Source organism: Salvelinus sp. IW2-2015, linkage group LG4q.2 (assembly GCF_002910315.2).
Source record: "Salvelinus sp. IW2-2015 linkage group LG4q.2, ASM291031v2, whole genome shotgun sequence".
Taxonomy (NCBI): Eukaryota; Metazoa; Chordata; class Actinopteri; order Salmoniformes; family Salmonidae; genus Salvelinus; species Salvelinus sp. IW2-2015.
The window spans coordinates 7,586,130-7,647,077 of record NC_036843.1 but is presented as its reverse complement, the minus strand read 5'-3'; the positions used below and the strand labels follow the sequence as shown (position 1 = coordinate 7,647,077).

The window sequence follows — 60,948 nt, the reverse complement described above, 5'->3', positions numbered from 1 at the left end:
CGGCCATTAGGTTCCGAGACCATCACACACATCACCAAACCACTCACCCTCACCGTGGTGTCCATCCATCAGGAGAACATCACCAGCTCACAAGATCCTCCTTGGCTTCAATGCCACAACCCCACCATCTCATGGTCATGGATGAAAATCAGACTCTTTACCCGAATGCCGGAGGACCTGCTTCCCCATCCCCTGTGGTTCCATGTCGGTTGAAAGTCCTGTGGTTTCTTCTTCGTGGTCAAGAATGATGGAGGGTTAGGCCCATGAATTGATTACAGAGGACTCAATGAAATTACCAAGTACAGTTACCCTCTCCCGTTGATGCCGGCAGCCATCGAACAGCTCCACGGTGCCCGGTTCTTTACCGAATTGGACCTGCGGAGTGCATACAATCTCATCTGCATCCGGGAGGGGGATGAATGGAAGACAGCTTTTAGCACGATGTCTGGTCACTATGAGTTCTTGGTGATGCAATTTGGCTTAGCCAATGCTTCGTCAGTGGTCAAGGCATTCTTTAACGAGGCGTTCCGGGACATGCTCGGACGCCAGGTGGTCGTGTATATCGACGACATCCTGGTCTACTCGGCTACCTTGGAGGATCACATCGCTCATGTCCGAGTAGTCCTGGGATCAGTTTCAGGAGCTGAGTGAGCAGGTGATGGCTCGGGTGGATATGAGAGGGGATGTGGATAGTATGAATAACTGGGTGAGAACAGTGTTAGTGGGGGCATCTACTGAGGCTGTACCTAAGAGTTCAGGAAGGAGGAGGAAAGCAGTCCCATGATGGACAGAGGAGTGTGGGGCAGTGGTGAGGAGTAGGGACAGGGCATTTAGAATACTGAAAAGGACGTATAACTTCCAACATCTGATTCAGTATAAGCAGGCCCAGGCCCTGGTGAGAACTCAGGCAAAGAGGTCATGTTGGCATCAGTTCTGTGATACTATTGGAAGGGCAACACCTGTGGGAGAAGTGTGGGGGATGATTAAGAGGATGAGCGGGGTCAGAAGGGAGTGCGATTATCCAGTGTTGACGAGGGGGAAGAATTTGGCAGTAACAGATGAGAAGGCAGAGACGATGGCCAAAGCATTTGTCCAAGTGCATAGCTCAGCAAATTTGTCAGAGGAGGGGGAGAGAGAGAATGAGAGAAGAGCATCCCGGAGTGCTGGATAGGAGGGAGGATTTAAATGATGCATTAAATGCACCATTTCATGGTAGAGGTGAAAACGGCAATAGYTAAGGCTGGATTAACTTCACCTGGGAAAGATGAGGTGTGCTATGCTATGTTAGCCCATTTTAGAGATAAAGCACTGGATAAGGTATTGGTGTTGTACAACAGAGTGTGGGAGGAGGGGAAACTACCAGGCAGCTGGAAGGAGGCAGTAGTGGTACCAATCCAGAAGCCAGGGAAAGACCCAACGAGGCCAACAAGCTATCGGCCAATAGCTTTAGCATCACATGTCTGTACGATTATGGAATGCATGATTACGGAGAGTCTAACTTTCTTCCTGGAGAGCAGGGCGCTGGTATTTCCACATCAGTGGGTTCATGAAGGGTAGAGGAACTACGGACCCAGTACTCTGCTTAGAAGCAGAGGTCAGGAAGACTCGGGTGAACAAGGATACTTTTTTGATTATTTGGAGAAGGCGTATGATAGGATGTGAAAGGAGGGGTTGTTAATCAAGCTTGATATTATGGGGGTAGGAGGAAGYACMAACAACTGGATAAAGGATTTCCTGTTTGGAAGGTCTATCCAGGTGAGGGTGGGGAAGTCTCTATCAGGCAGCTACCTGGTGGATTATGGTTCACCTTAGAGGAGCGTGATTAGTCCTCTGTTGTTCTCAATCATGATCAATGATGTTTACTCTCAGGTACAGACGGATATTGGGAGGTCATTATTTGCAGATGATGGGGCCTTGGAAGAGGGGAAGAAATGTGCCTTACATAGTCAGGAAGGTACAGGAGGCAATTGATGAAGTAGAGCGGTGGGCATTAATCTTTACCAGGAGGAAGATGAGGTATGCTTGAGGTTATATGGGAGAAACTTGGAGAAGGTGACACTAGACTGACCTGGGCAGAACACATTGAGAGAGTGGTGGGAAAGTGTTAGAAGGTGCTAAATGTGATGCGCTGTATGACGGGGAAGGAGTGGGGCTGGGCGTTCCTCATTGAGGACCATGTATGTTGCATTAATCTGATCTGTAATAGACTGTGGCAGTATAGCGTATGGTTCGGGAGCCCAGACATCATTGGAAAGGCTAGATGTCATACAGGGGCAAGGACTCAGAATATGTAGTGGGGTGTTTCGGACCTCCCCAGTGGCTGCACTACAGGTGGAGATGGGGGACATGCCATTGAGAATTAGGAGACAGCAGCTGGCAATTAATTATTGGGTCAACCTACAGGGACATGGGGTGACTCATCCTGCAAAAGGGATTTTACAGGCATGCTGGGAACATGAGCGAAGACAGAACACAAGCTTTGGGTGGGTGGGTAATACCCAGACGAAGGAGATGTGACTGTATGGAAGGGAGTTTAGACCAACAATAGCTATTCCTGTAAATCCACCATGGCTACTCCTGACTCCAGTAGTTGATCTAGAAGTGTRGGAGAGACTACAGAGAGATAGGGAGGTGTTGATCCATCTGATCTGTTTAAGAGACATCTGGATACTGTGCATCAGGATTTTGTGGCCATTTACACAGATGGTTCAAAAMATCCAAGGACAGGATGTACTGGGTCAGCATTTGTAGTGCAGGAATGTGGGGTGGCAAAACACCAGTCTCAACTTCAACAGTGAAGAGGCGACTCCAGGATGCTGGCCTTCTAGGCAGAGTTCCTCTGTCCAGTGTCTGTTCCTTTGCCCATCTTAAGGTTTTATTTGCCAGTCTGAGTATGGCTTTTTCTTTGCAACTCTGCCTAGGAGGCCAGCTTCCCGGAGTCACCTCTTCACTTTTGACGTTGAGACTGGTGTTTTGCAGGTACTATTTAATGAAGCTGCCAGTTGAGTACTTGCGAGGCGTCTGTATCTCAAACTAGACACTCTAATGTACTGTCTTGCTCAGTTGTGCACCAGGGCCACCCACTCCCTTTTCTATTCTGTTTAGAGCCCGTTTGCGCTGTTCTGTGAAGGGAGTAGTACACAGAGTTGTACAAGATCTTCCGTTTCTTGGCAATTTCTCGCAAGGAATAGCTTTCATTTCTCAGAWAAAGAATAGACTGATGAGCTTCAGAAGAAAGTTCTTTGTTTCTGGCCATTTTGAGCCTGTACTCAAACCCACAAATGCTGATGCTCCAGACACTCAACTAGTCTAAAGAAGYCCAGTTTTATTGCTTCTTTAATCAGGACAACAGTTTTCAGCTGTGCTAACATAATTGCAAAATGGTTTTCTAATGATCAATTAGCCTTTTAAAATGATAAACTTGGATTAGCTAACACAACGTGCCATTGGAACACAGGAGTGATGGTTGCTGATAATGGGCCTATGTACGTCTATGTATACATTCCATTTTTTTTATTTTTAAATCAGCCGTTTGCAGCTACAATAGTCATTTACAACATTAACAATGTCTACACTTTATTTCTGATACATTTTATGTTATTTTAATGGACCAAAAATGTGCCTTTCTTTCAAAAACAAGGACATTTCTAAGTGACCCCAAACTTTGAACGGTAGTGTATATTCTACAATAATCCTGAAAGTCACCATTTCAATATAAAAATATATAAACCAAAAATGAACATGTTCACTTAGGTATCTTTACTCTCCAGAAAAAGCCATGGTGTGTTTGATTCAATCGGTATGAAACATCTTGGCCGAAGCACTGCATTTGTCTGTGATGGGGTGGATCCCAGCCTGGATTGTTTGATGTATTTTTAATCAGAGAGGTGTGGCACCTGAAATGCTTAAATAAATATCTAGCTGTACAAATACAGTACATATGACAAAAAAAACTGTCAATGCCCCTGCACGGTCTCTCAACAAAAAATCATTTAAAATCCCTACAAGTACATTCATTATTGTGCCATCTTCGTAACAGATTTTTTAGGTGATTCTGTCTCTTGATACTTTTTGGATTAATTTGTGATCCTTAAAAATAACAATAAAAAACTTATTTATTGGCATTCATCAATCAATACCGCTCAGAGCACTTACGYGAAGAGCCAGATGACTTACACTATATATAGAAAAGTATGTGGACACCCCTTCAAATTAGTGGATTCGACTATTTCAGCCACACCCGTTGCTGACAGGTGTATAAAAATCGAGCACACAGCCATGCAATCTCCATAGACAAACATTGGCAGTAGAATGGCCTTAATAAAGAGCTCAGTGACTTTCAACATGGCACCTTCATAGGATGCCACCTTTTCCAACAAGTCAGTTCAACAAATTTCTGCCCTGCTATAGCTGCCCCGGTCAACTGTAAATGCTGTTATTGTGAGGTGGATACGTCTAGCAGTGGTAGGCCACACAAGCTCACAGAACGGGACCGCCGAGTGTTGAAGCGCGTAAAAATCGTCTGTCCTCGGTTGCAACACTCACTACCGAGTTCCAAACTGCCTCTGGAAGCAACGTCAGCACAAGAACTGTTCGTCGGGAGCTTCATGAAATGAGTTTCCGTGGCCAAGTAGCCGCACACATGCCTAAGATCACCATTCACAATGCCAAGCGTCGGCTGGAGTTGTGTAAAGCTCGCCGCCATTGGAAAAACATTATCTGGAGTGACGCTTCACCAACTGGCAGTCCGACAGACGAATCTGGGTTGGGCGGATGCCAGGAGAACGCTACCTGCCTCGATATAGAACATACTGTTCTATAGTTTGGTGGAGGAGGAATAATGGTTCAGGCTGGGCACTTAGTTCCAGTGAAGGGAAGTCTTAACGCTGCAGCATACATTCTAGACGATTCTGTGCTTCCAACTTTGTGGTAACAATTTGGGGAAGGCCCTTTCCTGTTTTAGCATGACAATGCACCTGTGCACAAAGCAAGGTCCATACAGAAATGGTTTGTCAAGATCAGTGTGGAAGAACTTGATTGGCCTGCAGAGCCCTGACCACAAACCCATCAAACACCTTTGGGATGAATTGGAACGCCGACTTGCGAGTCAGGCCTAATCGCCCAACATCAGTACCCAACCTCACTACTGCTCTTGTGGCTGAATGGAAGCAAGTACCCGAAGCAATGTTCCAACATCTAGTGGAAAGCCTTTAAATGTTTGTCATTTAGCAGACACTTTATCCAGAGCGACTGACAGGGGCAGCTAGGGTTAAATGCCTTGCTCAAGGGCACAACGACATACTTTTCATCTAGTTGGCTCAGGGATTCTGCCACCTTCCCAGAAGAGTGGAGGCTGTTATAGCAACAAAGGGGGGACCAACTCCATATTTACCCGTTATTTTGGAATGAGATGTTTGACGGGCAGGTTCCACATACTTTGGTCATGTAGTGTATCTTGAGCAGTTACTCTGCTGCTGCTGATGTTTGCTGCTCTTCTGGATATCTGTCTGTAAACAATTAAAATTCAGGAAATATTACACTTCACTCATCCAGTTAACGCCTATGCTGTTGCCCTAAATCAAATGTAAATTTTCAAAGCCTATGCTGTTGCCCTAAATCAATCACACAGGCACATATAGGTTGTTTCTATTCGTCCTGTTCCCTTCTGGACGCGTTTCTCAGTAGTAGTATCCTCAGATGTCAATGATGGCAAAGATCTCGGGCTTGTCGATGTCATGGATCTGCATGGCTGAGTAAGTGATGGCCTTCACTTCTGTCCCTTTAGGGACAATATACACATAGTTTAGTGACACTTTCAAAAATACAAACTATTGTAATTCAGATAACTCCTGAATCAATGAAAACAGTCTATGCTTACTAATCATGTATGTAGTATAATATTCAGTAACAGAATACATACAGTGGGGCAAAAAAGTATTTAGTCAGCCACCATTGTGCAAGTTCTCCCACTTAAAAAGATGAGAGAGGCCTGTAATTTTCATCATAGGTACACTTCAACTATGACAGACAAAATGAGAATTTTTTTCTCCAGAAAATCACATTGTGGATTTTTTATGAATTTATTTGCAAATTATGGTGGAAAATAAGTATTTGGTCACCTACAAACAAGCAAGATTTCTGGCTCTCACAGACCTGTAACTTCTTCTTTAAGAGGCTCCTCTGTCCTCCACTCGTTACCTGTATTAATGGCACCTGTTTGAACTTGTTATCAGTATAAAAGACACCTGTCCACAACCTCAAACAGTCACACTCCAAACTCCACTATGGCAAGACCAAAAGAGCTGTCAAAGACACCAGAAACAGAATTGTAGACCTGCACCAGGCTGGGAAGACTGATCTGCAATAGGTAAGCAGCTTGGTTTGAAGAAATCAACTGTGGGAGCAATTATTAGGAAATGGAAGCTACAAGACCACTGATAATCTCCCTCGATCTGGGGCTCCATGCAAAATCTCACCCCGTGGGGTCAAAATGATCACAAGAACGGTGAGCAAAAATCCCAGAACCACATGGGGACCTAGTGAATGACCTGCAGAGAGCTGGGACCAAAGTAACAAAGCCTACCATCAGTAACACACTACGTAGCAGGACTCAAATCCTGCAGTGCCAGACGTGTCCCCCTGCTTAACCAGTACATGTCCAGGCCCGTCTGAAGTTTGCTAGAGAGCATTTGGATGATCCAGAAGAAGATTGGGAGAATGTCAGATGAAACAAAATATAACTTTTTTGGTAAAAACTCAACTCGTCGTGTTTGGAGGACAAAGAATGCTGAGTTGCATCCAAGAACACCATAACCTACTGTGAAGCATGGGGGTGGAAACATCATGCTTTGGGCTGTTTTTCTGCAAAGGGACCAGGACGACTGATCCGTGTAAAGGAAAGAATGAATGGCCATGTATCGTGACATTTTGAGTGAAAAACCTCCTTCCATCAGCAAGGGCATTGAAGCTGAACGTGGCTGGGTCTTTCAGCATGACAATGATCCCAAACACACCGCCCGGGCAACGAAGGAGTGGCTTCGCAAGAAGCATTTCAAGGTCCTGGAGTGGCCTAGCCAGTCTCCAGATCTCAACCCCATAGAAAATCTTTGGAGGGAGTTGAAAGTCCGTGTTGCCCAGCAACAGCCCCAAAACATCACTGCTCTAGAGGAGATCTGCATGGAGGAATGGGKCAAAATACCAGCAACAGTGTGTGAAAGCCTTGTGAAGACTTACAGAAAACGTTTGACCTCTGTCATTGCCAACAAAGGGTATATAACAAAGTATTGAGATATACTTTTGTTATTGACCAAATACTTATTTTCCACCATAATTTGCAAATAAATTCATAAAAAATTCTACAATGTGATTTATTTTTCTCATTTTGTCTGTCATAGTTGAAGTGTACCTATGATGAAAATTACAGGCCTCTCTCATCTTTTTAAGTGGGAGAACTTGCACAATTGGTGGCTGACTAAATASTTTTTTGCCCCACTGTATCACAACCACTGTTGGATAAACAATCTTCATCAGGTCATAAACAGTAATGATGCCTTATGGCCAGGAGGGAGTCAGACAGCAGACCTCTTTGTGGTCACTTTMCTCACCTGTGGATGCTTGACCAAGTTGAACTCTTCTCCCCACCTACAATAGCAGAGGAAAACAATGTGAGGCATGGAGGGAAGCTGAGAACGAACCAGAACTCCAGGCATAGGAACTCGGGGAGGAAGTAATGATAACATGCAACCCGTGTCTTTCTCAGGGGTAGAATGTTCCAACTAAAACCAACCCACCAAATCCCCTCAGACTGTTTCATCTAGGAGTAATGTACATGGCTCAAAAGTCAATGATCAATCACATGCGAGTATAAATTAGCACCACCTAGTGAGCAAAAACTAAATCCTGACGTGTAACTTTAGATCAACTTACCCAATGGAGCGGATTTTGAAGTGCATCCTGTCAATGTGCAAAACTTTAACCTCCTAGAAGACATACATTAAGTTAGGCAATACCTTATTATTGTAACTGCTAAATGAAATTGGTAGTTGCCATGTCTTTTTGAAAGCTTATTACATTTGAAGCATGAGCTATTTGAAGCAAACAATAGCGCTTTGGTAATGAACTGTGTTGTAAGGGATACAAGATAAATAAACACTTCTGGTAAATGTAATGATATGTTATCTTCCAGTTGTAATCAGGTTTCAAACCCATTTTTTTTTTTGCAATGCAATTCTGTGCATGCTCCTTTGACATCATACAATTATACATACAGGCACCAAGAAATCTATACATCTATTGATCGGGGTTAGGAGAGAGAGAGCGAGCTCCATGTAGCCTCACTGGAATTAATACGTTGAAGGCCCTTACTCTGGGAATGAAGAAAAGATCTGCACTGAATTTGAATAACCAGTCGTCTAGGAAGTGGAAGAGAAGAGATTCCATGTCATCACCTGGTCAGGAAACAAACAGACATAAGAAAGTATTCAATGCAATGGTAAGTAAAATATTGACCCATATGAAACATATTTACATTACATTTGTCATTTAGCAGACACTATTATCCAGAGTGACTTACATTAGTGAGTGCAAATATTCCCCCCCGTACTGGTCCCCCATAATGTACTCCAGACATGTACTGTCCCTATGAGTATTATGCCTGTTTTCAGTCTGTTATTCCATCTCACCTTCTGACTCCACTTCTACTGTGTCAATGGGCTCCACCGTCTCTGTATCTGTCATATACCCAAACATTGCCATGGCACACTGCTCAAAGGCCTCCTCCAGCGAGTCTCCCCAAGAGTGGAGCCTAGGAACATACATAAGAGTTATGACACAGATGCAAGACAAACCCACTGGGTGTAACAGTTTAACTTTAGTCCGTCCCCTCGCCCCGGGCGCGAACCAGGGACCCTCTGCACACATCAACAACAGTCACCCACGAAGCATCGTTACCCATCGCTCCACAAAAGCCGCGGCCCTTGCAGAGCAAGGGGAACCACTACTTCAAGGTCTCGGAGCAAGTGACGTCACCGATTGAAAGGCTATTAGCGCGCACCACCGCTAACTAGCTAGCCATTTCACATCCGTTACACTGGCACAGACGTCAATTCAACGTCTATTCCACATTGGTTCAATGTAATTGAATTGAAATGACGTGAAAACAACGTTGATTCAACCAGTGTGTGTCAAGTTGGAAGCCACTCCGTACGGTCAAGTCACAGATTGCTGCTCTGCATTAACAGGTAGGCTTTGGGGATTTCACAATAAAGGTGTAACCACCACAGTTAAGGGTAGGAGCAGCAGTTGCTGTGGTTCATGGGTAGTCAGTCCACTTACTGTACATCAGCAGTGTGGTCCAAATCTAGAGAGAAACCAAATTACAAGATGAATAGATGGATAGATCAATTATTCAACTCATTTTACTACAATAAAGTAGAGTGGGCTATAGGTAAACATTCAATCCAATAGGTAAATATTCAATCCAATATGTGAGGGTATTAATCTACTAGGCCTGGCTACAATATAAATGTGTCAATGAAGCAATTTCTGATGGTAGAGCTGTCTCCTCCACTAAAGATACTCTTCCACTGAACATTTCAACAGAAACCCATTCATGTACTACCTGGTGAAATCTCAAATCAGACCAAAGCAAGCTAACTAGCTAAAGATGTAAGTATAGCTTGTTATCAAGCATGTTCATTACAGATTAGCTACACAAGTTCGCAACTCACATTCATACTTCTTGTTGATCGCCGGGTATTTCGACTTGGTAGCTTTCTGTGACTCGGTGAGATCAAGCTCACGATCATCCATTGTGATTTCTTTAGTTGATTTGAACCCTAAACTACTGAAACGTATACTTGCTGTTGCAACATGTATTGTTTCAGGAAGTATTGTCAGTGTAGTGACCAATCAGGTACCAAAGATTGCTCTCCTTCTACTTCTTTGATATAATGGCGTTCGCAACAATTATATGTGTATTCCGCCACCTACTGTGCGGGTGGATAATAAAGATCCCCGAAATGAAATAATGCGGGGTAAAAATATAGTTTTTTGCTGTGTCGTCACTAGTTACCACAGCCACGGAGCCATACCCCCCCCCCCCCTTTTTAAAACAATTTATCTTATTAAGATTTGATTTTAAACCTAACCAATAACATTAACCACGCTTGCTAACCCGAGACTTAAACTAAGACCAAAAAGCGAATTTTGGTTTTCATTAATGTTTACTATATAGCTACTTTGTAGCTGTGCTATCTAGTGGAAACATTTTTGGTAACCCGGAATCCTGTCGGAGCCTTTTCTTTGACAAATACATATACGACATCTTCCGGTTTAGTTGACGGTGATTGGCTATTTAACCTCTATAGCGTTCCCGCCAAGGTAGCCCGGCTGCGTGCTTGTTCTCCGCGAAGCGCTATTTCTGAAAACAAAGCTACTTGTGTAATATTATCAACGCCATGGCTGATAAAGAAGGTAATTTCATGCTAAAGTGAATTAGCTAGCTACCAAGGTAGGCCAGGAAGGACGGGGGCTCCCGGCGTATTAATCGTGAAGATAATGAATTTATAATTGTATACAAAGAAAAGTACCTAGCTAGCTAGTTAGCAACCAAGGTAAATGTATTCAAAAGCAAAGCGTTGTTTAATGTCAGAGACACAACCTGTTTGGGGGAGTGTAATGAGTTAGCTAACTTTCGCTCAATTTGTCAGTACGTTTGCTAACATCGGGAAAACCCTACTCAATGGGCGTAACTATTAACTAGCTAGCTAACACTTTCTCAATGTTAATAGGGTGCCCTCAACCACAACTATATTTCCTTTGAATGGGTTGCTGCTAGTATGAGTTACATTTAAATCTGTCTCGATTGACTTTCATTCTGTTTTACAGCAGCGTTTGATGATGCTGTGGAGGAGAGGGTGATAAATGAGGAGTACAAGATATGGAAGAAGAACACGCCCTTCCTCTATGACCTGGTGATGACCCACGCCCTGGAGTGGCCCAGCCTCACAGCACAGTGGCTGCCTGATGTCACCAGGTAAGGTTCATTTGGTACTTTCAAGACAACTGGGAACTTGAAAAAACGAGGTGAACACATGAGTGATCTTCAGGGAGGAAAGTCAGAGTTCTAGGAATATGCCAGAATTTCTGAGTTGGATGACCATTCGAAACTATTTTTCCCAGTTGTCTTGAATGCCGCAACTATCTGTGCATCTCAATATAGGAATACATAACTAGCTATAGTTCCCATGAATACCAGATACTGGTGCTGATCACAAAAATGCCTTTGCTAGATTACTGAGAGTGCTAAGGTGTCTTTAGGAGGATTGTTTTTGGCCTCCATATGTGTTGCGAAGATATCCTTGTGTAGACCATGTTAAGTTTCTAATGCCCCCTATTACATAAAAAAAGAAACTGTTTACATGTATCTGTTTTGGAACACCTTTTTTCTATATTTTTAGACCTGAGGGGAAGGATTTCAGTGTACACAGGCTGGTTCTTGGCACACACACATCAGATGAACAGAATCACCTGGTCATTGCCAGCGTGCAACTGCCCAATGACGACGCGCAGTTTGATGCTTCTCACTATGATAGTGAGAAAGGCGGTGAGAGAATGTTTTTGATACAATTACAACCTTTCTGTGTAAATGTTTTAAGGCTTTGGTTCATTCAAAATATTTTACTGTTGGTAATATACATTAGTCCTTTTTGCTGTAGCTCACTGATCTGACTCTCGCTCCCTTCAGAGTTTGGAGGCTTTGGCTCAGTCAGTGGTAAGATAGAGATTGAAATCAAGATAAACCATGAGGGAGAGGTGAACAGAGCCCGCCACATGCCCCAGAACCCCTGCATCATCGCCACCAAAACCCCAACCAGTGATGTGCTTGTCTTTGACTACACCAAACATCCCTCCAAACCAGGTGGGTCTGCTTACTGCACATTTAAAGTGTATGGTCAGGAAGTCCCAAGTCCTGTTTTAAAAATGTTTGGTAATAACGTGTTTACCTGTGTACTACAGATCCATCTGGAGAGTGCACCCCAGATCTGCGTTTGAGGGGACACCAGAAGGAGGGTTACGGTCTCTCCTGGAACCCCAACCTGAGTGGCTGTCTTCTCAGCGCTTCTGATGACCATGTGAGTGACTTGTCACTTGACCCAGAGCAAGTGCTTGAACACTCTTCCTCCCTCCATGTCTTTTCTTTTCTCACCTTGTTTCCCATCTCTGCAGACGATCTGTATGTGGGACATCAGTGCAGTTCCTAAGGAGGGGAAGGTTGTGGACGCTAAGACCATCTTCACTGGACACACAGCTGTTGTGGAGGACGTTTCTTGGCATCTACTGCACGAGTCCCTCTTTGGATCTGTAGCTGACGACCAGAAACTCATGATGTAAGGCTCCATGAGTTAACTCCCCTACAACAACAAAAAACGACCTTTGAATGAGCAACAGCATTGTTTGGTCTTGCTCATTGAACAATAACACTGTTGGTTACTGTGTTTACTGTGCAGTTGGGACACGCGATCAAACAATACGTCGAAACCTAGCCATGCTGTGGACGCCCACACTGCAGAGGTCAACTGTCTGTCCTTCAACCCTTACAGCGAGTTCATCCTGGCCTCAGGCTCAGCAGACAAGGTGGGCTGGATCTCTTACTGCTCTCAATTCTTACAAGATTCTTTCATATTGTAGTTATTGAAGCAGTAGTGTGGATTTAACTGTTTCTCCCTTTTTAAGACGGTTGCTCTTTGGGACCTGAGGAACCTGAAACTGAAGCTGCATTCATTTGAGTCTCACAAAGATGAGATCTTCCAGGTATGTTAAGTCATGAAGTAGACAATTATTCCCTATGAAGTCTGTTTTGCACAAGCTGTGTGTTGAACCATCTATGACTAACTTGTGTCAAATATTTCTGCTCCTTTCCTCCCTTCAGGTCCAGTGGTCTCCTCATAATGAAACCATCTTGGCCTCCAGTGGCACAGACAGGCGACTCAACGTGTGGGACCTCAGTAAAATCGGAGAGGAGCAGTCACCAGAGGATGCTGAGGATGGTCCACCTGAACTGCTGTTCATTCACGGTGGTCACACAGCTAAGATCTCCGACTTCTCGTGGAACCCCAACGAGCCCTGGGTCATCTGTTCGGTGTCTGAGGACAACATCATGGAAGTTTGGCAGATGGTAAGACCTTAGGGCAGACGGTGCTCTGTCAAACAGTGGGAGGCTATAGAGAATAGTTTATTCATTTCATGAGGCCTAAGTAACAGGTTTGCAGGGATGGCAGAAGCATTACCATCTTAGTACTACTAGTATTACCATCTTACTATAATATGTAGAATAATTTTTATTTTATTAGTAGGAGTACTAAGAATGTCTTTCCATTTTCCAGGCTGAGAACATCTACAATGACGAGGACCCAGAGGGAGCAGCAGACACTGAGGTCCAGGCATGAGTGAAACTGTTTAGTCACACAACAACCCTCCATTGATCACATCCTCAAATCACTTTTTTTCTTTTCTTTAAAAAACAAAATAGAACACAATGTTTAAATGTCTTTGAAAAAATACATGGTGCGTAAGAGTGGGTTGTTTTGCATTTTTGTAGGGGGAAACAAATGTAGGGGGGAAACAAATGATGCTCATTGTGTTAGTAACATTTATACAGTTTAATTTCATAAGAAATTACATAGATTTTCATTTCATTCCCTTGACAGCTGTATTGTAGGTTTCCCCAATCACCTTTGTATGACTAGTATCCCTGTCTTGCTTTGTATGCCACATCTGCATCGGATTTCTTTTTGCTGTGTATGTGTATTCATAATAAACATTGTTTTTACAGTAGACCTTCCATGCACAGTGCAGTTTACAGTTAAGACATGCTGATCTCACAGCCAAGGCCAACTGTCATAATGGCAATGTTAATGTATTAAGAGCAGTTTAAGTAAACCAATCACTGACATTATTGGCTAAATGCACAATCAAGGACACTTGCAAACAATACAAGTTCGGTCTGGAGGGGTTGTGGATAGTCCAGCTGTTTTGTCAACTGTCCTGTACTTCCATGGAAAAGTTATGATTCCCCTTCAGCAAATGTCTTGCTTACTTCAATACAGCCCATGTAATAAAATCACCTTGAGACTCCCAGGAATGTTAATTGTACATGTCAGCCTATCTATACAGGCAATTGTAAGTAGTACCGTCTAAAAATATTAATTTGATAAACCTTCATTCCTAAGGGTCAAAAGTCCCTTCAATTCTTCCAATTGTCTGTCATGCCTTTTTCTAAAAATGAAGCTTCAGCTTCCTCAGTCTCCTGATGAGAAGAAATTAGAACAGTTACACTATACCTTTACTGGCTCAGGGTATCCTTCCCTGCGTCCTCCGGAGCAGGGCTAGCGGGCACGGCTCATACCAGCCTTCTAGATTCCTCATGCTGCTGCTGCAGGCACAGTGAGGCTTGTTGGCAGTGAGTGAAGTCGTTCACGGCCCAGTGATGGGATGGCGTCGCCCAATCCTTCAGGGTGTTCAGCTGGTTGTGCCGGGTCTCCATAAGCTGGGCTACCTCTGTGAGACTGGACATGGGCCTGGAGCTCCTCCTGGGGGCAGAAAAAAAGAAAAGCGAGTTTCCACTCATGCTAACAGTGATTAACTCAATGACAGGCAGCCGTTAACCGCAATAACAAATCTGTGGTAGCACCCATCAACATAACACATGTCAACACAATGAAACTTCACATTAAAGGGATGACAAAAGAAATCACAGGAAAATGCTGAGAAAATGTCAACACCCATCATACTGTAACCCTTTACTTGGGGTACATAAACTGCATTCTCACAACAGCTTACATGCAATAATGTTGTGGGGTTTCCACTCCACTTTACCTGTGTGACTGTACTGGGCCATCATACTGTTGTGCAGTCAGTGTTAGCTGGCTCTGAATACAGTCTGGCTGTGACAAATAGCTTACTCTTCACCTGTCCCACCTCTATCTGCACCTCTATGCACTCCTCAAAGAGCAGCCTCATACTGTCCATGCTACCCTCCAGCTGGACAAAGGTATGTTCCACCTCAATGATGCGTGCTTGAACCATATATCCGGCACTGTGCATGCTTCTCTCAGAGTGGGTTAGTGCTGCCGACAGGCTGCTCTCCACAGAATGTGCCTCCTACATATGCTCCTCTTCAGAGTGCAAGTCCTCTCTAGACTCAACTTCCCTCCCTCTCTGTAGATCCGTCATTGGTATCTCCATCACCTGTCAAAAGAAGTGGAAGTAGACAAGGATAGGAAGAAGAGGAAAGGGTAAGAGAGAGTTTGTGTTGCACTCACAGATCATCCAGACTGATAAGTCATGGGATCCACAGTGAAATAGCAAGACTTATGATTCATGGGAATCAGAGCTCTTTCAAAGCCAAACTTAATCTATGAAATTGCACAAGAATAGAGTGAGAAAAGCACAAGGATCCAGTCAACATTAAAGATCTGTTTTTGTGATTCCACCATCCTATGAGCTTCTGTCTAGACATACTGTATATTCTTCTCTTATCACTTCTACAGTACGCGTCTGTGCTCCTGATATCCAAGTCGGTCTATTCTTACCTCTATCTGATCTTGATATGATATGGCATAGACAGTGACATTCTCAGACACTGTAATATACATGAAGTGTACAGGCAGCTGCATGTCAGAATTTTACCCATGTGTAATTCCAAATTGGACATGAAAACATCTCCTAAAATCATCTTTAATTCGCTTAGCGTATTTGTCAGATAAAGCTATTCTGAACATCGGTTTTATCTTTAAAGTTATTTGTAAAGTGAACGACAAACAGTGCAGACAAAAACAAAGTAAAAAGGTGTGCAGGTGAGGTTTGAAACCCAAGAGGGCTTATATGAAAAGCGCACTCAAAAAATAACAATATACACTGAGTGTACAAAACGTTAGGAACACTTGCTCTTTCCATGACATAGACTGACCAGGGGAATCCAGGTGAAAGCTATTATCCCTTCTTGATGTCACCTGTTAAAATCCACTTCAATGTGTAGATTAAGGAGAGAATACAGGTTAAATAATGATTTTTAAGCCTTGAGACAATTGAGATATGTATTGTGTATGTGTGCCATTCAGAGGGTGAATGGGCAAGACAAAAGATTTAAGTTCCTTTGAACGGGGTATGGTAGTAGGTGCCAGGCGCACCGGTTTGAGTGTGTCAAGAACGGCAACGCTGCTGGGTTTTTCACACTGAACAATTTCCCGTGTGTATCAAGAATGGTCCACCCAAAGGACATCCAGCCAACTGTACACAACTGTGGGAAGTATTGGAGTCCACATGGGCCAGCATCCCTGTAGAATGCTTTCGTCACCTTGTAGAGTCCATGCCCCAACAAATTGAGGCTGTTATGAGGTCAAAGGGGGGTGCAACTCAATATTTGGAAGTTGATCCTAATGTTTTGTACACTCAGTGTATGCACAAAGGTTATAAAAGTGTCACTGGCACCTTCAACTACAGTGGCAAGAAAAGGAACCCTTTGGAATTACCTGGATTTCTGCATAAATTAGTCATCAAATTTGATCTAAGTCACAAAAATAGACAAACATAGTGTGCTTAAACTAGTAACACACACATTATTGTATTTTTCTTGTCTATATTGAATACATAATTTAAACATTCACAGTGTAACTACAGTTGAGTTGTTTGGAAGAAACACACAACACTGTGTGGAGAAAAAAAGGCACAGCACACCAACATCAAAACCTCATCCCAACTGTAAAGTATGGTGGAGGGAGCATCATGGTTTGGGGCTGCTTTGATGCCTCAGGGCCTGGACAGCTTGCTATTATCGACGGAAAAATGAATTCCCAAGTTTATAAAGACATTTTGCAGGAGAATGTTAGGCTATCTGTTCGCCAATTGAAGCTCAACAGAAGTTGGGTGATGCAACAGGACAACGACCCAAAACACAGAAGTAAATCAACAACAGAATGGCTTCAACAGAAGAAAATACACCTTCTGAAGTGGCCCAGTCAGAGTTCTGACCTCAACCCGATTTGAGATGCTGTAGCATGGCCTCAAGAAAGCAGTTCACACCAGACATCCCAAGAATATTGCTGAACTGAAACAGTTTTGTAAAGAGGAATGGTCCAAAATTCCTCCTGACCGTTGTGCAGGTCTGATCCGCAACTACAGAAAACATTTGGTTGAGGTTATTGCTGCCAAAGGAGGGTCAACCAGTTATTAAATCCAAGGGTTCCCAAACCTTTTCCACCCTGCACTGTGAATGTTTACACGGTGTGTTCAATAAAGACATGAAAACGTATAATTATTTGTGTGTTATTCGTTTTAAATCAGACTGCGTTTGTCTATTGTTGTGAATTAGATGAAGATCAGATCAAAATGTATGACCAATTTATCCAGAAATCCAGGTAATTCCAAAGGGTTCACATACAGTACACTGTACCATGGCACGTCTCTGGCTGGACACATCGGCAGCCTGGACCTCTAGTCTCCACGAGTGTTGTTAACACTCCATGGCTCCCCTTATCCAACAGTCGGTGTAGAAACCAGCTTTTGAGTGTTCAGAGATAAAACACCTAAGTTCTTATGACTGGCATGGAAGTGGCTAGTCTTCAGAGGTGTAAGGATAATTAGGAGTCTGAAACTAGGGTATTTGGTGTTGTGTCGTGTTGTGCAAACACTAGATAGAACAGCAACCTTGCAGAGTAGCAAGGCCCGAGCATGTTCTTGCCGGATGAGAGCTTTACGAGCTGGACGGGGAATCTGTGGCTTTTCGAACACAACATTGTGAGAAAAAGAAAAAAAAACACCTGACCTCTGGCTGTACCCTCTGAATATTTCATGACCGGCGCTCATATTTGATGGGTGAATCTGTCAGTGGGGAAGACAGCTGCAGACGTTTGAATCTTTAAACATAGGAAACTGTCCGACTGGGTTTCCAGCAGATAAAGTGTTGCAGAGACAGAGAACCATGCGAGGACAGATGGGGCAATATGCCCTGGCTTTCGGGAGAAAGAACAGGTGGCAGGGGCGCAGGCATCGCGTGATGCCGCGCTGATAATCTGATGTCTCTAACGGGTACTCGAGCCTCACAGGCAGTGGCAGTGCTGACACAGCGTGTCCTTCAACCAGGAAGGTGCTTCGGGAATGGGGAGTAGCAAAATAGAAGCTTTATTCACAGCTATTACCCCCCCCCCCCCTAAATTAAACATTTATCGAATTGATCAGTGAAAATAATTTCCCCATTAAAAAGTCTCCACACTGCATTACCTTCTATCCAGCAATACTGGAGATTGAGTTAAACTGAGTAGCTGGAGAAGGATATTCTGAGAGTGGTGGCAGTTTGTATCTCTAACACAAACAGGGATACGCAAACAGTCATTTATCTACGGAACATACAGTACCAGTCAAAACTGTGGACACCTACTTATTCGAGGGGTTTTCTATATTTTTTATTATTTTCTACATTGTAGAATAATAGGGAAGACAAACTATGAAATAACACATACAGAATCAAGTAGTAACCAAAAAAAGTGCGAAATTAAAATATATTTGAGATTCTTCAAAGTAGCCATCCTTTGCCTGTCGAGTGTGCCGAATACAAAAGCTGTAGACCTTACAATGAAATGCTTACTTACAGGCTCTAACCAACAGTGTAATTTCTAAGTAATAAAAAAGGTATTAGGTGAACAATAGGTAGGTAAAGAAATAAAAACAACATTTAAAAGACAGTGAAAAATAACATTAGCGAGGCTATAACAGTAGCGAGGCTATATACAGGCACCGGTTAGTCGGGCTGATTGAGGTAGTATGTACATGTAGATATGGTTAAAGTGACTAGGCATATATGATAAACAGAGAGTAGCAGTAGCGTAAAAGAGGGGTTGGCAGGTGGTGGGTGGCGGGACACAATGCAGATAGCCCGGGTAGCCAATGTGCGGGAGCACTGGTTGGTCGGGCCAATTGAGGTAGTATGTACATGAATGTATAGTTACAGTGACTATGCATATATGATAAACAGAGAGTAGCAGCAGCGTAAAAGAGGGTTTGGGGGGGGGGGCACACAATGCAGATAGTCTGGGTAGCCATTTGATTACCAGTTCAGAAGTCACAGGTTCACAGGTAAAAACTGTTGAGAAGCCTTTTTGTCCTAGANAGTCAGGACACCCGTTTAACGTCCCATCCGAAAGACGGCACCCTACACAGAGCAGTGTCCCCAATCACTGCCCTGGGGCATTGGGATCTTTTTGTTTAGACCAGAGGAAAGAGTGCCTCCTACTGGCCCTCCAACACCACTTCCAGCAGCACCTGGTCTCCCATCCAGGGACTGACCAGGACCAACCCTGCTTAGCTTCAGAAGCAAGCCAGCAGTGGTATGCAGGGTGGTATGCTGCTGGCAATTGAGACATTGCCCAGGCAAAACACAGACCAACAAACTCACCCATATGAAACAATTCACATTGTCACTAACTTTCAAGACAACGATCCAGAGAAATGTTTATCCCAGCAGGTAAATAGCCAGACTGTTTCCTCTTAGACCACCTTCTGTGTGGCTCGTATCTAGGCAAGCCTGTGCAGAGCTGTTACAGAATATTTAGGCTTTTTAAGGTCTGTCATTTATGATTAAGTAAGATAATCTTGATCTCATGGCCTCCATGTAGATCAGTATAAAGAATCATGCACCAATGGGACAAAATGCTGTCCAAGTTGTATGATCATTACCACACATTAGATTGAAGAGAAGCCTATTTGTGCTGATTTATCTGGTCCTTGTATATGCTGTTTTGGTGATAATGAGATTAGATAACTTAATGTATGGCACCTATGCTAAATAATTCAATTATGTGATGAAAATAAATCTAACCTTAATCACTCTGATAGCTGTCAAAATAAGAAGTTACACTATATTCATGTGTCAGAAGTATCTGTTATCATGCCAATCTAAAAGTCGTATCTACACACCAACAAGTGATAATGCAATCTTTAATAAACTTTTGTCGGTGGGCAATAATAGAGAAGAAAAGAGAACGATAACACGTTATATGAGGGATATTTTCCCCGCCACTAGGCGGCTGTCCTCAACATCATCGGTAATTCCTTTCATGTCCTCACCTGTGCGCGCACTACAGCCATAGGTAGGACAGCACAAACGCAAGCATTTTGTCATTTGTTGGAAACAATTGGAGCGTCCGTGTGCAAAACCGATTGCTGTAGTTTGTACAAAACAATTATTGTAGCGTCTCAGCAAAATATCACTAGTCTCCTCCTGTGGCACACTTTGCGGATATGGTTTACCTGGATTTTCAGTCCAGGTTCTGAAAATAAACTTGAGAGGAACGCAGTGGAAACGCTTCGAATGGAAAGCAGATAAAGAAGACGTATCTATCAAATCGGGACCTAAAACTTTTTTCAAAAGGTAAAACGAATTCCTTTTGAATTCTTTATGTTTCTCATATTTTATGGTCAAAAAGGTTGTATAACACTGCTGAATTTCGCTTGTGTGTGATAATGAGCAAAGGAATGTAACTTGGTGTTTTATCTCAGTCTTGATTTTTTTTTTAAAGAGTTCTGACAATTATTCAACTTGTAAATTCATAACTTTCATCACAGAATAACTTTCTTATTATATAGTGAGGAAACATAAGATCTCATTGAGGTATCAACCTTTTAGAATGTGTTAGGCTTTTTGAAATGTGCTATGATTGGCGGTTGATGGTACAGTACAGCTAGAGCGCAGACTAGCCTAAAGACCAGACGTTGAATACATTTGAATTCTACGTCAGGCATAATTGAGCGTTTGCATAAGGAAAGTTTACTCTTATGACCTCTACAAGCAAGAATGTTGAATACAATTATATTTTAACTTACTTTACCGGCAAGAATGTTGAATACAATTATATTTTAACTTACTTTACCGGTTGTCTGTGTGGTTGGTCCCTTTACTGGTAGGAATGTGGAATGTGTGAGACAATATATGCACAGGAAAGTATAATTACATCAATTTTTCAAAGCACTGGTAGTGCATTCAAATTTCTAGCACAAGATAAAAATACAGAAATCTGAATGCGCTGTGAATGTTGTCTCACATTCCTACCTGCAAAAGGACCAACCGCACGAACAACCGGTAAAGTAAGGTGGATATTTTGTTTCACATTCCTACCTGCAAAAGGACCAACCGCACGAACAACCAGTAAATCTATTTTTATTCAACATTTTGTCTTGTGGAGGTCGCGAGAGGAAATTTAAAACGATCCAAACGTTAATTTATTTCCGACATTGAATCCAATGCAATTCAATGCTAGGTCTTCAGGCTAAGCACAAAAGAATCCTWGTCACTGAGTCAATACTTWAAAAAAAAAWTWATAATCTTAAACCCTTACTGTGTACCTATGTTTGTCTTCTGTTGTTGCATGCCTTTCTGTGTTTTCTGAAATACATGCTTTTTAATTAAACGTTTCTCATACAACCACCGACTGTTTCCTCATTGCTGTTGCTCTAAAATGGCAACTCAGTACGAATGCGCAAATTGAATCTCAACAAGGAAACAGTCGGTGGGTGTATTTGATTAACATTTTATTATAAAGTTTGGATTCAAGCAAAGAAAGGCATGCAACAACAGAGGACAAACAGGTACACAGTAAGGGTTTTAGAATTTGTTTTAAGTATCGATGCATAGCAACTCAAAGGAGTCTGAGGTTCATTTAAAAAAAACTCCAGTCTTCGCTCAACTCAGTTGAGGTACTTGGCTAAGGTACAGCCAACCATGGGCATTTTTTATTTAACCTTTATTTAACTAGGCAAGTCGGTTAAGAACAAATTCTTATTTACAATGACGGCCTAACCCGGACGACGCTGGGCCAATTGTGCGCCGACCGATGGGACTTCCAGTCACGGCCGGTTGTGATACAGCCTGGAATCGAACCAGGGTCTGTAGTCACGCCTCTAGCACTGAGATGCAGTGCCTTAGATCGCTGTGCCACTCGGGAGCCCAAAATTAATGTCAGAAGTGGGATGCAGGGTCAGAGGTGGTGGAGATTTGTGTAGCTTGGCCTTTGGTGATCCAGGAACAGTTAAACAAACGGGTAGAAAGACATAATCCTAAACAAGTTTTACTAAGGAGGTCTTCACAATGAAAGGCTAAATCAGAGTTTTTCTATTAATTATCTGAGCAGTACTCATGGACACTGACAATCTTATGGCACTGGTGATGTTGGTTGGTACGAGCTCTCCCAGTAAATGGCCACATGGCAGTCTAATTTATTTCCTATATCCTTTATCTTGAGTGAAGATAACCTGACATTCTCAGTTCCCCAGGGTCTCCCTCTGTTGACATACTGTACATTGCCTGTCCATAGACTTTGAACTGGAAGCTTAAAGCATAACATTGTTTTGACTGCAGATCAGTTGGGAAATGTATTGGTGTCTTTCCATGGATAAAGAGTCCTTTTGGAGACAAATTGGCCAGATTGATCAGTCGTGCTAGATGTCGTCACATAATGTCAGTTGCTTGTTCTTTCTCATTAATGTTATTATGGACAACTACAACCTGATAATTAGCAGTAATTACCAGTGTAGTCTGCTAATGAACATTGGCATATAGTCTCTTTCCTGACCATTTCACACAKCCCCCCCCCCCCCATCTAACATCTGCCCCTAATGAGTTCACCCTGACCTCTACTGAACAGTCTGAACTGTAGTAGAGACAAGATACTTTTGTTTAGGAAGGGTTTGTCCTTTACTGATGGTGCTTCCTTCTGACCTGGCCACAAGCCTCTGCACAGCTAGGGCCCTGACTTTCCCCCCAGGTTGGAACTTGACCATGAAAAACTCAGGACACTAGTAAGAGAGGGGTGAGGGCATGACAGACCGAGGGTGCTAAGAGGAAGAATAGATCAGTCTCTAGACTGTAGTCAGTGTTGGGAGTTTGCAGCAGTGGAAAGAGAACATCCCGCTATTATGATGGGCTGTAGACGTTCTAATCACAGTCTGGAATGGGCGACAGTCTCGTGAGTGTAGTGGAATCAGCAGTGACTCATGTCTGCAGTGTAGTGAGGAGCCTTCTGTGAGTAGACTGAGTGGCAGACAATAGGTTTAATCAGTGGGATTGGCTGAGTTACTCATCTGTCATCATTGAACCTTTTATCAATATTAATGATAAATCCAGTGAGTTAACTAATTGGCCCTCAATGTGTGTCTCATGTTCTCAGTCTGACTGTCCTTGACGGTGCATAAGTATAAGCTGGGGGACTGTGTTTCAGTAGTATTTGCCAAATGGGACATACTTTCTTTTAGTTGCCCATTTAAGCCTTCTGAAATGTAAAAAAAAAAAAACATTTACATAGAGAACATTTGCATCTTTCCACTGCTGGATTAGACTGTTCTCCTGTATTTCTGCATGTCCCATCTAGTTTCCACTATATGGTTTCCTAGTCCTCTCAGCATGCTCTCTGTGTGTGCGTGTTATTGTGGTCAGGGCACAGAGGGCTTGTTTTAACTGGCGAGAACAGAGGCTTCAGAGATGCCAGTGGCAGGAGAGGATGTATTTTAAGRCACAGCTGTGTTTTTTCCCAGTAGCCACTGTCACTACTGTCAAAATACTTATTCTCCCCTGGTTTTCTTCCAAAAATACAGAGGTCCAGGCTTAGGCCCACGGCAACACTAATATGAGGTCTAGAAACGGGCAGATTCAAGTGCCCAGTTGTGAGAAAGGAGAACAAGAGGAAGAGAGAGAGGCTGAAGGAGATTTGGAAAGGGGAGTTCCTCAGCAATTATCAATCTCTCAGGAATGCAGCCTCTACTCTTAGACAAGCTGCTGCATGGCTACAGTGTCCCAAAAGCACTCAGACTTGAACAAATTTGTGCTCGGCTCCACATATTCCCCCTTACAGCAACAATGACCCTGAATAAGAGTAGCAGAGGGGTGGGATTAAAAACCTCATGATCGGTAATAGTTATTACTGAAAACACTATGTATACTGAACAAAAATATAAACGCAACATGTAGTGTTCATTTCATGAGCTGAAATAAAAGATCCCTGACATTTTCCATATACACAAAAAAGCTTTTCTCTCAAATTGTGTTCACAAATTTGTTTACATCCCTGTTAGTGAGCATTTCTCATTTGCCAAGATAATCCATCCATCTGACAGGTGTGGCATATCAAGAAGCTGATAAAACAGCTTGATCATATACACAGGTGCACCTTGTGCTGAGGACAATAAAAGGCCACTCTGAAATGTGCAGTTTTGTCACACAACACAATGCCACAGAAGGCTCAAGTTTTACTTGAGCATGCAATTGTCATGCTGACTGCAGGAATGTCCACCAGAGCTGTTGCCAGATAATTGAATGTTTATTTCTCTACCATAAGCCACCAACTTCATTTTAGAGAATTTGGCAGTACGTCCAACTGGCCTCACAACCGCAGATCACGTGTAACCACGCCAGCCGTGGACCTCCACATCTGGCTTCTTCATCAGCGGGATCTTCTAAGACCAGCCACCCAGACAGCTGATGAAACTGTAGGTTTCATCAGCTGAAGAGTTTCTGCAGAAACTGTCACAGGGATGCTTCTCTGCATGCTCGTCATCTTCACTAGGGTCTTGACCTGACTGCAGTTCAGTGTTGTAACTGACTTCAGTGGGCAAATGTTCGATACTGGCACACTGGAGAAGTGTGCTCTTCACAGATAAATCCCAGTTTCAACTGTACCGGGCAGATGGCAGACAGCGTGTATGGCATCGTCTGGGCGTGCGGTTTGCTGATGTGAACATAGTGCCCCATGGTGGCAGTGGGGTTATGGTATGGGCAGGCATAAGCTACAGACAACTAACACAATTGCATTTTATCTATGGCAATTTCAATGTGCAGAGATACTGTGACAAGATCCTGAGGCCTATTGTCTTGCAATTCATTCGCCGCCATCCCCTCATGTTTCAGCATGATAATGTACGGCCCCATGTTGCAAGGATCTGTACACAATTCCTGGAGGCTGAAAATGTCCCAGTTCTTCCATGGCCTGCATACACACCAGACATGTCACCCATTGAGCACGTTTGGGATGCTCTGGATCGACGTGTACGACAGTTCCCACCAATATCCAGCAACTTCGCACAGCCATTGAAGAGTGGGACAACATTCCACAGGCCACAATCAACAGCCTGATCAACTCTATGTGAAGGAGATGTGTCCTGCTGCATTAGGCAAATGGTGGTCACCAGATTTTTAAGTGCTTAAAACTTTTAATTCTGTTACCAGATCGGTAATGGATTTTCCCAAAAAATCGGTAACAGAATTTCTGCAATTGAATTGGCTAAAGAGTTAAATCATAGTAGTCACAAACTACTGTTGGGTTCACAAGTTTGAACACTACAGTAGAGTAAAGAAAAGTAGAGTTCAGTATAGTAAACAGTAGAGCACACAAGAGTTGAGTACACTATAATGTACTGAACTCTACTGTGCTGTACTCTGATGTCTATGTTTCACAAATGTTTCACTGTACTCTGATGTCTATGTTTCACAAAAATTTCACAAAGACGTCTATGATTAGTTCAGATTTGGTCCGGACCAACCAAATTTGGTCTGGTTTGGGGGAAGAGCTCAAATATGCAAAGGAGGATATTGCTTATTTCTACATTTGTGTACCTATTCAGGATACATCCCCATGAAGAGAAGGACATTCATATCCATAACTATGCATTTCTGCGTAGCACAGATAAGGGACCCATGATGACATTTTGTTTCCGCTATTCCGTTACTGGGAGTAAATCTACTTAACTTACTGTAGTTCAATAACACTATTCTTTCTGCAGACACCATTGAATTCGGACCAAAGATTTGAGTTTTTTTGGAAAACGTTGGACTCATAAAAAAAAAAACGGAGGGAAATTTTACAGAAATTCTGTTAACAACCTTTGCATCTGCACAGTTCTTCCAGTCAATGTGTTTTTTGTAAAATGTTCTGTGTAAATTAAGTCTTCCTTGTACATAGTTGTATGGTTTGTTAAACTTTGAAATCAATGGTTTTTGTTTGGCATACATTGTAAGTGAAAAATCTGAGTCTACCGTGGAATTGCCCATATGTAACAAAAATTTAAAGCAAAGTTACTTTTGTCCTCCAAAAAGGACAAAAGGATGGGCACCAAAAAAAGTACTAATAAAATAACAATGACCCTGATTCACTGTCGACGGACCTTATCTCACACTTCATTGGCATGTATTGTTGTGTTGCATTCTTATCACTATCCTGATCCACACATCCTTTAATAGCAACAACAAAACATACGTAAGGGATTTCCTCTCAAGAAAAATGCGTAGCTCTATACAGTATTCTTGAAATCCTGGCATTCAGCCTCTCTCTTTTGAAGGCCATTTGTGTCTTATCGGATGTATTTCAATGTTTCCTCTTTTTCTACTGTTTTGCACAAAAGGTAAATGGGAAGACCAGGAACTGCCCAGAGCCATGTGCACAACATAACAAAATGTTTTAGAAACCTTCACCTGCTGTTATTGCTTCGTGTGACTATCCTTCTTAGGAAATGGAATTCATTGGGTTATTCCAGTGTTCCCCTATAGTGGTGCCTCACCTACAGCAACCGACATACATAATGAATGCATGCACGTCTCTGGTTTAGAATGTGTATGGTGTTCTAATCGACTGCCTCTCTGTAGAATGCCCTTTACTTGAGTGCTGCTACTCTCCTTTGTTTGATAACGGCTACAGAATAAAGGCACACCCTGATTCATGAAAGAACAGTAAAGCCACTTTCACACTAATAAAATATTAACACTCAATTATTATAGCAGCATGTCACATTATTTCACAAAGTGTTACTCTATTCAAAACTGTAGCTTATACTACCCTGGGGAGCCGTTGGGTTGGAGGGGATGCTGTACTGAGTCTGACTAGATCTTAAACTCTGCGCTGCCACTTTAACTCCTGGAGCCCAGACTCCTATATAAAGGTGAATGTGCTCCTGCTTAAACCAAGCTATACTCACGCTTTAAACAAAGGTGTCTGTTTCACTGCCACACCCTTTTTGACTTGTCCCCACGGGCACATGTACCAGCCTGGTCTACTTCTTCACTCTGAGTCACTTTTGCAACAACTCCTGTAGTGTAAACTTATTCCAACCCTCACTTACACAATACTTCAGAAAGTATTCACGCCCCTTGACTTTTACAGTATTTTGTTGTTACAAAGTGGGATAAACATTTAATTGTCATTTTTTTGTCAACGATCTACACAAAATACTCTAATGTGAAAGTGGAAGAAAAATTCTAACATTTGTTAAAAATAAATACAATCATTAAAATAAGCCGCTAATATATCTTGAATAGATAAGTATTCAACTCCATGAGTCAATACATGTTAGAAACACCTTTCGCATCGATTTACAGTTGTGAATCTTTCTGGGTAAGTCTACAAGAGRTTTCCACACCTGGATTGTGCAACATTTGCCTATTTTCAGAATTCTTCAAGTGCTGTCAATTGGTTGTTGATCATCGCTAGACAACCTTCTTTTCACTGTCAATTAGATTAGTGTTGTGGAGTAACTACAATGTTGTTGATCCATCCTCCGCTTTCTCCTATCACAGCCATTAAACTGTAACTGTTTTAAAGTCACCATTAGCCTCATGGTGAAATCCCTGAGTGGTTTCCTTCCTCTCCAGCAACTGAGTTAGGATACCTGTATCTTTGTAATGACTGGGTGTATTGATACACCATCCAAAGTGTAATTAATAACTTCACCATGCTCAAAGGGATATTCAATGTCTGCTTTTTTTTACCAATAGGTGGCCTTCTTTGCGAGACATTGGAAAACCTCCCTGGTCTTTGTGGTTGAATCTGTTTGAAATTCACTGCTCCCTGCTCGACCTTACAATTATCTGTATGTGTGGGGTACAGAGATGAGATGGTCATTAGAAAATCATGTTAAATACTATTATTGCACACAGAGTGAGGCCTGCAACTTATTGTGTGACTTATTACTATTTTACTCCTGAATGTATTTAGGCTTGCCATGACAAAGGGGTGGAATACCTATTGACTCAAGACATTTCAGCTTTTCATTCCCCTTTGACGTTATGGGGTATTGTTTGTCACGGGCCTACACACAATCTTAATTTTAATCAATTTTAAATTCTGGCTGTAACGCAACAAAATGTGGAAAAAGAGTGAATACTTTCTGAAGGCACTGTATAGGTTGTGCTGTTGCATTACACTGGTCTGTATATGTCTGCCATAGCAGGTCTGGTTAACCAAACCAAAGTCGCACAAACTAGTCCGTCTTTGCTGTGTTACATTTGAACCAGGAAATATACACCCTTCAATAGCTGGATTGGGATACTCGTGATGAGCTGCACTGCAGGTTTACATACATAGTGGTGTATGGGTCTGATGGTTGCTTCAGGCAAAGCAGCTTTTCACTGCTTCACTCATCAGGCTTCCTCATAAAACTGGAGACCTACAGATCCCATGGAATTGATGTGGGTCGATGACATACGGTAGTGCAAACTGTCGGGGCCCTCACTGCTCCAGGATTTACAATCACAAGCCGTTCAGTTCTCAAAGAAGGGAGGCAAACACAACATTCTATCCTATACACTGTCTTGTAGTTACTGATGAGCTATTTTGCTGCTGTGTAGGACTGTTCAGTAGACGTTTCTCCTGGCCAATGTGAAAGCACCACATCTATTGTGAGGGAAAAGTAAACAACATGTCAGAGCACAGGCCTGCTCCAGCAGGATTGGGCTGGGCTGGAAAACCACAGGGGAGTCTAATGATTGCTCGTGTGTGTGTGTGGATGCAGGTAAATCAATAGCCACGTATTAATCAATGTTTATACCTTAGTCTCAAGGAACATGTGATTTTTGTCCTTAACCCTCTTTTTGTGCGTATTATTATGTGTGTATCGTTTGCGTCAACACCCAGCCACCATTGAGCTGTGTGGTTTGGAGTACTATAATTACAGTGCCAATGAAGCAACTGTGTAATTTTGGCAGGGGCAACTTTGTGTGACAGAGTTTTGGTGTGTCCTGATTCTTAATTTGTGTGTGTGAGAAAGATGGTCTCTATGGTAACGTCCCGACTAAAGTGTTCACAATAGTCCTAAGTGCTCTGTTGTATACTTAGGCAAACATGTATTTATCTACGGATTGGTCATGACTGCACAGCAACAGCATTGTGATTAGATCCACTGGAACGATATACAATGTTGTCATTAATGATCTCTTATGTGCAAATGTGAATGTGGTTTAGACTTCTTACTTATAAATGCATAAGCTAGTGATGCGCGGGTCAGCTGTTTGTTCACCTGCACCCGCCCGCAATTGCTAAGAACCTGTCCGCAACCGTCCAACCACAGTACCAGTCAAAAGTGTGGACACACCTACTCATTCAAGGGTTTTTCTTTTTATTTTGACTATTTTCTACATTGTAGAATAATAGTGAAGACATCAAAACGATGAAATAACATATGGAATCTGTACTGCACCTGTCGACGACAAGTTGTTCTGCTTCCACGAGCACATCCAATGCTAACATCAGTAATTCTACATTTGATGTTAGCCCAGCTAGCATGGACACTGACAGTTGTGAATCTGATGCAGCCGAAGAGCTACTGCCTCCTTACCTGGAAAAGCGCCGAACAACAGACAGGGACGTTGGACCATCTAAGAGGCGCAAATATGATGAACTACATTGATTTGGGGTTCACTTATATTGGGAGTAGTGCCTTTCCTCAGCCACAGTGTGTTATATGTGCAAAAGTACTCTCTCACAACTTGATTAAGCCTTCACTCTTAAACAAAACATGCCAATTTGAAAAATAAGCCACAAGTTTTCTGTGCTAGAATTAAGATTACTTTTGAGTAGTAAGACTTGTATAAAAGCAACAAATACCATTAATAAGAAGGGGCTAGAAGCGTCTTGTATGGTGAGCTACCGAGTGGCTAGGACAGGCAAGCCCCATACTATTGTGGAGGACTTAATTCTTCCTGCTGCTGCGGTTATGGCTGGGGGAAAAGACCCCAAAAAACTATACAATGTCTTCATCAAACAACACTGTTTCACGATGCATCAGTGACATGGCAACAATTACTGCTTAGCATACAAGCCAGTGAATTCTTTGCGTTACAGCTGGATGAGTTAACAGATGTGGCGGGCCTGGCACAGCTCCTGTGCCAGGCCCGCCATGGCACAGGAGCTGTCCGTTACATATGTCCGTTACGTTTATGGGGGGTCAATTTAAGGAAGACATCCTCTTCTGGAAACAAGGACAACAGGAGAGGATATTTTTAAAGTACTGAACAGCTTTGTGACATCAAATGGACTTTGGTGGTCAAGATGTGTTGGCTTCTGCGCCATCAGTACAGATACCATGACAGGGAGACATAGTGGAGTGGTAACGCATGTGCAAGCAGTTGCTCCTGACGCCACTTGGGTACCTTGCAGCATCCACCGAGAGGCTCTTGCTGCCAAGAGAATGCTTGAAAGACCTGTTGGACACTACAGTGAAAGAACCACTTTCACCTCTACATGCTTTGTAAGTAGGAAAACATGCAAAACCGGCAGTGTATCAAATACTTGTTCTCCCCACTGTATATTCAATGTGCGGGACAAAATTGAGGCATGATTTAAGAAGTTTGAGCTCTTCTCTGTCTGCATTAACAAGGACTACACGGGTCTTTCCATCATTGTATGATTTTTTTTTTTGTGTGCAAATGCACTCAAGCTTATAGACAATGTCAAATGTGATATAGCGAAGCACGAGTGAGTTGGGTGCGTATTTACGCAGGTACTTTCCCGAAACGGATGGCACAAACAACTGGATACGTTATCCCTTTCATGCCCTGCCTCCACTCATCGATATCTGAACAAGAGAGCCTCATCGAAATTGAATTTAATCAGAAGCCACTGCCAGATTTCTGGATTGGGCTGCGCTCAGAGCATCCTGCCTTGGAAAATCGTGCTGTTAACACTGATGCCCTTTGTAATCACTTACCTATGTGAGAGTGGATTCTCAGCCCTCACTAGCATGAAAAATAAATACAGGCACAGACTGTGGAAAATGATCTACAACTGAGCCTCTCTCCAATACAACCCAACATTGCAGAGTTAGGCGCATACTTTTAAGCACACCCTTCTCATTAACCAGTGGTGAGTTATCCACAATTTTCGATTAACAAATAAGGTTTTATATGTAAGATGGTTAAATAAAGAGCTAAATTATTGATTATTATTTGTGCCTTGGTCCTATAAGAGCTATTTGTCACAACCCGGCTTGTGGGAAGTGACATACTCACACTCATTCTTATGTTTAATAAATGTATAGTGTGTGTGTGTGGCAGGTTTACAATGATGCAAAAAACAACATTTGAGTGCGCTGACCCTGGTGCTAGAGGGGGTACGCAGCTGGAGGTTGAATGTTTGAAGAGGTACGGAACTATAAAAAGTTTGCGAACCACTGCCGTAGAAGACTAAAACTCTTGCTCACCAGAATGTCATAAATCAATAGAATGCTTCTGTAACGGATGTGAAATGGCTAGCTAGTTAGCGGTGGTGCGCGCTAATAGTGTTTCAATCGGTTACGTCACTCGCTTTGAGACCTTGAAGTAGTGGTTCCCCTTGCTCTGCAAGGGCCGCGGCCTTTGTGGAGCGATGGGTAACGACGCTTCGTGGGTGACTGTTGTTGATGTGTGCAGAGGGTCCCTGGTTCACGCCCGGTTCGGGGCGAGGGGACGCCATAAAGTTAAACTGTTACATTTCAATCTAGTTAACATCGCTAAAGTTTCTCTTTCCTCTTTCATATCTGCTTCTCTCGCCCAGCAAAGACGTTTAGGGACCAGGGAGAAAATGCAATAACAAACAAAACGTGAAAGATTTGACCGGTTTAAAGATATTTCCTTTTTTTTTTTGCATTTTAGACATCATTTCCAGACAGTTATGGTCAGAGTTCCATTCCTGAGATTTCTTTGGCTGATTTAGTTGCTTGCATGAGCCATGCAGTGGCCAGACTCACCCCCCCCCCAAAAAAAAAAAAATTCTAAACGTCCCCACAAACTCGGGGAACTAGTGGTGTAAATGTGAAAAATCTGAGAAATTCAAGCCAAAATTGAATGTCTGTGCTGTTCCGATTGGAATTGATATTGCCAACCGAAGACACTGATGTCAATCACAGCACAACAGTCTGTGTGACAGATCATGCAGATCTCCTAGCCCTTATCAACCCAGGAGTAATTGAAATGTTTTTCCATGTTTTTCCAAATTAAAATAGCGACCATGTCCAGCTGTACCAAACGGGCAATGATTACATATCAATTTTAATGTATTATCTGTTTCATATAATGATCCATATAATGATCCCTTGTCCCTTGTTTCCCCTGTTCCATAGTCAATATTGTCTTGTTTCGCATTGTGATGGAATGGGCACTCAAGGGAGTAGCTTGGAAAAGGTAACAGACAGTATTACTCGTCATGCGTCATTGAGGCCATCTGTAGAAAGGATACTTTACCTTCAGGAGTATACGTTGGATTCAAGGAGTCTGCGGACGCACACCTGCTTCTCTGAACCACTTGATTCTGAAGAATGTATAAAGACTGAACTTGGTGTCATTACATGTTATTACACAACATGGGTATAACCATGTAAATACAAGGTGTATAACTGGCTATGTGTATGTGAACAACAAAGTTACTTGTTCTTCAACATAAAAACAAGCTTTTTTTGAACATGAGACAATTTTTTTCCCCAAATAAAGACACACTGTGCAGGTATGTGTTTTCGACAATACATTAGTAATATAAAGGTTATGAAAGTCAACACATACAACTAATAGAAAAATACACTTTTGAATAAGTTAAAGTACATATAAACATGTTATACACTACTACTTTAGCAATCCAACTACCTAATGTAGCTTCTTCGACATCTTGGCTATCCTTATCCCTGTCATAGCTAGGGACATCTAGGCTATCCTTATCCCTGTCATAGCTAGGGACATCTAGGCCAGCTGTATCCTTATCCCTGTCATAGCTAGTGCAATGCTGCCTGTTTTCTTTATCCGCTGTTGACAAGCGAGACATGACATGCCAACTCTGGAGCGTCATACTTGTTGCTCGTGCAAGCGGAACAACACTGGCAACGTACATCTGCTGAAATAGTTAGTCCTATATCACATTTTTCTACAGTTCCCCAGAAAACGTAATCATCTGTAGAATTTTATTTGGAGTCATTTTGAAGCAGGTTTTTGGGTGAGTCTCACCTCTACCACTATTTGGCTCATGCAAGCAACTAAGCCAGACGACACACATCTCAGGAATGGAACTTTGACCAAAACAACTGTCTGGATGATGCTTCAACACTAAAAGTAAACACTAAGAAATGAAATATCCCTTTTAAAGAAATTAAAAGCTGTTAAAACAACCCAACATGATTTATTTAATTTTTTATAAGATCTCAGTTCGGCTTCGATGCATAGTATTTCAACCATATAAAAATATCAGATTTTATGATGCTGATAAAGATGGCACCTTTACAGACGATCCTAACCACTCATTCATTCTCTCAAGATGCTGAAAGAAATAAATATTTCTCCACTTCTGTTCCTGAGTCAAAATGTACATTTTTGGTGTGTAATTTTATGGTAAGAAATGGTTCATTCTGCAGGAGTTCATATTAGGCTATCTGAGAGGTTATAGACCTAGAGTTATAGACCCAAGTGTTCGACAGCCATCCCATCTCTTCACTGCATCTGCACATTTGTCAAATGTAGCCACTGCTTAGATTAACGGATGTCACTCATTCCTAAATTACTGTGATTTGCATGGAGAGAAACACAGGGCTCACTGCAGATGGATGAAAGAGGCTGGGACTTTTCACTAAAGGATACCCACTTTACTGGCCTGTTGGCCTTTCACTGCAACTCAAAGTATGGCTTCTGAGTCTCATGTATTCTCCCTGTAATGTTTTCTTATGAGAAACATTTACTCATGAGCTCCTCCAGCTATTATCTTGATTCTTTCACAGAACATCCATGGGAAATTCCGCTCATTTCCGATTAGACAATCATGTGATATGAACTTGTATATGTCTCTTGACATTGCTTGTGAAATTCCCTGCTTGGGATGGCAGAGCCGAGCATGAGCAGTATTGTCTGTGGTGTTAGTTCAGTGATGGTCACTGTCTGGGTGGGTGGGGATGAGATGTTTACCCATATTCTTACATTTAAGAGCAGTTGGAGGTTCCAGTGGTTGAATGCTGACGTTCCTCCAGGAAATTGGAGTGATTAACGGTTCATTTCTGACCAGTGTGAGGGGCGTCTGGCAGCCTGCATCTGCCTACAATCATTTAGTGTGTTATAGCCAAACCAGGGCCTTAATTACAGTACACCACTTCTCATTCCAGATCCTCAATACTTTATAACGGAGTGCTGTTAGAGAAGAGACCATTTTATCATCATTTTGAGACCCATCTTAGAGGGATTAGAGGCCTAAAGGCTCCTGGACATTTTGCTATTAGGGATGGATGTCAGTACAGGGACATCTTGCCAAGTGATTTTGGGGACTTATGTGTTGGTTTCATGTCTCAAGCACACATTCAATCTGAATAATTGAGATTTGGCTGATGTGCTTTGCATGTAACTTGGCTGGAGTCCCCAATCCTAGCCGCCAATCGGTTATAGTGAACTCCTTTGCCGCCTCAAAACCATCATCACATACGATAAAGGCCAAGGGTTGGGAGAGATTCTCTAATGCATGCTTCCCAAATCATAGCTTGTATGGCGATGAGTGTCAAAAAAAATCCTCAGCTGGAGTGAACCCAACACAATGGGTCACCAGGAGCAAGGTTGTGAAACCTGCCTTAGAGGAAAGAAGTTTGACAGGAAGGAAGAGGGGGTGGATGAGCTCATTGTATCGGTGTTGTTGAGAGAAAGCCAAAGAGAGACCATAACAGAGCGAGAAAAAGTGAGCTAGTTTTGGAGATGGATGCTGTCAGTTGTCTGGTATTGTGCTGGAGTATACGTGGGTGTGCATGTGTATATGTTTGTTTAGTGTCTGTGGGTATGTTTGTGTGGCTTTGGGTGGGGCACTGAATTATGACTACATGTTCAGGAATGAAGAGGGCGGTGCCAGTTCTTTGCAGAGGCAGTGAAGTTTGGTTGAGAGGCAGGATAGGAGGGGGTTGAGTGGGCTGGGCTCTGAGCTTCCCCACACCCTAACAGGGCATGATCAAATGTGTTGAAGTAAATTGAAACCAATGGTGCAATGCTTGTGTGCAATTGGAATAGACAATGGTGAAGTATTTATACAAAGGTTTTTCCTCAATGAGTGGAATTGCTAGTATTGTGTTACATTAATATGGTGGTGTTTGTCAAATTGACTCCTCTTTTCTCCATCTCCTTTTCTCTCTCTCTTAGGGAGTAAGTCCAGTGTGAGGTGGGATGTCTAGCCGTGAATCTGTGGGGGACCTGATCCCCCAGGACCTGGCGGAGGTATTTGCCCATGAGAGGCTCACCAAAGGGGGCCGAAGGAAGAAACGTCGGGGCTCCCTGGGCCGGGCATTCGGCTGGCTCAAAGGGAAGAAGAAGAAGGACGTCAATGCCAATGGACAGAGCCAGGACTTTAATCCAGGCCGGCCGATGACGGGCAAGACCTTGACACAGGGCCACAACCATGGTAAGATCAACCAGGGAACCAAAGAGATTATTGCCATGTAAATCTCACTCTCCACTTTGATTGCTATACAATGTTAAACATAGTCAATCACTGTTTATTGCGCGCTCTCTCTCTCTCTGTCTCTGTTTCTCTCTCTCGACAGTATTTGAGGATGTGGCTATAAATGTTTTTTGTTTATTGGTATCATTTCAAGTAGGCTACATGACTATAGTCTAGTCTCTAGAAAGTGCACATCCCACAGTGGAGTTTGGTGTTCAGAAACAGTTCAATATCCTGGTCTTGCGCTCCAGGGCATGTTTGCTCTCTGGAGGACTGTTTGAACAGTCTCTGACTCACCAGCTGCCCTTTGACCTCCCCCAGCCATTGAATGCCGTGAACAAATCTCCATCGGTCCTGTTCTGTGTTACCCAACCACCCTCCAGCACTCAGTGTTCAGGTTACACACAGGTCGCGATTCCATACTGTAAAACAAGGAAGTAGACTCCCAGAGGGGATGAAATATGGCACGCACACACAGGTTAAAACATACAAAAATGTACACATTAAGACATGCGTAAACTTACACACGTTTAGACCATAAATGCATGTTTAAACATACAGAAACGTACCCCCTTTAAGACATAAACTAATACACAATACCTGCAGCTGGCTGAATATCCTACTCAGGCATAGTCTTATTCAGCAATGCATGTTGGAGCTTGTGCATGTACATTTTAAATGAGAGAATGTTGAATAATGTCAGTCCTTCAATGTTTTCTCAGTGTACTGTATCCTGTGGTATTGCCACGTTTTTAAGTGATGTTTCACTTTCAAATTCCGCTATAGGTTATGTTTTGAAAATCACACCTACAATCCAAATGATGCAAGCAGCACCACACAAACAAGTTCTAGTGCTGTTTCAGCTAATTGCTCCAAAGACTAGAGTGAACCCACCCTCCCTGCAGTCACACAGCTAGAAACGCAGAGCTGCTAGTTGAAGTGGAAAGGTGTTTGTGGATTTCCAGTGGGCCCTACGACCACACTGACTCACAATCAAAACATACTCACGCATGAACATAAATACACACACGGGTACGCACACTAGTGATGGGGTAAAATCTATAGTTACATATCACAGTATTATTTTGGGATGTTATATTGATATGACTCCAAGTAGGCTATCAATTTGTAAAAGTCTTTATTTTTGTTGCTACTGTAGGTAGCGTTACACGGAAACCAAACCGGCTGCGCTATCGTGCATACATTTATTTTGTCCCCCTACACCAAAAGCGATCACGACACGCAGGTTAAAATATCAAAACAAACTCTGAACCAATGACATTAATTTGGGGACAGGTCGAAAAGCATTAAACATGTATGGCAATTTAGCTAGTTAGCTTGCTAGATAATTTGTCCTATTTAGCTAGCTTGCTGTTGCTAGCTAGTTTGTCCTGGGATATAAACATTGAGTTGTTATTTTACCTGAAAAGCACAAGGTCCTCTACTCCACACATAAAATGGCCAACTGAATCGTGTCTAGTCATCTCTCCTCCTTCCAGGCTTTTTCATCTTTGAACTTATATGGTGATCGCATCCAAACTTTCATAGTATTACCATGACCACCGGCAAAACAGTTCGTCTTTCAATCACCCACGTGGGTATAACCAATGAGGAGATGGCACGTGGGTACCTGCTCCTATAAGCCAATGAGGAGATGGGAGAGGCAGGACTTGCAGTGCGATCTGCGTCAGAAATAGAAAGGATCATCGCAGATGCTCGAGCAGTGTGGGCGCAATAATTGAATAACATGGATTTCTACATTTATTTTGTGACGCTCGCGCACGCGATGTGTCCGGTCTGGTCAGCATGTTGGCTAGCGCCAGTCGGCTGTACTTGCGCCTCTTCATCTTTTTAAATATTGAGCTTTTTTTCCTTCACTGATTTATCAAAACTTGCTTTCTCTTGTCTCTGCAGCAGACATACACGCGCATGTTTGGAACGTTAAATCGAAATATAATCGCAGTATTGAATAGCAATACAAATAGAATCATGAGCCCTAGCGCGTGCGTGCACGCACACACACACACACACACACACACACAGGCTCTTAGATGGTGTGCATATTAGGGGTGAATATTTTCCCGATTTTTATTTTATTATTATAATTTTTTTTTTAAATGTTCCATCACGAGAATAAATCACTTTTCTCCCGGGTAACCTGGTATTTCCCGCCAAAACCGGAAGTGTCATTCAAAAGCATTATAAAGCATATAAATGTCTGGATTTGATTAGAGCTTTGATTAGCATGATCAAATTCTAACCTGATGCAACTGAGCCTGATGAGCCATATATTAAATACGTTTTATGAGCCCTAGATTAACGGCATGTAATGAGCACAAGCCCAAAAAAGCCCAGATTGTGTCGTTATCCAAGTAACCCCCACAGTATGATATAGGCTACTGCACATTTTACGCATGAGAGAAAAACATAAACGCCAATAGATGTAACTAGCTATATGCTCTCTTGGGTAAATAAATGAAACTAGCTCCAGTTGGCTAATATTTTTTGAGTGTGAACTGTATCACTGTACTGTATGGACTGGAATTACGAGCATGATAAAGTATTCTGGTGAAGCACATGTGTATAGGCTAGCGAATTTGATTGTAATTTTTATATCTATGTCCTATTTGTAGTATAGTAAGGTGACGCATATTTACCTTTTCATAATGTTTCCCCTAATGTTATTAGCCTAACTTACTTCCCCTTTCTGTCTCTCTTGTTGCTTCATTCCTTCCTCGCTTTCAACAGTTAAATTTAAAAAGTTTCGTTGTCCTTATCTTAATCATTCTAATGGCATCCTTGAATAAAATAGGACTACAATTAGATGCAGAAGGCTTTCACTTCTCTTCACAAAGATTGAATGGTTATTGGTCTGAATAAATAACTGCTATAGCCTACCGCCATCGCCCGCGTTCGCTCTTCTTTCAAACTATTGGCTTCTGTATTTAACATTCAGCAAATAAGAGCTTGCGTCCCTATTCGAATAGTCTATTGGTATAAGAAATGCTCAAATAAAAATGTCCAGCAAGCTATTCTAATCTAGTTTTTCCTGCATTTGGACTCCAAGAGTTAATGAGCGTTTTTAACGGTGCTACAGGTACTTGCGTATTGAGCAAGACACAGATGCTATAATTTAGAAGCTTATTATGCGTAACTCATCATAATTAGCTAAATATAAGGCGAATACAGCATTGAATGTATTACCTGAAAGAGGTAGGCTAGGATATAGATAGATAGCGCTATATCTCAATCTAGAACAGGATTATTTATTTTGGATGCAATTTGAATGGAGTTGTTGGAGAGGGAGAGACTGCGAGAGAGTGCTCGCGCGCACACTGATTTTAAAGCAACGATATTTGAGTGATAGGCTGTTTTAAAACTCTGCAGCTGCAATTACAAAAATTAATCTTTACAATTAAAAAACAAGGTCACACTGAAAGCCAGATGGAGATTGGTAAATTAGACGCGCATTCGGTCTTTATATTACTCTAGCATCGGCTATGCTGCAGCAAATGTAAGCCTACCTGTCACAATAAAAAAAAGTTGCCATGAGATGATAGGTCTAACATGCATTGTGAACTGCGCTCCATACTGAGATGGGCTGCCTGTCCCCACCCTGAGCGTTGATTCATCATGCAGAGGCAGTAGAGAAGCAACATTTAGACATTGCATATAATTTAACAGTTCCATTTCACGCCATGCTGTTCACATAATTTATTATAATTTACCGGGTTTTCGCAGTTATTTATCCCGGGAAAATCCGTTATATCTCGGTAACCGGGTTCCTGCCATTAAATCCTAGTGCCTATTCATCATGTTAGTAGGGGGGTTGTTAATTAAGAGCTCTGTGAGAGAATGTAAACTGAGTGGGAGAGAAGGTATTTCTCCCCTGCCAAGGTCAGCACAGGATATCTCCCCACATTGTGCACAGCAGGGCACAGCCCTCCCATGGAAGGTTTTCCTCAGGTTTCCCCCTCAAATCTCTTTTAACCCAATTCAGAGCAAGTTTAGTGTTCTCATTTGTGTGTTACCAACAGGTGGGGCTACGAAATGAATGGACTTCTGCCATCCAGTGGTGTACAGCTGTAATACCTGGAAATGTTACATAATGTTTACCTATCTGTTGAAGGAGATTGAAAAGGGAAATTTCAAATTTGACCTGACATGTTGTGTGGCCTGAGCAGGGGCGCTGTTTCAAACGGTGGGATATTGCTGTTGTGCTACCTGTCTTGAGTGGATTACTCACAGATGCAGCAGTAATGAAGAGGTAGGCCTCAGGTAAAGCGTCCCTTCAGGTAACAGATACTATCAAAATAACAAAGTCTTTCTTTTTCTATGTAATTTATAGTCCAGATGTTATTACGCAAGTAAGCCCTCAGCGATGAACATGTGGCATATTCTGTGTTTGCCCTGGCAAGTAACTCCAAAAGGCAGCTTGCTTTTACCAACAGCGTGACTTGCTCAAATAAGAAAGCAAGTAACAATTTACAAGATAGCATCTAGAAGTATTGTGCCAGGCATCAGATACTGAAATGCTCCCGGAAAAGCTCACAGTATCCCCACAGAAGGTTAAATTCCTCCAGATAAGCCATATTAATTAAAATGAATGGCAGCTTATTCTGGAGGTGATTCACAGTCATACCAAAGAGGATGGAGCCTATTGCCTGGGCTGGTGTTGGCATGCACACAGTTAATTAAAACCCCAGCCAGAACACTTACAGTAAGTAGAAACAAGTGGTTCTGTTTCTTATTATGACCCAGCCCTCCCTCACATAGATCCCTCCCTCCTCACCCTCCTAGGAATGAGATGGAATGGGTTTCCATCAGAGATCAAAACGTGTCTGGCTGGGGATTGTGTGTTGTTGTATCCAAGCAATGTTACTATTATAAACCTCAGTCTAACAGACAGCTGATGTGTGTCCTGAAACAATATACTCCATGTAATGGGGAATGAGAGGGGATCTATAGTGGTTTGTTTAGCATTGTTAGGGTGTGATGGGCATATGGCCTCTTGTTCAGAACATTTGGTGAAAAATTGAGGATGTGATTTGTAAATCTTTCTTCCAGTGCAACTCCCTTAAAATAGTATGTTCACCCCACCTTTCCTCTTGGTGGGAATGTATTGGTAAACATGGACCATAGAGTTTGTCCCAGACATCATGTTTGAGTACATAGTAGCTAGCAGAGATAAGTGTGCTCCTGGACCCTCCATTGTGATGTGGGGTAACCCACTGGCCCAGTAAATGTGTTGACACAGCCTCCTGTGATGACCCGGACAATGCCTCACACGGTCCTGGGACACACAATCCCATAGGCTTCTGACCCTTTGTGTGTTTGCTGTACATGCGTGATTTACCTGTGGGTACTGCACACTTCACCTGCATGGGCCTCAGTGCTTCTACCGTGTGTTATTTGCCTGCATTGCTCTTGGCCCAGTTGATCCTGTAAGCCACCTAGTAAAGCCAGGCTGTTAGCTGGCCTAATGCTGCTGTTGTCGCTCATATCTTGTGCTCTCTACAGCTGAACTCTTTCAACAGGTTCACACTAAGCTGACTGATAGGGGTATAAGGAGAGGGGGAGTGATGCCAGAGTGATATGGTTCTACTGTTCACCTGGCACCTGGATTCTTGATCTGTAGACGTTATACTCTCACCCGGAGATTCCATGCATTCCTCAGCTCTAGACACACAACTCCTCTGAGCCCAGAGAATGGTCGCTCTTTGTACGGGTTTATCAAAAGTTATCACAGCGATTTTTGTCTTTCTAAAGTTTGCACGATTTTGCCACACCTGGGCGATGTCCTGCAATATTGTAGTCATACAGAAGCACAGGAGGAGTGCTGTACAGTATTTCAGCATGACTTTCAATGTTATCTTACATACAGTTGATTAGCTGCATTTATACACTGAGTATGGCATTACATATAGTTTCATAATGTGATGCTGTGTATGCATGGGTGTGGGTGACTCTGTACAGCATGAATAAACCTCTGAGCCTTGGATGAGCACATAAAGGCTGGGGAGAGCAGGAGAACCGGTTTTAGAGCCTGGATACTGTTTCTCTTTCCTCAGCTTATGGTGGGAATCAAACACACCGCCCTCCTCTGCATTGTTACATTGCCCCTGGCTGCTGCAGGAGTTTAACAGAACTTGCTGTGGTGTATGTGCTTGTCTTTCCTGCTTTGGTCTTATGGGAAGGCAAGGACCTCTGCCTTACCACTGTGTGTGAAATAAAAACACCAGTCTGCKTGAAAGCAGTCACCATGACACTTCCCAACGTCACCTCTCCAAGGTCATGTACAGGGGCAATGTATGCCTTGGCTCTTAATGACAGGGGCTGAAACACTCCTTTGGACATTGAGCTAGAGATGTCCATTATTTTATGTGCAACAGCTCAAGCACACCCTGTTGCTTGTAGGATTTTGCTTCCTGCCTACTATGCCAAGTAATTAACAATACAGATGAATGGGAAAAAGTTGTATGACCATAGCATGTAATAACATTTTCAATTAGAATAATTGGGAATATTAATCAGCACATCCTGATTTTTTAAAATAAAGTGCCAGCATGCATGTCCTCTAGTCCTATTTATATGATGTGTTGGATTCCATCACTCATTTCACTCTTTGTAAAAGTCTAATGCTTAGTCTAATCATTACCTGGTCAAGCCTCATGGCGTTCAGCAACTGTTATTATTCATGAAATAATATCGAATTTATTGTAATGTAACACAGATGCGTTATGTTACACCGGCTACTCACACCCTCCAGACTATTGTCATGGCAGGAAAACCATTTGAAACTCTGCCAGCCCACAAAAGTTGTTGATGATGAATGCATGACAGAAGTTGAGTGATAAATGGGTATTGTATCTTTTTGGATGACAGTATCTTTATACACGACTTCATGGCATGCTAGATGAATGGAATCATGCAGCTTTTGATCATGTCAGTTCCGCTTTGACAAAATGGTAGCTTAAAGTCAAGGTGGTTAAACTGGTAATAGTTTTCCCCTCCCAGAACGTCATGTTCTTTTCATGCCCTCTCAAAGACTGAGGTAGTGATAAGCAGCATGTGCACACAGAGCGAGACCTGCCCAGTGGAAACCACCTAGCACACCCACTGTGCTTATACTGCTACGCCCATGGTACCGTACTGAGCTTACTGCCTTCTGCAGGCGTTGTGCATGGTGGAGCAGGGGTCTCAAATCAGTTTTTGCTGGTCTTATATGCTCCCAGACTAGAGCTCCACACCATTTTCCAAACGAACAGGTAATATACTGTACGTAATAACATCCATAGACCTTCAATACAGAAAAAATGATGCTTTTTTTAATATAGCTAATATGAAGAGTTCTCCAAAAACCATATGTTCTTTACAGAACAGCTTGCCATAGGATATCTAGAAATCATGGAAGCCTAACACTTGTCCTTGAGGGCATAGTGTCTACTGCCTGGAAAATTCTCCCTGCTGGTCTAGTAATGTAGATTTTAAGCTCCTAATGTAGTGTGACCTGCCTGTCAGTAGGGGCCTACCAGAGCTGTGCCTTCCTGAAGTGTGCGTGCCCTAGCAGGTCTGACTCTGCATGTTTCACATTCTCTTTCATTCTCCTCCATTCTTTTTAATGGGATTTTATCCAGAGCTTATCACTAGCTAAGCCCTTGCTGTGGTGCTGCCTGGCAGGAAAGTGGGATACAGAAAGTTCTGTCACTCCTGACCTTTTTAAGTGTTTTTAATTCGAGAACCACAGGGAAGTACTCTGTACACATGACTTCTGGCCTTAATTGGTGTAATTACTGTGATTATTACATGTTTACTGTGCTTGGCTGCTAATTCTGTCTGTGTGTGTATACGTGCGCGGGTCACATGCGTTTGAGTGAAGTTTAATGTGTATGCTGTGCATGTGCGTGTACAGACATGTTTAAATCTGAGGGATTGTTCTGATCTGTAGTGTCTGAAGGTGAAATGGACTGGAACGAGGCAGGACAGACATTTGTAAGTACACTATACAGTGCATTCGGAAAGTATTCAGACCCCTTCACTTTTTCCAAACAAAATATTTAATCCATCTACCCACAATACCCCATAATGACAAAGCGAAAACAGGTTTTTAGATATTTTTACAAAATAAAATATACCTTATTTACATAACTATTCAGACCCTTTGCTATGAGACTCGGTGCATCCTGTTTCCATTGATCATCCATGAGATATGTCTACAACTTGATTGGAGTCCACCTGTGGTAAATTCAATTGATTGGACATGATTTGGAAAGACACACACCTGTCTATATAAGGTCCCATAGTTGACAGTGCATGTCAGAGCAGAAACCAAGCCATGAGGTCGAAGTAATTGTCCGTAGAGCTCAGAGAAAGGATTGTGTCAAGGCACAGATCTGGAGAAGGGTAACAAAACATTTCTGCAGCATTGATGGTTCCCAAGAACACAGTGGCCTCCATCATTCTTAAATGGAAGAAGTTTAGAACCACCAAGACTCCTCCTAGAGCTGGCCACCCGGCCAAACTGAGAAATCCTGGGAGAAGGGCCTTGGTCAGGGAGGTGACCAAGAACCGGATGGTCACTCTGACAGAGTTCCTATGTGGAGATGAGCAGTCCTTCCAGAAGGACAACCATCTCTGCAGCACTCCACCAATCAGGCCTTTATGGTAGAGTGGCCAGACGGATGCCGCTCTTCAGTAAAAGATGCATGACAGCCCGCTTGGAGTTTGCCAAAAGCCATCTAAAGACTCTCAGACCATGAGAAATAGGATTCTCTGATCTGATGAAACCAATATTGAACTCTTTGGCCTGAATGCCAAGCATCACACCTGGAGGAAACCTGACACCATCCCTACTGTGAAGCATGGTGGTGGCAGCATCATGCCTTGGATGTTTTTCAGCGGCAGGAACTGGGAGACTAGTCAGGATCGAGGGAAAGATGAACGGAGCAAAGTACAGAGATCCTTGATGAAAACCTGCTCCAGAGCACTCAAGACCTCAGACTTGGGCGAAGGTTCACCTTCCAACAGGACAACGACCCTTAGCACACAGCCAAGACAACGCAGGAGTGTCCTTGACTGGCCCAGCCAGAGCCCTGACTTGAACCCGATCGAACATCTCCGGAGAGACCTGAAAATTGCTGTGCATCGACTCTCCCCATACAACCTGACAGAGCTTGAGTGGATCTGCAGAGAAGAATGGGAGAAACGCCCCAAATACAGGTGTGTCAAGCTTGTAGTGTCATACCCAAGAAGACTCGAGGTTGTTACCTATTTTTACTTTGTCATTATGGMGTATTGTGTGTAGATTGATAATTTAATCCATTTTATAATAAGGCTGTAACAAAATGTGGAAAAAGTAAAGTGGTCTGAATACTTTCCGAATGCACTGTGTAGCCGTAGAAGCAGAGTGACATATCCTCAGTGTGGTCATATTTGTGGCTTTCAGTTAGTTATTTTTGGCCACCCATCCCTTGAGTGAATTTCATTCCAGTTCATCTGAATGTCATTCCAGTGCACTGCTTGCTCTGAGGGTGTTTAAGATAAAAATACAAATGTCATTTTTTTGTTATTGCTTAATCTGATTGTGTGGGCCTGGCTCCCTAGTTGGTGGGCCCGGGCACACCCCACCCGTGTCTACTTGGCTGAAGAAGGGTTTTAACAGTTTGCGGTTGTGAGGTTTGTTACTACGCAGATAAATGACAATATCCATCTGGACCTTTGCCACTTAGGACATTTGTGTGACTGGACCATGGAGAACTGGAGTACCCCTGCTATAGTCCTACAACACATACATACAGTGGGGCAAAAAACTATTTAGTCAGCCACCAATTGTGCAAGTTCTCCCACTTAAAAAGATGAGAGAGGCCTGTAATTTTCATCATAGGTACACTTCAACTATGACAGACAAAATGAGAAAAAAAAATCCAGAAAATCACATTGTAGGATTTTTAATGAATTTATTTGCAAATTATGGTGGAAAATAAGTATTTGGTCAATAACAAAAGTTTATCTCAATACTTTGTTATATACCCTTTGTTGGCAATGACAGAGGTCAAACGTTTTCTGTAAGTCTTCACAAGGTTTTCACACTGTTGCTGGTATTTTGGCCCATTCCTCCATGCAGATCTCCTCTAGAGCAGTGATGTTTTGGGGCTGTTGCTGGGCAACAAGGACTTTCAACTCCTGTTATTAATATGAACATAATTATAATAGGCTCAAATAAGTACAGATGACATGACCCCCCCCCCCCTACTATTTACTATCTCTGACTGTTGTATTCATCTTTAAATCTATTTGTTATTTTGGCTGCACCTACATTTCCTATTTTCTCCTCCTGTACCTGTTTGTCCCTACCTACAAAGGTCTCACCTCTGTCATTCATAGATAAGAGAATGTCATGTTAAATAAAATAAATAAAATGGCCCACGTGAGTCATATTTTGTAAGAAAGTACCATCCATCCTGGTGAGATACCTGTAGCACTGATGTAAAGAGTTATAGCTACTGAGCATGACAATAACATGGAAATGTTTGCTTACTGCATCAGGAAGTAAATATACCACTTTCCCAGGCGCAAATTGAGGTTTGTGCATCACAGTAAAACACATTTTCAGACATACCCTTTATGCGAATAAGGAATGTCAATTGTAGATTTGCTAAAGGGATGTAAAGTAGTATGAGATATTAGCCTCCACAACATTTGTATCAGCAGTAAATCACAGGGAATGATGTATTCAGTTGATTATTTTAGTCCAGTGAGAGCCCATTGACTGTGTTGGTAGATAAAAGTAATTGGGGAACATGATACACAGTATTATATTGTGTAACAGACATAAGTGTTAAGAACATTCTCTCCCAACAGGATCTATCTTGTTTGAATACTGAAACCTTCATACTGTCTAGCTCCTTTACTCCACCTTGTGGGGAATGTGTGTGGRGAGAATCAGACTTCATGAGGAACTTGTTCTTCAAGGACTCCTATAGATCTCCTCTGTCAGTTAAACCACATTAGTTGTCAGAAATGGCACAGTAGCTAGTCAGTTTGATTAAATGGTTGCTTCAAGCAGATGAGAGCTTAGACTGTCTAACCACTATTTCCCTTTGTGTGTTTGAGCGAATGTGTCTGATCCCACCATGGTCAAGTGTCATAACCACGCTCTGACCAATCCAGGGTCAGCATGTCCACAAACAGAGAGCAGTGGGGATCAGTCACTCAGGGACATGAGGAAGGGGGTGCTTATTCAAGGGATGGGTAGAATTAGCTTTCTGGGATTAGTGTCAGAGTTTGCATTGTCTAGTGATGGAACCACTAGATCTGGGTGGTAATAACAACAACAAGGGAGATCTCTTCTATCTGGATCCACTGAATTATTTTGTCTGTATCGGATGATCTACCCTAAAACAAAATTAAACTCTTGAAAAAAAAAAAAACTCACTGGGATAGTTTTGAACTCCTGTTTACTTTTGAAGGATAAGATCTGTTTTTATACATTTTTGGGGATTATATTACCATGGTATCTCAGAAGCTATGGTGGTGCTTTTGACTCAGAATGTTTACTGTCTGGCAGTGCCTTTGCTTTTCAAGAGGAAAGGTGAGTTACAGTATAGGCTAAAGCAATGGGCTTAGTCCAGGATATTCTCAGTGTTTTCATTTATGATACATACCTTGAATTCCCTTCTTGAAGTTTTATGGCCAAGCTAGTGTAGGCCATAAAACCTTTCTAGGTCCTTTCTAGGGGATAAGGGAAGGGTGGTTAACTGGTTCAATTGATATGAGTAAGACTGTAAAGTGACTAGTTCATACCTGTAGTCATGAAATGTGTTAACTGTTAGCTATTGGTTTGATACAGAGGCATTGCAAGCCCTAATGGACCATTCTATTTGATGTCTTCTTATGATGTTATTTTTGTGAATGTCTATCACTGAGAGCTTGTATTTCCTTACTTTGCTGGGGTACTGTCACTGTTTCTGCAAAACACTTAATTCATCAATCATTCTGACTGAATTGACAGTTTGTGTGAACTTGTTATTATTAGGAGGATATGGTAAATGTGGTCAATGGTATATTTCCAGAGAAATAAAGAGATGGTGATGTGTATAGCAGCGATCATTGAGAGCACATGGTTGACAGGACTAATTCCAGCATGGTCCTCCTAGCCCAACAGAGCATGTACAGGACGTGGTTACATTTTAAAGCAGCTTTGTTTAACTAAAGATGACGGCTTACCACACGGCCACAGCTGCCCTGCACTCTTAACATTATCTCACTGATCCTAGATGTCAGGACTGCTGTTCTGGAATGGGTACTACTACTGTTCTCACGATAACCCTATGACACTGCTTCTCTGAATTATTATATGAGAGTAGGAATGTTTGGGGAATATACTGGCTGATAATCTCAATGAAGCCTGGTGGGACTTGTGGCTAATGTAGTTGATGAATACCATTTAAATGTTGAGGACAATTACCCATTATTTTGGGTTATTGCATCGTCTTTATTGCACATAGCAGCCATTGTATAGTGAGTTATATAAAGATTGTTTTGGAACAGGATTGATAAGTAGAGACATCAGTTCACATTCAACCTTTGTGGATATAATTAATATTCAATTATTTTGATACAATGTAGTTTTGTCATTGATATTGTGCATTTATTTACACATGCTGTAATGAAAATGCATGCATAGACATACACGGTATGTATGCATATCCACTCACATTCTCTCTCCTCCCAGCAGTCCCAAAGCATGAGGATGATGGGACTCGCGTCCCTCCACACTTCCAGGAGAATGTGTTCATCGAAGGCAGCCGGCCTAAGTACCTGGAGGACCTGCACACTGAGGCCCTAGAGGGACTCAAACTGCAGCAGCAGGAAGGTACTAAACACCCTGCAAATCCCGCCAAATACTGACACTTACTCCATCACCTACCCCTGATTAGATTAATTAAGTAAATTTACTGTGGCCACTTTTTTTTTTTTATGTTTACCTATATTTCAGAAACCAATAATTGGGTGGATTACCAGGATGACCAGAGCGTCACAGTAAGTTTCCCATTCTACATTTCAATCACGGTGCTACATCAAATCACTAAACATTATCCTGTTACAAGTTCACACCAAACCTGCTTTAATTAAGTGTATACTAATGGTTTACTGTTGAACTTTCTGGGATTCCTATAGTCGACAGTGACCCGGCTGCCAGACGACACTGAGAGTGACAGTGAGAGGAGAGGCTATCTGTCAGACAGCACCATACCAGACACAGCGTCACAGGTCTCAACACGCTCCACTGTCTCCACACGGTCCTCACGGTCAGGACTGACCCGCCAAGGTAACCTGACATGACCATAACCAGAGAATGATTCATACTGGAACCACTATAACACCTTGTCCAACCAGTGATTGTTTGATTGAAAGTGCCTGTTGTTGGTCATTTTGACCTAATATTTCTCTCCTGCTTTTTGTCTCCTTCCCCAGCATCAACCTTCAGGCCCCTGAAGCCAGAAAAGGCCAAGGCCAGGAGGAYACACAGGAGAACCACAGTTATGGGGATACCACATCATGTCCAGAGGGAACTGGGTATGCTACTCATTATTTATGCTTTAAGTGGATTGAAATGTGTCAATATAGGCCATTGTGAAGATGCCTGTGGATAATTGCACGCTTAATACAAGCACATACTTTTCTATTGGCTTGTGTAGCTGTATATGAACCTATCCTGATTTGTCCTGTTCCTCACTTAAGGGTTGGACAGAGCCTCATGGGCAGGTCGTCAGATTATAGATGAGGGTGGGCTCCCTAACGGTGAGAGTCTGGACTTCCCCACCATCGATGGGCCTCAACTGGCTGGTTCCCAAGAGGGGGTGAGGATGTACCTCCAGTCCGTAGAAGGCCTGCAACCTGTCTGTGAGGACCAGATCCAGAAGGTCCCCTCCCGGGCCAGACACAGGGACGACCTGGCTCTCCTCCAGCACATGGGCCCTCAGCTGTCCGACCTGAATCGGCCCAAGTCCCTGGCTGTCCCCTGGATGACCACAACCTCTAGCCTGCTTCAGCTGCACCCCGGCCCCGTCATGTCCATGTCCCCCCAGGCCACCTACATGTCTAAGATCATCCCCAACGCTGTGCTGCTACCCTCCATAGACGTGGTGGAGATCACCCGGAACCGTAGTCGGAGCAGCGTTCGTACTGTCAGTAAGAGCAGCCTGCTGCTGGCCAGCCCTGCCTCCTCCCGCGCCTCCTCCCGTGCCTCCTCCAGAGCCTCCTCCAGAGCCTCCTCCCACGCCTCTACCATGTCCTCTGCCTCCCGCTACAACCCACCACACTTCTCTGACAGCTCTGGATGGAGCCACTCTGAGTCCTCTGAGACCCTGGTGTCTGACTCTTCCACCATCTCCTCCAACAGCACCACCAGACAGGGGGGCTCACAGGGTGGGGGTGGGGAGGGTTCATCCAGGGAGACGTCCCTGGACAGCAAGAGTATCCACTCCTCTGTCAGTAAGGCCTCCAGGACCTCCGCCACCAACGGCAAAGGGAAAGCTAGAGGGGATGATGGCAAACAGGAGGGGCCCTTCGCCCGGAGCATGTCTGTGATGAAGTCCAAGAGGGCACCGGCCCCACCCAGCCGCTCCTACTCCCTACACAAGGACAACATGAAGAGGCACTCGCGAGACCTGATTGACAACATGGTTACTGCCCCTCCCCAAAGCAGCCCATTCCAGGGCGGGGAGGTTAAGGCTGTCGGTGCTGGGGAAAGTAACAACAGTAGCCCTGGCTACACAGCAGACACCAGCTCTCTGGATGAGTCTTCAGGCTCTGTGACAGCCAGCCCCTTCAACACCCCACAGCAGGCAGCCAGGGAGAAGGTGAGGAATGAGCAGCCAGGCTCCACAGGCTCCTCTCCCCAGAAACAGACCCCCCAGGAAAATGGCCTGAAGAATGTCTCTCCCTCCAGCGGCTACTCCAGCCACGGTGGCACGCCCACCCTCCTTTCCAAACAGACCCATAACCCATCTCCAGGGAAAAAAAGAGGCATCCGAGCAATCATCTTCCCAATGGCACCATCGCTGGCAGCTTCAGCCCCATCACTTGTCATTCAGCCCCAGGCCTCTGACAGCAGCAAGACGCCTGAGCCAGTCGCCACTGTAACTCCCTCACCTTCAGTCATGTCACTCAGAGAGCCGTTCAACATCCCGCCCCCACCCAAGGTGTCTGCCCCCTCTCCTCCTCCCCCGGAGGTATGGGCACACAACAAGTGCACCTTTGAACTGCTGCTAGGTCCCCCGGCCCCCAACAACACGGATACGGTGGTGCGAAAGAACCCAAAGGATCGACGACAGCAGAGGCAGTCTCCTTCCACATCAAGAGAGGGTTATGTTAAGAACGTGTCACCTGAGAGGAGAAATGAGGAGGCAGCACCAGAGCAGGAGGCAGGAGGTGTGTTGGAGAGGGTCACTGAGCCTCAAGCTAAAGAGCAGACAGGTCCAGCAGACCAGGAAAGGGTACAGTCTTCCGTTGTGGAGACTAGTAATCCAGCAGCACGTACGTTTGAGTCAGGAAAGGGTCAGGAGAGTGAAGTAGCACAGAAGGTTGAAGAGAGGGTCCAAGGAAGTCAGTTGGGAGTTGAAGAGAAGGTGCAGGGAAGTCAGTTGGWGGTTGAACCAGAGAGGGTCATTGTAAATCAGTTGATAGGTAAACTAGAGAAGGTCCAGACAAGTCATTTGGTAAATGGAAAATCGGTGAACGCCGCAGTAGCTCCAGGAAAGGGCCTAGGAAAAGTAAAGACAGAAATACAGACTACTACTCCTGCTGCAGCCAAAAAGACTGAATTCCAACCTAAAATGGACACGTCTATGGTAAGCCCTGCTCTAGCACACATCTCCCCATCTCCGTCTCCTCCCCCAGCACACTATCCTCCCCTTCCCCCTTCCAAACAGACCCCACCTGTGGCCCCCTCAGACTCTATGCCTGCTCCAGAGCCGCCACTAGTCTCCACCACTGGGGAATCCTCCTGGCCCCCTCCCCCTTCTCCCATGGACTTAGCCACCCTTGGCAATGAGCTTGACCTGCCCATTCCCCCACCACCAAGGGTAGTTATGACAGAACATGTGCCCCCTGTTTCATCTGTACTACAGGGAATCCCACCTCCACCCCAGGGTATCCCACCTCCACCTCCCCAAGAAGCCCCACCTCCACCAAAAGCAAAGTTTGGTCCTCCCTCCTACATCCCTCCACCTCCCCAAAGTATTCCACCCCCACCTCCACTGGAAAACATACAGCAGCACAGTCCAGTGACCACAGAGAGACAGAACCAAGAGAAGTCCCTCAGCAAGAGCTCTTACTCTCCCACTCCCACAGAGGAGGGCTCCACTCCCGTGGTCACCCCCACCCTTCTGCAGACGGTCAAGCTGAGGTCTGCCAATAATGGTGACCAGGATCAGGAAAAGGACCAGGGACAGGACTGTACAGGAGTCACTTTGAGGGCCAAAAAACCCAGTAACGGTGAGGCTCCCCAGAAGCCTATTCGAAGGTCTCTCTTCATGACATCTCCCCCTCCCACTGTCACATCCCCAACTACGACTGTTATCTCACAATCTCCCATAGCCCAACCCCCACAGGCAGCCCCAGCCACAGAGGCAACCCCACAGGCAGACTCAAAGCCTGCTGCAGCCCCCGTGACAGCCACAGAGGCAACCCCACAGGCAGACCCAGAGGCTGCCACATCCCCAGAGGCAACCTCAGCCCCGGAGGCAGCCACAGCCTCAGCTCCAGAGGGAGCCACAACCCCAGCCACAACCCCAGAGGCAGCTGCAGAAACAGCTCCAGAGGGAGCCACAACCCCAGCCACAACCCCAGAGGCAGCTGCAGAAACAGCTCCAGCCACAGTCCCAGCTGAGGCCCTGGAGGTAGCCACAGCCTTAGCTGAAACCCCAGCCAAGCCCCAGCCCAGCATACTTAATTTACCCTTAAAGTCATCCACTGTCACCTCTCCTACGAGGAAGTCACCTCCTGCCTCAGCCATCACCCCCTCCATGAGGATGCAGGAGGCCATCCGCTTGAGGACAGCATCCAGAAGTAAAGAGGGGCCTCCCTCTCGTCTCAGTCTGCACTCTCCAACAAGTCTCAAGTCTCCCTCCTCCACCGCCAGTTTCATCTTTGCCAAGAGCACAAAGAAGATTGTCATAGAGACCCCCTCATCCCCTGAGGCCCAGGCCAATCTCACAAAGAACCTGATAGCTGAGCTTTCATCTGTGTCTATTCCAGCCAAGTCCACAGACACACAGAAGGTGGTGGTCAAGGTGCCTCCACCTGTGTCAAGGAAACCCAAGTCTAAGGTCAAAGAGACAGAGCCCAGTGTGGAGACTGAGCATGTGCAAACTGCGGGTCAGGAAGCATAGCCAGCAGACAGCACTGAGGGTAAGGTGATTGTGACACAACCATACTTGCCTAATTTGTTACAGCTATTGTCCATTTGCCTGCTTGTTGATCTGATCTGACTGATCTTTCTCTCCTGTCAAAGGTGTTCCAGAGGGTCCAAGCGGGACAGCAGTGCCACCATTATCCTCCACATGAGCAACACTGCCACTAAGCAAGGATTAATCATTCACAAAGACATTGACTTTTATCTGTACATTGAGAAGACACCATATGTCAAGCACAATATGCAAGAGGGAGAGAGATGGATAAAAAAAAGAAGTGAGCGGATGACGCATACAGAACAGAGCCTTCTGAAGACAGGGCAACTGGACATAACTAAATGTAACCCTCTCACATAAGAGCTCTTTGAGTTTGAAATCCTTTGAGTGTATGTTAAAATGGTGTTGGTCTTTAATTTTTCTAATACTCTTGTTGTATTTTGGAGCATTTTTCTTTGGCAGAGGGACTTCTTACTGGTCTGATTTAATAATGGACAGTCAGTCAGTCACAGTGCATGCTGGTCTAGAGGTTGCCCTCTAGTGTCAACTATGGAATGTCACAGCTACTGCYGTTGGGTACGGCAAACACTTGTCTGGATTATATACCACAATGTTGGATTTTTGATATATTCATATCGTTATAAGATAATGCACTATTAGAATGTGTTGAGTTCTTATTTCATCCATGTTTGTTGTAATAAAATAATTTACCTAAATTATTTGTCCTGTAGACATCTTCCCATTTAGATTTTGTGGGAAATGTGATGTTATTTTATGTTTTCTATGTCAATATGTGGCAATCTTTCCTGATGTRATCATATTTCCTTATCTCCTTAGCTACTAAAATGCTATCATCAGAGCTGGGTGATGCCACTAGTTCTAGAATGAGGATGAGAATCATATTCATGATGAGAATCCKAATTTTCATGGTCATGTTTTGTTTTTCTTTTGTTGGTATGAATGTACACAGACTTTTACAGGAATCTCYCCCTGCGTGTAAATCAAATCTCACAGATTTCATCTGAAGCACAGTTTATGAACGTAACTGGTCATTTAAAAAGACTATTGGGGCAAATCTTTGTCTTGCTTTTAGTTATATCCTGCAAATGTTGATACATTTCCTTTCAACCAGATGGGAGCTACATTATACATTGCATTTATGTTACTAATTTGTACAGAAATTGGGATATTGCTCAACAATGAAACATCTGCTTTGAAAGTACATATTATTTAGTGATTTCAATGATTGTAGAAAAGTAATCTGACATGATTATGTATAGTTTCATTTATTTCAAGATAACAGAATAAATGAATTTCTTCACAATGAATTCATTCAGCCATTTCTTTATTTCTACCTTGTTTCTGAAACCTTTTGAGAAATCTTGCATCAATGTTTTGTGAGTCAATTAGGCTTCTCTAGATTCCGTTTATGCAACACACACACAAACACCCTGTTTCCAGGTTTCCACCTTTTGCGTCTTCTCAGGATGTCTTGAAACCTCCAATGTTCACACACGTCTGGGTTTTCAGTATCCATCTTAGACATATCTGTATGTTGAATTACAGTCCAAACTAAGACTATATAAAATAGATTGACTGAATACAGTGAGCTCCAAAAGTATTGGAACAGTGACATTGTTTTGGCTCTGTACTCCAGCACTTTGGATTTGAAATGATACCATGACTATGTAAAGACTGTCAGCTTTAATTTGAGGGTATTTAAATCCATATCGGGTGAACCATTTAGGAATTACAGCACTTCTTGTAGATAGTCCCCCCATTTTAGGGGACCAAATGTGGATGCTACCATGATTACAGATAATCCTGAATGAATAATGAGTGAGAAAGTTGGAGGCATAAATATCATACCCCCCCAAAAATGCTAACCTCCCTTGGTCTTGGGGGTATGATATTTGTGCATCTAACTTTCTCAATCATCATTATTCACGATTCATTCAGGACTATCTGTAATTATGGTAGCATCCACATTAATGTAGAAGTCTTTAGAAACATTCTATTCTTATTTACAATAAAAGTGACTCCAAAATGACACACTACATTATTTACCATTAATTTCTATTGGGCACAAAATGATCTGAAACGCAAACAAAAGAAACKGCAAATGCATCCAAGTTTGTAGAGTCACAAGCTTGACGTAATCATTGCYTGCTAGGAATATGGGACCAAATATTAAACTTTTGACTATTTTAATACACATAAAGTGCCTTCAGAAAGTATTCACACCCCTTGACTTTTTCAACATTTTGTTGTGTTATAGCCTCAATTTAAAATGGATTATTGGATTTTGTCACTGGGCTACACACAATACCCTATAATGTCAAGGTGGAATTATGTTTTTTGAAATGTTAAATTAATAAAAACYAAAAGCTGAAATGTCTTGAATCAATAAGTATTCAATGCCTTTGTTATGGCAAGCCTAAATAAGTTCAGGAGTGAAAATGTGCTTACAAAGTCACATAGTAGGTTTCATGGACTCCCTCTGTGTGATATAGTGTTTGTCATGTTTTTTTTATGACTACTTCATCTCTGTAACCCACACATACAATTATCTGTAAGATCCCTCAGTCGAGCAGTGAACTTCAAACACAGATTCAACTACAAAGACAAAGGTTTTCCAATGTCTCACAAAGAAGGGCAGCTATTGGTAAACATTTTAAAAAGCAGACATTGAATATCCCTTTGAGCATGGTGAAGTTAGTAATWAGACTTTGGATAGTGTATCAATACACCCAGTCATTATAAAGATACAGYTGTCCTTCRGAACTCAGTTGCTGGAGAGGAAGGAAACCACTCAGGGATTTCCCCATGAGGCCAATGGTGACTTTAAAACAGTTACAGAGTTGAATGGCTGTGATAGGAGAAWYCTGAGGATGYATCAACAACATTGTAGTTACTCCACAATACTAGCTTAATTGACAGAGTGAAAATAAGGACGCCTGTACAAAATACAAATATTCAAAAACATGCATCCTTTTTGCTACAAGGTACTAAAGTAATACTACAAAAAATGTGGKAAAGCAATTCACTTTTTGTCCTGAATACAYAGTGTTATGTTTGGGACAAATCCAATACAACAAATTACTGAGTACCACTCTTAATATTTTCAAGCATAGGGTTGGCTGCATCATGTTATGGGTTATGGGTGCTTGTAATCTCTTAAGGACTGGAGAGTTTTTCAGGATAAAAAAGAAACGGAATGGAGCTAAGCACAGGGAAAATCCTAGAGMAAAACCTGGTTCAGTCTGCTTTCCACCAGACACTGGGAGATMAATTCACATTTCAGCTGGACAATAACCTAAAACACAAGGTCAAATCTACACGGGAGTTGCTTACCAAGAAGACAGTGAATGTTCCTGAGTGGCCGAGTTACAGTGTTGACTTAAATCTACCCGAAAATATATGGCAAGACTTGAAGTACAGAGCCAAAACAACAACAAGAATGTGTATAGCCGAATCCACTAATTTGAAGAGGTGTCCACATACTTTTGTATAAATAGTGTATCATCACGTGGCTCRAAGTTTACTTCGATATAATGGTAATTATATCAACATRTGTGCATAAAGGAGTTTCCACTGACATTTCTCGCATAATTAATTTTACTCGCAAAAAAAGATTCCACTATGTGGAACAACCAAATTGTCTGTCGGCATTTATAAAATTGTACCGGTATATCCTGTTTCCATCAGCCCGGTCATTACTTTTTTAATGCTTCGTCTGCAAGAKATGGTTGGATGGAAACTTGGTTACTGTCCCAATGCTTTTGGAGATCACTGTATGTATACAATGTATATTTTAGTATTGATATTATTTTGAGTTTATATAATACATTATTTATATTGGAATTTCAAATGTTTTTGTCACCTGGGTAATGGGTCAAACAATTGGCTTGACCAATACTTGGGGGTGCTAAGAAAATAGTTGATTTTCATGACTTCAGAGTTATAAGGAAGTTKTCGTTTTTTCAATAAAAGCAGATATGGCACACAGCACATTCGATATAAATGTAGTTTTTAATTGAATTTGGCCAAAGAATATTCAACAAAATAGCTATAAGCATAATACAAGTGACCACAAGGCAATGACAAAAACGTCTTTCACGTGCAAAGGTGAAAGACTTCAGCTCATCCTCATTCTCAAGTCTTTTAGCAATAACAACACAATACATCCAAAATGCGACAACAACAAGAAGTGCATTTATTCCATATGCATAATCAGACAACTGTGCATTGGTAATAATGTTTCGGATGAAATGGCTATCATAACGTCCAAAATGAAATTAATAATATCCAAAGCGCAGCCACAACGAGAAGTGCAGTGCATTTAGCCTACGCCTATTAACTGTGCACACACTTGTAAAACTAACTGGCTATCACAATCTTAGTGATTATATTTCTATTGCAAAAATACATGTAGGCCGACAATACGCATGCGTCTTCTTGTTCCATCCAGATCAGCGCAATTGAATCATGTTCCCGCCACCGGACAGGCGCGCTCTGTCAATAAATAAAAGGCCTTTCAGTTGCAAATTTAGAATAATAGATGAGGCTACGACAGGCGCACAATATACAAAATTACCCAACTTAATACCACATAATAATTTATCCTATGGCATATTTATAATAAATGAATCAGTTACTCACCAAGTGTTGTTTTATAGAAGGACGATGCGTCTGTTGTTGTGGTTCAGTGCAAATGAGCCTATAATTTTCTGGACATCCAGGGCCTTGGTTCTTTCTGCATGTATGGACAGGCAGGCAAGGTTGCTGAGTGGAGGGTTTGCCATTCTGTTTCTCAGGTAGGTTTTTACACGCCGCATGCAGGAAAAACTGCGCTCACATGACGCGGAGGTTACTGGCAGTGTGACAGATACGTGTGACAACAAAATCCCCCGCTGGCTTCACGTTTCTGACACAGTCCACCAAAACAAGATTGAGACGGTGTGCGTGGCAATGAATGTAGATTGCCTGAGGGTCCTCTTCTCTGAATTTCTCCTGGGCCCCGTTGTGAACGCCGGACATGACGGCGCAGTGTGATCAATGTTACATTTACTAAGAGTCTCTTTGATCGTAGCGAAAAGCGACTCGGGATCTAAAMAAATTCCTGAGGTCCTTACTCTCATCTACCATCAATGCAAATAGCTTAGCATCTTGTATTTCACCACTTATCTGATCCCTAATCTTATTTGCCATAATGTCTAGTATTTCATTCTGTATATCATGATGCGTGTATTTAGCATTTCTAGGATTATCTGATATTTTCCGTGCAACCGTTTTGTCGAATTTGCCTATGACCTGTAAAAGGTCAAGGAAGTTTCCCTGGTTGACAGCCATGTCGTTTTCTATGTCTCCTCTCTGTGAAAGTCCCTGGTATGCAGTGTAACGCAATGACTCCACAACTGCTCTCATATACTCTCTGTTGTCTCGGACTATTTTCGAATGTTCATCACTTAGAGCATTGCATATTGTTGAGCCAGACACTTTCTGAATAGTCCACTCATTCCACGCTGTCATTGCATATTTATGCTCCACACTAGCATTGTGTGTCTTGTGTGTCTTGAACGAACCTGTCGCCTTCTTCCAGTTCTGGTTGCCATCGTGGGCAAATGTCGCTTTCTCTCCACCATGGTTTCCTGGACGTTGAAAGTGGCGGCATGCAAAGCAGAAAGCATGCTCCTTTGAAATATAATATTTCAGCCATTTGTAATCCTCATACATCTATGATTGAAGTAGCGATCCTGCTGTCTAACTTTTGTGGCTGGAAAACGCCGAAGAAGAGGGCGCATTGGTTCTTCAACAGGTGACTGGCTTAAATCGGAGGGGGCGGTGGCTGTGCTAACAGTGCAGCTAACGGTGGCTGACGAACTGCTCTGGTGCTCACCCCTCACGTCGTGGCTCACGAGTTTCTCTCTCCGACTCCTTTTTCTTATCTCCCTCTTCTTCTTTGGCCCCCTCGGAGACAGGATCTGGATTTTCAATTTTTACCCGAACTCTTCTCTTGATCAGAAAACAMCCCATTGTAACGGGGCGAGATGGGCGACTAACAAGCTAGAAGTTAGTTCATATAACGTAGCCTAACGTGCGCGAGCACACACACCAGACCTAGGTGATTATTGAGTTACACACCAGACCTAGGTGATTATTGAGTTGCGGCTGTCAGTGAAAAGCATCTGAAATATGTGTGAAGATAATGTGTCTCGAGTCTAATTTAAAATGTTGAGACAAGAAGATGTGAGGCGAAAGATAGTTTATAGGCGCATCTCTCTCCAGAATGCATGCGCTCKGCTCTCCAGAATCCACTAAACTTTCTCCCGACAATTATTGCGCATTGTTATTTAATTTAACTAGACAAGTAGGTTAAGAACAAATTCTTATTTACAATGACGGTCTACCCCGGCCAAACGCTCCCCTAACGACGCTGGGAAAATTGTGCGACGCCCTATGGGACTCCTGATCGCGGCTGGTTGTGATACAGCCCGGGACCAAACCTGGGTCTATATTGACACCTGTAGCACTGCGAAACAGTGCCTTAGACCGCTGCGCCACTCGGCCCCCTGAATTAATTGTTTCATGTGAATTGTTTGCTCTTTGATTGTTTCATTTGTATCAATTCCCCATTAAGTCACCAGTAGTAAATGTATTTTAACCATTAATTAGTTTTGGTTTATTTCATAACCATAATTTACAAGTTGTAAATGTTTCATTTATTTTGTTTGGAGTGTGTGCAATGAGCATGGGTTTGGTTTCTCTGTCTTGTTAATGTTGATGGAGCGCGCACACCTGAGTACACATAGAAAGAAGTAGCCGACTTGGCCTGCTGCGCGCAAATCTAGGAACATTTGATTTATTATGGTCTTAGTCACCACGTCCACAACTAATACGCTGAACTTCTCAGTAATTTTTTCTTCACCTCATCCATTGGTAATGATGGCCTAATAGTTGCTCACAGTAGGCCTCTTTAAAAAATATTTCCAACAATCTCACCTTGATAATCACCAAGCCTCGGTGTGAAAGAGCAAAATATAATCATCTGATTATCCCATATATACAGTGAAAGGTCATAAAATACATTTCTTTCCCTTGCGCAAAAACAGCTGTCTGTCCGGAGCTCACTGGCGCAGGAAACTGTTGMCCCGGAATAGGCTAGTTGATACAATGTTGCAATTTTGCTAGCGATAACTCAAGTCAAGACAGATCAAAAGGGAGGAAGACAGGCTGAGTAGAGAGATGAATGTGATTGAAATAACCAGAATTTTAATCAGTATATTTCCTACTGTGTTTTMATTTGTCGGCTTCATGTAGGCTATTTTTACTTATTTGACAATACATGTTTTAGGCCAACAGCTGCATTGACCATCTCTGAGTTCCATGCGCTCATTTAGGCCGTTTAGCCAATGATCACAGTGTATCAATGTGTCCGTATGYCAGAGGCTAGTGCTTTCACATTAGTTAKYTTTTAACTTCGATATTTGTGTCATTTGTAGTAAAATGTTTATGATTAACCACGTGAAACCATTGTCACATGGTTAATCATAAACATTTTACTACAAATGATACAAATAAAACTAAAACGTTATTATTGAAATGGAACTGTTCCACATATGAAAATCAAAACTGACACACATTGAGGCAAATTCAACACAATACATTACTGGTGTTAAAGAAATTAAGAGAGTTGCATTCACTTTTTAAATACAATTTTGTTTTCCGGTCCAACTCATCCCAAACCATCTCAATTGGGTTGAGGTCGGGTGATTATGAAGGCCAGGTCATCTGATGCAGCATTCCAT

At 42.9% G+C, this 60,948-nt stretch overlaps 3 protein-coding genes and 2 long non-coding RNA genes across 9 annotated transcripts; 2 read left to right on the top strand and 3 right to left on the bottom strand.

Moving 5' to 3' along the window:
* Positions 1 to 3,295: 3,295 nt before the first annotated feature.
* On the bottom strand, positions 3,296 to 10,204 carry zbtb8os (zinc finger and BTB domain containing 8 opposite strand). The gene is made up of 7 exons (XM_023986499.2): positions 9,729 to 10,204; positions 9,334 to 9,358; positions 8,682 to 8,803; positions 8,365 to 8,447; positions 7,927 to 7,979; positions 7,605 to 7,641; positions 3,296 to 5,780 (listed from the first exon to the last, which is right to left on the bottom strand). The coding sequence occupies exons 1-7, from the start codon at positions 9,808 to 9,810 to the stop codon at positions 5,694 to 5,696; spliced, it is 489 nt and encodes a 162-aa protein (XP_023842267.1). The 5' UTR covers positions 9,811 to 10,204; the 3' UTR covers positions 3,296 to 5,693.
* A 163-nt stretch (positions 10,205 to 10,367) lies between these two features.
* On the top strand, positions 10,368 to 13,836 carry LOC111963201 (histone-binding protein RBBP4). The gene is made up of 10 exons (XM_023986497.2): positions 10,368 to 10,473; positions 10,888 to 11,035; positions 11,460 to 11,605; positions 11,747 to 11,920; positions 12,019 to 12,134; positions 12,229 to 12,389; positions 12,510 to 12,636; positions 12,736 to 12,813; positions 12,932 to 13,177; positions 13,386 to 13,836. The coding sequence occupies exons 1-10, from the start codon at positions 10,458 to 10,460 to the stop codon at positions 13,446 to 13,448; spliced, it is 1,275 nt and encodes a 424-aa protein (XP_023842265.1). The 5' UTR covers positions 10,368 to 10,457; the 3' UTR covers positions 13,449 to 13,836.
* On the bottom strand, positions 12,332 to 21,504 carry LOC111963204 (uncharacterized). 3 transcript variants are annotated; one of them, XR_002877233.1, is made up of 4 exons: positions 19,451 to 19,559; positions 14,878 to 15,249; positions 14,343 to 14,591; positions 12,332 to 12,413 (listed from the first exon to the last, which is right to left on the bottom strand). It is a non-coding gene; the product is annotated as an uncharacterized lncRNA (long non-coding RNA). The 3 variants fall into 3 exon arrangements; XR_002877234.2 differs by lacking the exons at positions 12,332 to 12,413; positions 19,451 to 19,559 and adding an exon at positions 21,397 to 21,504 and having other exon boundaries at positions 14,225 to 14,591; XR_002877232.2 differs by lacking the exon at positions 12,332 to 12,413 and having other exon boundaries at positions 14,225 to 14,591.
* Positions 20,138 to 54,468, top strand: LOC111963200 (NHS-like protein 3). Of its 3 annotated transcripts, none has more exons than XM_023986496.3 (8): positions 20,138 to 20,425; positions 35,429 to 35,687; positions 48,463 to 48,600; positions 48,724 to 48,767; positions 48,906 to 49,056; positions 49,203 to 49,304; positions 49,470 to 53,141; positions 53,245 to 54,468. In XM_023986496.3, exons 2-7 carry the CDS (start codon positions 35,453 to 35,455, stop codon positions 53,120 to 53,122), a joined length of 4,323 nt encoding a protein of 1,440 aa, XP_023842264.1. In that variant the 5' UTR covers positions 20,138 to 20,425; positions 35,429 to 35,452; the 3' UTR covers positions 53,123 to 53,141; positions 53,245 to 54,468. The 3 variants fall into 3 exon arrangements, with proteins under 3 accessions (XP_023842264.1, XP_023842262.1, XP_023842263.1); XM_023986494.3 differs by having other exon boundaries at positions 48,460 to 48,600; XM_023986495.3 differs by lacking the exon at positions 20,138 to 20,425 and adding an exon at positions 35,245 to 35,305 and having other exon boundaries at positions 48,460 to 48,600.
* Positions 54,469 to 57,153: 2,685 nt separating this feature from the next.
* Positions 57,154 to 59,167, bottom strand: LOC139027633 (uncharacterized). The gene is made up of 2 exons (XR_011479753.1): positions 57,803 to 59,167; positions 57,154 to 57,655 (listed from the first exon to the last, which is right to left on the bottom strand). It is a non-coding gene; the product is annotated as an uncharacterized lncRNA (long non-coding RNA).
* Positions 59,168 to 60,948: the final 1,781 nt, after the last annotated feature.

What these genes read in the sequence shown, in the direction of transcription:
- zbtb8os (XM_023986499.2), bottom strand. Translation starts at nt 9,810, where the DNA reads ATGGATGATCGTGAGCTTGATCTCACCGAGTCACAGAAAGCTACCAAG. An exon ending in GATCAACAAGAAGTATGAAT is followed by an intron (nt 9,359 to 9,728) that starts GTGAGTTGCGAA and finishes GTTTCTCTCTAG; the next exon opens with ATTTGGACCACACTGCTGAT. An exon ending in TTCAAAATCCGCTCCATTGG is followed by an intron (nt 7,642 to 7,926) that starts GTAAGTTGATCT and finishes CTGCTATTGTAG; the next exon opens with GTGGGGAGAAGAGTTCAACT.
- LOC111963201 (XM_023986497.2), top strand. An exon ending in TCAGCGCTTCTGATGACCAT is followed by an intron (nt 12,135 to 12,228) that starts GTGAGTGACTTG and finishes CCATCTCTGCAG; the next exon opens with ACGATCTGTATGTGGGACAT. An exon ending in TCATGGAAGTTTGGCAGATG is followed by an intron (nt 13,178 to 13,385) that starts GTAAGACCTTAG and finishes TCCATTTTCCAG; the next exon opens with GCTGAGAACATCTACAATGA.